This window comes from Camellia sinensis, chromosome 9 (assembly GCF_055761805.1).
Source record: "Camellia sinensis isolate YWXY chromosome 9, ASM5576180v1, whole genome shotgun sequence".
In the NCBI taxonomy this organism is placed as follows: Eukaryota; Viridiplantae; Streptophyta; class Magnoliopsida; order Ericales; family Theaceae; genus Camellia; species Camellia sinensis.
In genome coordinates, this window is record NC_138969.1 from 62,054,806 (window position 1) to 62,126,894 (window position 72,089).

The following is a 72,089-nucleotide window of genomic DNA, read 5'->3' on the forward strand; positions in this document are numbered from 1 at the left end:
TGAGGTAAAAAAACTAATATGTTTGGAATGACATTTTGATTTTTATTAAAAGATATGCAAAAAGTAGAGAGAAAAGTGAATCTTTAACTTTTTGATATAGGTTATAAACTTTTTGATTTTTTTTAGTAGCTTTTTGGCTTTTAAACTAAAACAGGCACATGCCAAGCGAGACCTTTCTTTACAAAAAAAAAAAAAAAAAACCCTTCTCTCAATTTCTACACAATTCGTATAAGTATATAGATAGAAGAAAAAATTAAAACTCTATTAATAATAAACATGATATAAGTACAATAATAATATTTGAGAGGGCAATTTATGTCTAAATAAGGCCAAGCTAAGGCCATCTGTTGAATGGACCGAGCTAGGTTCACTCTTAGTTATTGGGTCGCGCTGTGGGCAGAAATGAGAATGGATTAAGCTTGGTCATGGACTGGATGGGTATTCAGCCCAAGGCTTGAACCGAGGTGGTTATATCAAAGCAGGACCTGGGTACGATGGTGCGGGGTTCCAGAGTGGTTATCTCGATCCAAGACTGCCCTAGTTTTGTCTGGGGTGAGGTAAGGCCATGTTAGCTCAGTTGAGCTGCTACTGACCCGAGGTAAGGAGGTTTGAGCCATCTCATTTGGTTGGTAGTGAGAAGGATGTCATCAGAATAGGTATTATCCTGATAAGTGTGATTCCTATGAGGACTCTGCTGAAGAGAGTTGGAGTCCTACTAGGATTGTGCTAGGCAGAATATACAAAAGCTAATACAGGACCTATGTACAAGTATCATAATTTCTACTCTCGAATACACAAAGCTTTTGTCTATTATCTACTTGCTGACTTAGGCATCGGAAAGGTTTCCGGCACATACCCGCCGGCTAGTTCACGTTTGTGTTTTCATGTAACAAAGTGACGACGTTCGAAGGAGTGCAAACTTGATCAATAGGATTATATGAAAAGATTATTTCGCGCTCGTACAATTGGCGCCGTCTGTGGGAATTACAATCACAAAGAACGAACCTCTTGATTAAGTTTTCTTTCAACTTAATTCAATGGCACACAATGAAGACTTGCCACACTCTGCCATTGATGGGCAAACCCCGGCGGGGGGCAGAAGGCGTGAAGGCTTACCTTTTATCCTACCCATGGTAGAGTTAGATCCCCAGCGATGAAACCCGCAGAGGGATACCCGTGAAAGACAGGCTCCAGTCCTCGTCGCTCTCAAAGCCTTGAAAGACAGAGGCGAAGGTTGGATCCTCAGGTTCTAGAAGAGCGGGTAAGGGAACATGACGAATTGATACGGAGAATGGTGGCAAACATGGAGACAATAAAGCGCCAGATAAAAGGCAATGGGGTGGCAACAGAAGAGGGGCGCAGAGGTAACACACGCTCTTACCACTCAGAAGATCGTGACAGACAAGTCACACCATCACAAGTTGAAAGTAGAAGCCTTAGGTTGGGTGATACACAATCAAGGACTTCTAGGACTCGTTATTCCAGGTCTGAGAGAACGAGGATTGAGAGGTCTTACACAAAAGGAAGCAGTTATCGGCCCTTGCATTCGCACCAGACGACATCTAGGCACATGGAATTGCCTAGGTCGGAGGACCTGCAGGCCATACTTAAGGAGAGGGCTTAAAGGAGAGAAGACACTCAGGCTCGCGACCCCCGTAGAGTCTTCGCACTACAACAGTTGGCTCCTAGAACAGATAAGAGTGTCAAGGTAGGAATGCCAGAGCCATGCCTTGCCTATGAACCGACAGACAAAGCGTTAGTAAGGTTGCAACGCTCGTCATTCGTTTCGGCGATAGAGAACGCACCATCACCCTTCGGCTTCCACCACCCCAAATTCACTATCTATGAGGGAAAGTTGGATCCCTACATGCACTTGAGCCACTTCTGCCAGGTCATGGCGGTGTATCGGCAAAACGAGGCTCTAATGTGTATCCTATTCCCTTCCAGCCTTGGTGACCTGGGTCTAACATGGTTTGAAAGGTTACCAGAAGGTAGCATAGCTTCATGGGCGCAACTAGCAGAGACATTTGTAGCCAGATTCAGAACAAACGCCAAAATGCCTGTGGAGATTGACCAGTTTCTCTCCATAGATATGGGCGATAAGGAAACATTAAGGTCGTACAATAACCGGTATTGGGAGACTTTTAACCAGATTGGAGATTGCCTCACAAACCTAGCTATTACGCAGTACAAGTGAGGTTTGCCAGCTGGCAATAAATTGAGGGATTCAATGACAATGAATCCAACCCTCACAATGGAGGCCCTACTGAAAAGAGTGTATCAGCACATCCGAGTAAAAAAAGATGTCGCACACACCAAAGCAAAAACTGGCACAACAGTGATGTCAGATAGAAAGCTTGCGGCAAAGGAAAACACGATCGGGCAAGAAAAATAACAAAGCAAGAATGGGCAAGGCAGACGAGCCAATAGAGAGGACCCCCAAGCAAGGAAGTTGAGAGTCCGCAATGCCATCACTACGGTATTCAACAAAACTATCTACTGGATTCTTAGCGAGATACGCGACGAACCCTTCGTTCAGCGGCCAGCCAAGTTAGGAGAAGCACAGAGAGGCTATGATGATAGGTATCGTTGCATCTTCCATGATGAAAAGGGGCACCGAACTGAAAATTATACACTATTGAGGCAACATCTGGAGGAGTTAGGGGCCGCTGGTCACTTGGACCAGTATATAGAAGGGGGAACATAGCCGGCCCCCCAGGACCGCAACAGGTCGAATGGGATGCCGGTCGACGGTCCACTCCAAGGCATAATCAACGTGATACATGGGATCGTCGAACACGAGAGGATATGTGAGCTCAGAGGGATGATCAAAGAGGTTGAGCACTTGAGAGAGCTACTAAGCGCACAACCTACCATCAAAAGGGAAAAAACAAAGGCAACGAACGTCGCCTCCTTTTCTGACAAGGACTTAACAAGGTTACAATGTCCTCACAATGACCCATTGGTGGTTACTTTGCGCGTCAAGAACTTCGACATCAAGCGGATCCTAATAGACCAAGGGAGCTCCTGTGAGATAATGTACTACGAGACCTTCAAGCAGCTAAAATTGGCGGACAGAGACTTGTCACCTGGAACATCTCCTTTAGTTGGCTTTAACTTAATGCCAGAGTGGCCAGTGGGCAAGATAATTCTGCCAGTCAAGGCAGGAACGATGACGAAACAGGTGGAATTTTGGGTATTGAAAGTCCTTTCTACTTACAACATAATCTTGGGAAGAGCATAGTTACACGCCATGCGATCGGTGGCATCAACCTACCATCAGGTGTTACAGTTTCCCAACGAAACTGGAGTGATTGAAGAAGTCTTGGGGGACCAAATCATGTCAAAACAGTGCTTTGTTATAGTAAACGGCAGTCGAGCTGCAAAAGGGTTTGTACAGATGGTAGAAGAACTAGAAAGAAACGAATTGTTCGCAGACGTCAGCAAAATAGCCGAACAGAAGGCAGTGGAAAACTTGGTTGAGATAAGGATAGACGAAAAGAACCCAGAAAAGTTCTTTTTGCTCGGCTCATCTCTGTCCAGCACCGAGAGAATAGAGATCATGGAATTTTTGGCCTCTACCATCGAAGTATTCGCTTGGACACCGTATGACATGCCTGACATTGGCCCTAATTTCATCTGCCATCAACTTAATGTCCATCAAACTGCCAGACCAATTATACAGCAAACTCGCCAATCGGCACTCCACCACGCAGAGATAGTGGCGAAGGAAATGAGAAACTTACTGGAGGCAGGAGTAATCAGAGAAGTACACTATCCCAGATGGATTTCCAACACTGTAGTGGTATCAAAAAAGAATGGCAAATGGCAAGTCTGCGTGGACTACAAAACAGTCAACAAAGCATGCCCAAAGGACAACTTTCCCCTACTACGAATAGACCAACTAGTGGACCTAACAGCAGGGCATAACTGACTTAGCTTTCTTGATGTGTATTGCGGTTACCATCAAATCACTATGTATGAACCGGGTCAGGAGGTCACATTATTTACAACACTTAGAGGACTATATTGCTACAAGGTCATGCCCTTTGGCCTAAAAAACGCAGGGGCTACATTCCAACGGATGATCACCAAAATATTTAAACCATTGTAAGGCAAAACAATGGAGACTTACATAGATGATATGGTGGTCAAGAGCAGAGATGAGATGGACCATCTCAGGGACCTAGATGAAATGTTTCAAATTTTGAAGTTCCACAAGTTGCGTCTGAACGCATCTAAGTGCGTATTCGGCGTAGGGTCAAGTAAATTCCTAAGCTTTCTAGTGACCAACCAGGGTATATAAGCTGATCCCTCTCTGATCAAAGCCATCCAAGATCTCAAGAGGCCCAACACAGTCAAAGAGGTGCAGCATCTCACTAGTCTAGTAGCCGCGCTCAATCGGTTCATAAGTCAGTCATCAGACAGGTGTCGACCATTCTTCCAAGCGCTGAAGGCCAAGTTTGAGTGGGATGATGAGTGCGACCGTACCCTGAAAAGCTTAAAAGACTACATGACCTCTCCTCCGTTGTTAGTAACCCCAGTACCAGGAGATGAGCTCTTTTTGTACTTAGTAGTTTCCCAGCATGCGGTTAGCGCGGTGTTGGTAAAAGTTGAAGGAATACAACACATGCCTATCTTTTATGTGAGCAAGACATTGTTGGGCGCTGAGACAAGGTACCTATCGTTGGAAAAGCTGGCCTTAGCTTTGATAATGGCATCAAAAAAGTTGTCGCACTACTTCCATGCCCACACCATGGTTGTCTTAACAGCCTTCTCCTTAAAAGCTTTGTTTGAGAGGGCGAATTTTTCTAGACAAATTTTGAAGTGGCAGTGGAGTTGGGGTAGTTTGACATTAAGTTTCAATCAAGAACCGCGATAAAGGTCCAAGCTTTGGCAGACTTCGTAGCCGTGTTCGCACCAGGCAGTCATCATGTTTACCCAATCGATTTGACTGAAATAACCGAAAGAATGAGGGACAATGCCGCAAGAATGGCGCAGCCCCCAAAACAGGACGCTCAACTAAATAGCAAGCCATTTAGGCCTAAATAATAGGAAGAAGGAACATACCGCAGCATTGCCAGCAAGGACTTACCCAAAAATAAAGCCCTAAGACAGTCAAACAGTGAGGATCGAAGCTCAACAACAGACATTAACCTAGAAGAAGGCATCAGCAACGCCCTTGATTCCAAGACATCATCTGATCCCTCCACTTGCTGGAAGCTATTCGTCGGAGAGATGTGGAAACTCTTCGTGGATGTAGTATCTAACAGGCACGGTGCAAGACTTAACATAGTTGTCATCTCACCGGATGGCCTAACAATTGAACAGGTAGTCAACCTTGGCTTCCTAGCATCCAATAACGAGGCGGAGTATGAAACATTGTTAGCAGATTTGAAATCAGCACTTCGCATGAAGGCCACTGAACTGATGGTGTACAGTGACTCCCAGCTAGTAGTCAACCAAATTTCAGGCGACTACGAGGCAAAGAATGATAGGATGGCTAAGTACCAAGACTTGGTCATAAATGAGATCACGAAGTTTGAAGTAGTCCGAATAGAGCAAATCGACCGGGAGGAAAATAGTAAAGCAGATGAACTGGTCGGTTTTGCGTCAATGACAGATTGACTTCCTACCCAGACCAAGTATTGAAGAACCTAAAGCAGTCGAAGCGTATTGTGCTGAGCTGAGCCCTTCTTGGATGGACCCCATCATAGTATTTTTAAAAGATGATATCTTACCCAAAGAAAAGAAAGAAGCCAACAAAATTAGAGCAAAATCATAGTGATTTTGGCTCTCTTCATCACTAACATTATACACAAAAACCTTTACATGACCTTACTTGAAGTGTGTCCATCCCAGTAAGGTCGAGGAATTTTTATTCAAAATATATGAAGGCGTCTGCGGAAGCCACCAAGGGGGAAGATCGCTGGCCTACAGAGCAATTTCACAGGGATATTGGTGGCTGTACATGCTAGCAGATTCAGAGAAGTATGTTAAGAGATGTGAGAAATGTCAGAAGTTCGCACACCAAATACATTAACCGGCTAGAGAGCTTTTACCATTGACCAGCCCGTGACCCTTTTCAATGTGGGGCCTGGATATAGTAGGACCATTTCCAACTGCACCCGGTAACAGAAAATTATTTCTCGCAGCAACAGACTATTTCACAAAATGGGTAGAGGTAGAAGCACTCGCATCCATAAAAACAAAAGATGTCAAGAAGTTTGTCTGGTAGAACTTCATGACTCGGTTCAGCATACCCAAGGCTTTAATATCCGACAACGGCACTCAGTTTGATGGGCAAATCTTTAGAGGCTTTTGTGAAGAAAATAAGATAAAATTTTACAACTCTACACCGGTGTACCCCTAAGCTAATGGCTAGGCTGAGACTTCCAACAAAGTAGTCTTAGACGGTCTGAAGACGAGGTTGGAAAGAGCAAAAGGCAAGTGGGCTGAGGAATTTTCGCATGTTTTATGGGCTTACCGTACTACACCTCGGCGGTCAACTGGCGAAACATCTTTTTCATTGGCCTATGGCATAGAGGAAGTAATCTCCCTGGAAATGGGCCTCCTCACTATTAGAAGCAAAAATTTTGATCCAAACTTGAATAGAGAGGCCATAGCCCTAGAACTCGACCTCGCAGAAGAAAGAAGAGAAAGGGCATTGATGCACACTACTTCATATCAACAGGAGTTGTCTAGAAAACACAACAAAACGGTGCACCCAAAACAATTCAAGATTAGAGATTGGGTACTACGCAAAGTAATGGGCAACACTTTGGTACCTGGAGATGGCAAGTTAGGACCTAACTAGGAATGACCATACAAAGTGATTGGCTTAACGGGAAAAGGGGCATATCACTTAGAAGATATGGACATCAAAGCTATTCCCAGGCCATAGAACACGGTTAACCTCAAACTATTTTACTTTTAGCTTTTTCTTAAAAACACTTGTAATTTTTTTTTTTTTTTGCAATAAAACAAGTAGTTTTTTTTTTTTTGCTAGTAAAATTCTTTCCTTTGTAAAAGTTATTCATAGTTATTGCCAACTGGGGGCAATCAAGAAGGTTGGCAGGTTTGACCAACACTTAAGTTATCTTCTTCAGCCGAGATAAGGATCTAGGCTCAAGAAGATTGGTAGGTTTGACCAATACCCTTTGTTCTTCAACCGAGATAATGATCTAGGCTCAAGAAGGTTGGCATGATTGACCAACACTTAGTCCTCTTCTTCAGTCGAGATAAGGATCTAGGTTGAAGAAGGTTGGTAGGTTTGACCAACACTTTTCTTTCTTCAGCCGAGATAAGGATATAGACTGAAGAAGGTTGGCAGGTTTGACCAATACTTTTCTTTTTTCAGCCGAGATAAGGATCTAGGCTAAAGAGGGTTGGCAGGTTTGACCAACACTTTTCTTTCTTCAACCTTTAGCTGAGATAAGGATCTAGGCTGAAGAAGGTTGGCAGGTTTGACCAACACTTTTCTTTCTTCAATCGAGATAAGGATTTAGGCTGAAGAAGGATTTCGGCTGAAGAAGGTTGGCAGGTTTGACCAACACTTTTCTTTCTTCAGCCGAGATAAGGATCTAGACTCAAGAAGGTTGGCAGGTTTAACCAACACTTTCCTTTCTTCAGCCCAGATAAGGATCTAGACTGAAAAAGGTTGGTAAGTTTGAGCAACGTTTTTCGTTCAACAGCCGGGATAAGGATCTAGGTGGAAAAATGTTGGCAGGTTTGACTAACACTTATCTAGATCCCAAAGTTGTCATCTGGCCGAGATAATTATCTCGGCCAAAAAAGGTGGGCAGTATAGGGGAAGGCTGAGCTAAAATAGGCCAGCTAGGCTTGTAAAAAAGTTAGTACACTGAAGGAAAGAAGTATGGTGACCAAACAAAAAGATCAAATAAAAGATTTATTCATTGGAAATTCAGTACAAGATGAGGGGCTTGCAGCCTGATTACATTTTCATTGAAAGTAAAAAAAATAGAAAAAATCAGGCAAAAAGGTCGTCCAAATCGGTATCCAGATCAACCCCGACTTCGCCACTCAGGAGGCCGGTTTCGGTGGTGACTTCCCAGGCTATATCGGCCATAGGCACCCCTTCAACTATACGTAGCACCGGTTGGCTAAGCGAATCCACCCGAGTTTCCTGAGAAGGCTGGAGACCGAGGTCAGTGTTTGCTGGCGGGGCATTATTGGGTTCAAGGGATTCTTCCTCTCCTCCCATTCTTGGAGAAGTTTCTGTTGGACCGCGTTGGCATAGTCCTCCATGTAGCTTGGTATGAAGTAAGGGGAAGGGTTCAGAAAGACCTCGGTTTCTTGCCCTTGCCCGAGATTGACATCCGTAGCCTTCCACCCGCATTTGAAAAAAATGTCTTTAGCAGTCTCACACTGCAAGACATAGGTTGCTTCCCCTTCTTTGAACCCTCGGCCCTCAGCATCTTCCATCTGCTTCTTCTGCTCGGTGACCTCGACAATTTTCTTCTTTTCCAACTTGGCCAATTCACGCAAGTAGCGATCTTTTTTCTCAGCTAATGCTTTTTGCTTATTGGCCTCCGCTGCGTTGACTAGTTCGGTTAGACACATGTTTTCGGATTCCAGCTCGGTCAACTTTAGCTGGGCCTCTTTCAGTTTGGCCGCCCTGGCATTTGCATTAGCCACGGCTGACGGAGCGGTCTTGCAGAGTTCAAGCATACGCTTGTAAGCCACGTGGTTTTTCTGCAAAGCCTACAAAGGGGAAAGGTAGTGGTTAGGATAAACCGAGCAGACAGATGAAAATTTGGATATGAATAGGTGGGAGGAAAAACTTACAAGCACCATGGACTTCGTCACCGAGCGAATAGCTTTAAGCTCGGTCAGGTGATCATGGTGGTCCATGTCTGCTGGCAAGCAGACACTCTTGGAAAGATTAAACGCAAGTAGATGGTCCTTCTCGGCCACCACTGAATCTTTAGTGGATACAGCTTGGTTTTTCCAGGGTATTGAGGGTGCCCAAGAAGAAGGGCTTCTTCCGCCTGAACAGGTAGGCTCAAGGCTCGTTGACGCAGGGTCTAGTAGTGCGGTCACTTCCTCATCCACCAAATGCTGTGATTCGGTTGACGAAGTGCACGCACGTTTACTTGGCCTGGACGTTGTTGCCCTGGTGGTTGGAAGCGCGACCACTATTTCACGCGGGTGACCGGATGGTGCTTGTTCGGTTTGGTGACCAGTGGAGGTTTGCTCGGTGATGAGAGCTCGCACGACCCTTCATTTTGCCATTTCTTGTTTCCTCAGTTAGGGGAATTAGATTGATCTGGGAAAGAGTAGGGTCTGACTCGAGTGAGGGTTCTAGGAAGAAATCGGTTACCCTGGTTTTCCTCTTACCGCTATAATGATAGGTCTGTTGTACGTCGAGCAGCTCAGTCCCGTCTCGATATCGATATCGTAGCGTGGCTCGGAGTGCGTCTTGATTCACATTAGCGTAAGTTGTTTTTAGGTGGTTTAAATCTGCATAACGAATGAAGAGCACAAGGGTTAGTACAGTAGTTATTTTGATGAACAAAAAAGATGAAACCGAGTTGTCCTTGCCAACTGTCCCCTTGTTCCAATTGATGTTGTAGCCCGGTATTTGAGCTTCATGGTCTTCAAAGTTCCCAGACACCTAGAGAAAATCATCGTCATTCAAGTCTTTATCAGGTGTGTTCTTGATGATTTTCTCTCGACCCCTTCTTACTCTAAGATAATATAGCCAATTATCATCATTCTGACCGAGTGAATATTGATAAAAAAGCTCAGCCAGTCCGAGGTTGAGGCTAAGACGGCGATTTAGTTCGGCTATGCCATTTATTATTCTATAAGTATTGGAGGATGGGGCATAGCCTGGTCTGCCTAAGGAATTCACAGATCAAGGGTTGGACTGGGAACCGAAGTCCCCCTCTACAATAGACACCACGGTGAATGGAGCAAATCCTAACTTGTCCCATGGCGTTGTGTCTAGCTCGAATAGGGAGAAATGGACATCATCTGAGATATGGTATTCTTTTCGAAATTCTGCCATGGCCCTAGGTGAGTCCATCAAGAATTGGTATTTACCCATTATACTGAAAATTGTTATATTACAAATGAACACGGAAGCCTATCTCGGCTCTAAGGTAGCTTTGGGTGGCTCGGTTGAGCAAAATCGCCCTGGGGCAAGGTACAAGGGTGTGCCTGGTCAACCTAGTCAAGTCTGCAAAGTGGAAATAACAAGGGTTATGCCCAGTTAATGAACCGGGCTAAGTAAAATAGACAAAGCAAATGTAACCTTGCTCGGTTACAATCGTGTTACAGACCATTCCCAGTTCGGTCAAGAAACAGGACCAGCTAAGGTTTTTAGCTCGGTTATTGATCATATAGCTTGGTTTTTTGATCAATTGCATTTTTAGTTCGGTCGGGGGCAGGCCTAAAGGTCACAAATAGTTGCCTAGTTCAGTCATAGCATGATTTAGGATCAACAAAAAACAGTTCTAGACTAGTTCTTAGTCCTAATCAGTGTGTTTTCCAGGTTTACTCATGGTGTTTCAAGGTTTTTTATATTGGTTTGGACCTTTGAGTTCATAAGTATATATTTGGTAATTGAGACACTATCTTTAGACATAAGCAGAAATAGCTACAAGGGTGAAGATGTCACGACCCAAACCCGGCCCTAAGGGTTTAGCACCGTAACCGGCCAGTAATCCGAGATTACCGAAGGCCTGTAGAACAGAAGAACAGCAAAACAGAGTACAGGGCCTGGCGGAAGCCAAAATAGTAAATAAACAATGTCCAATGAGCTGTGACAGTCTGTATGCACAAAGACTTTTCATACATATATACATAAACAGTACAGAACAATATGTACAATCATTCAGACTAGGGACTCAGCCCTTTACATAACAGTGCAGTAAACATTCAGTCTATACAGAACAGTAAGATAGTACAGAAGGGGGAATTGTAAAACACCCCTAAGCCTTAACAAGATAGGCTCGGAACCTCGCAGTGAGGCACGGTAGTTGGCTTGACAAAACTGGAGTAACCCTGACGCTTCTAGCCGCGGTCTGGTGCCTGAACACCTACATATATATATGAGCAGTGAGCTAAAGCCCAGTGAATAACATAAAGCGTAAAGGGGTTAAGAATGAATGTCCTTACAGTAATGAAAACAGTCCATTTAAATAGTATTTCAGTCGTTCAGTTAGTACAGTCATATGTGGTACACCCATTAGCATAACAGTACAGTAAACAGTAGGTCTTAAAAGACCGAACAGTAATGATGGCCATCAGTCAGTAAACAGTAGTGGTTTCAACAAGGGAACCGACAGAGATCTCTGTAATAGTAACAGTAAACAGTAGGTGCTAAGGATGCCACAATACAGTTCAGAATATAGGACATACATTCATTCAATTAACAGTATTCAATTCAGAAACAGTACAGTTCAGTTGTTCAGAAAATAATCATTTTTGAACTTATCTTTACACAATCGTTACTCACAGAGTTTTGGGCTACAGTATGCTAGAGCGTGTCTCCCCAGTCGCCAACCCTACACAATTAACAGATTGAACACACTAAGCTACATAGCTGGGAAAGATAATAACTTAATCCCTAATTTGCCTCGATGTGTTCTACATCTACGCCCTCATGAAGATGTCTTAAACTAGGCCTAAGAATGCCTAGAATGGGATGAGGATGCAAAGATGTGATCAGAAAACAGTTTCAGGAGTTTTCAGAAAAACAGAGTCCCGCTCGAGCTCAGGTTTCCCCGCTCGAGCGGTCATGCAGCAAAGGTACACGCTCGAGCGTCAAATACCCCGCTCGAGCGTACTGTAAAAGTACTGAATGGTTGAAATCTCTGCTCGACGGACGCTCGACGCTCGCTCGATCGTGAGACACATGCCTCCGCTCGAGCGCCCAATCCTCTGTTCGAGCGGACTGTAAAACAGTGCAGAGAAAATACTAGATGCTCGGATTCCATGCTCGAGCGCCACTTTCCACGCTCGAGCGGGAGTGCAAAATCTGGAAAACCCAGATTGCACCACCAAGCTCAACTCACATTCAAATGCATCAAAACCAATCCTCTTGGGCCCATTTTCTAGAAAACATTTATATGCACATAGTTAAACATGATTCAAAACTCAACTTTGAGAAATCAAAGCCCAAGGGTGTTTAATTCAAACCCAATTTCAAACCATTTTTCAAGAACAAGATGAACATGCTAACATGCATAAATTTTAAACAACTCAAAGCTCAATTTGATGCTCTAAGGAGCCAATTGATCCAAAAACAAGATGAAAACATGGACCATTACAAAATCATGGACATGCATGTAACAATTTGCCATGAAAACAACTCAAAATCCAACAATACTACATGCATGCAAGGAATGAGCTAGAATTCAACATGTAAGAGCCATAACTTGGCTCAAGGCTACAATTTGCTATAAATCATGCAAGAATCACTTAATATTCAAGAACAAGAGAGTAGTTATTCTACCTTAGTCTTGTAGTTCAAGCCTAGTAGCTCAATTATGAAATCAATACTTCAATTCTTCAATCTCTCCAAGCCAAGCTCTCAAGAACTACTCAAAACTCTCACTCTCTTCCTCTCAAAGTCGGCAAGCAAGGAGAATGGCTGAGCAAAAATGTGTTTTGATTCAAGTATGCAAGGCTCTAGTATGTGTGAGATAGTGGATCACTAGGGTTAGTTTGGTAAATAAGGCCAACTTAAGCAATTAACTCATTTTAATCTAATTTAATCATACCTAATCAGTTTTCAGATAAAAGACCATAAATTCCCATTAATTATGAGGATCATAAAACATCAATCAATTCCCGTTTCGGCCGCCGATAAGGCCTCCAATTAGCAGTTTGAACATAAAACATGAACAAATCAAATAAACAATCAAACAGATAGAATACAAATTAACATACATACTCAGTCAATTTAGTTCCAGTTTTCAATCAGTCAGTTCAGTACTTAAATCAGTTCAATTATTAGTCATAATCAGTTCAGTTATCAGTCATAATTAGTTCAGTTATCAGTCATAATCAGTTCAGTTTGACGGTAATCAATGTTTAGCGGTAAGCAGTGATGAAGGTTATTACAGAAGAACTTACTGATTTGGCAGTGAAATCCGAATCTAGTTTAAATAAAACGAATGCAGGCAATGTTGAGGGAAACGAGAGATGCGCAGGCCCAATCTTGAGCACAGAAAGATTTGGGGTTGAAGATTGGGAGCTTAGAGGAACGAAGGCTAGCGAAAGGGAAGATGAATAATAGGTGGCCTTTTAAAAAAAGTGAAAGCTATATAGTTAGGGCAAAAATGGCCGGGATTGTTCAAATTTCATAGTACAAGATGACTGTAACAGATATACTTGGCTAGTGGGAGCATGCCACATGTCCAAAGGAATAAATAATGTTTCAGACGTGCTTGAGTAGTGGAACGGCATGCAGAGCAACTGACAAGACATTTCTGGACCGAACGAATTGGGAGCCCAAGTAATATTGAGCCCGGTTGGAGGTTTGTACATCTAGCTCGGTTGGAGAAGACTAATCTCAATCATGCACTACAGAAGGAATTAAGGGGCAATTGAGAGGGCAATTTATGTCTAAATAAGGCCGAGCTAAGGCCATCTATTGAATGAACTGAGCTAGGTTCACTCTTGGTCATTGGGCCGCGCTATGGGTGGAAATGAGAATGGATTAAACTTAATCGTGGACGGGACGAGTATTCGGCCCAAGGCTTGAACCGAGGTGGTTATATCAAAACAGGACCGAGGCACGATGGTGCGGGGTTCAAGAGTGGTTATCTCGGTCCAAGACTGCCCTGGTTTTGTCTGGCGTGGGGCAAGGCCATACTAGCTTGGTTGAGCTGCTATCGAGCCGAGGTAAGGAGGTTTGAGCCATCTCATTTGGTTGGTAGTGAGAAGGATGTCATCAGAATAGGTATTATCTTGATGAGTATGATTTCTAGGAGGACTCTGCTTAGAAGAGTTGGAGTCCTATTAGGATTGTGCCAGGCAGAATATACAAAAGCTCATACAGGACCTATGTACAGGTATCATAATTTCTACTCCCAAATACACAGGGCTTTTGTGTATTGTCTACTTATTGACTTAGGCATCGAAGAGGTTTCCCGCATACACCCGTCGGCTAGTTCACGTTTGTGTTTTCAGGTAAAAAAGCGACGACGTTTGAAGAAGTGTAAACTTGATCAACAGGATTATACGAGGAGATTATGTGGATGTTTGGAAAGTGGGTTTCTTTGTAAGTTTTTTTAGTTGTAGGATATTATTGGAGAAATTTTTTTTTGTGTTTGGGAAGATAGTTGAGTTTTTTTTAGTTGGATATGATATTTGTGAGAAAAAAAGTAAAATAATTATGGGGTTTGATGTGATATTTTGTTTGGATTTGTTTTTTTAATTTTGTAACTAATTTATTTTTTAGTGAAAAAAAAAAACAAAAAAAAAAACCTAAAATCTAACTTTCCAAACACTCCCTATTTTAAGCTCGTGCAATATTTAATAAAACTCTTGTTGTAGAAATGATTAAAATCATAATTTATGTTGTAATAGTCAAACAAATTAAATAGTAATAATAATAATTTTATTTTATCAAAAATTCCTAACAGTTAACGCACTAATTAGTGTTATAACTTATCTGATTTTGTACAGTTAACTAATAAACAAGTTTAATTTTGGCTCCAATAGTTAGGGTTGGCTTGGAATTGGCCAATATAATCAATTTTTTTGTATTGAGATTTTTTTAACTTAATTCTTTTAGTTTCGTTTGATTTATTTTGAAATTTTTTGATTTTTATACAAAAAAATATATATAATAATTATGAGTAAAAAATAATATTTTATCTTATTAATTTATATAATTTTTTTTAACGCATTTTTAACCCCAATAAAAAAAGTAAACGAGGATTTTGCTAGCTAGTGTTGTGGCTTACCAGCTAGTGTTGTGGCTAGTAGTGAAGCTAACTGTGGCAAGCACACTAATGAAGAAAGGAAAGGAAGGGGAGAAAGTCCACCCTGATGCCCGTTTGTTTGGGTTATGGGGAGGGGAGCAGGACTATAAATATCTTGATATTATTAATATTTTGTTTGTTTTGAGAGATTGTTTTGGGATTATTAATATCTTTGTATTATTAATATCTTTGGAAGAGGGATTCATAATGAGAAGGTAGAGATGATATTAAAAAAATAGTGAGGGGATTAGAATTTTTTTTTCTTTTTTATATATTGAGAATTTTTTAAAAAATATTAATGTTTAATTTTTATATTTTTTTATTTGTTTTATTATTTTATATAAAAATAATTTAACAATTTCTCACTATTAATCCCTTCACTATTAATTCCCTCACTAACAATCCCCTCACTATTAATCCCCTCACTATCAATCCCCTCCATTCTATCTTTAAAAACAAACGGGCTATAGTGTGATGTTGATGGACAAATCATCATTGTTGTCCTCTTTTTTACAAAACGATTAGGAGCGATGAATTAACAGTTCTAATAATTTTAATTAGGGAATGGCTTCTGTCTAGTTCTTAATCGGACTGGATCGTGCTGTTGGGCCCGTGGAGGCTCACCACAGGTCTCGTTTTGATAATCTGAACCGTTCAATATGTAGAACTCGTCGAATACTATATGCTTATAAAAAATTACGTTGATCGGATATCGATAGCTATGAGATCAAAACAGATTTTTGTCAACCATTAATTTATTCACCGTCCATTTTTTTATACAAAACCGATATGATCACATAGCTATCGATATCCGATTAACGTGATTTTTTTATAGGTATATAATACTCGACGAGTTCTACACATTGAACGGTTCAGATTATCAAAACAGGACCCGTGGTGAAACCCCACGGGCCCAACAGCACGGTCCAGTCCGATTAAAGACTGGACAGAAGCCATGCCCTTTTAATTAATGTGTGAATTTCAAGCGATGCGATATTTTAATTTTAATTTTTTTTTATTTTTCATATCATTAGTATTATTTTAAAAATCTCAAATTAGAGGATGGTACCATTTCTATTTTTTTAATTTAATTTTCATTATATATATATATATATATATAAATATATATTTATATATTTTGATAGGTTCTACTATTACATAATACATATTTTAACACTGGAATTATTTAGCATCCCTTATAAAAATGTATTTTTTTTCATATTATTTCTTTATTTTTTACATATTTTTTATAAAAAATTAAAAAATATACTTATTTAGATCATTCCAAACACCCTACTAAATGCATCATTGGAGCACATAATTGCCTTTTAAACTAACCTTAACACATACAAATAGATCTCACTTTTTATACATTTTACACTTTTTGTTATATAATACACGTTAAGGCCCGCTTGTTTTCAGAGATAGAATGGAGATGATTCATAGTAAGGGATTAATAGTGAGGGGATTGTTAGCGAGGGGATCAATGGTGAGAGGTTTAAGTAAAATTATGTTTGTTTTGATGATAGTTGTTAGTGTAAAGATTATTAAATTATTTTTACATAAAATAAATATAAAATAAAAAAAATAAAGAAATACAAAAACATTAAATAGTAATGTCAAAAAAAAAATGCCCAACATGTAAAAAATTTAAAAAAAACTAAAAAAAAATTCCAAAAAAAAAAATAAAAAAATAAAACAAAGATTTTTACTTAACAAAAAATACAAAAAATTAAACATTAATGTTCAAAAAAAATACCAACATGTAAAAAATAAATAAAATAAAATAAAAATTTTCTAGTACTTGGAACTATTTTTTTTAATACCATCGTAATCTCCTCCATCCCAATCATTTTTCCAAGGCCTATCCTAATATCAACGGATTAGAATTCTCCTCCCCATTTCTCAAAACAAACACTTTATGTAGTGAATCATACCCCACTATCAATTTCAATCCCCTCTTTATAACCCAAAGTGACGGGGCTAACTAAGGCCTAGTTTGGCATGATAAAAAAAAGATAAAAAGTCAAAAAGTCACTATCCTATTTAAGTCACATCATCTTATTTAAGTCACATCACCTCTCTAACACACCACTTCAAACCCAACCCAAACCCAACCCATATTTCATAAAAAGTCAAAAAGTACACTTATTTAGTCTTCCCAAACTAGACCTTGTAACACCACCATGCTCTAAAGCCACCACTGTCAACTAAGAAAAAAGTTAATTTGTGCCATGGGAAATGCTCTTGCACACCGTAATCTCAATATAAAATTATGTAAGTGTTTATAAATATGTATAAGTGATTTTATAAAAATGTATAAATTGAATATAAATTTATAAAAATTTACGTAATTTTATGAATTTATGTGACTTTGTATTTAATTTACTTATTTTAAAAAATCACTTATGAAAATTATTTAAAACTTACATAATTTTATATTATGATTGTATGAGTATGCATTATACACCGAAAAATTCTCCACGTGGGCACAATCTCTCTTTCAGTGGATAAGGTTGGTTGGTAACCATAACACAAATTGATGTAATTTTATTATAAAAATTTGTAATATTAATTATAAAATAATAGTCATAAATTAATGTAATAAAATGTTTAATAATTGTGATTCATGTAACAAAAGTTTATGATTTGTTGTGATATTTTTTATTACTCTAATTTATGACAAAATTATGCATTTTATAATTGATGTTATGAAATTTTATGATAAAATTATGCTAATTAATAATAAGGTGCATATGGTATGCACACCTTTGAGATGCACACCATAGAATTATGGGTAAATTACAACTACACCCTTGAGATTTGATTAAAATATGAATTACGCCTTTGGTTTTGGAAATCACATTCTATCCCCTGAAATTTTTAATTTCATAACAAATTTAATAAATTATCAAGTCAACTAACAGTTTTTAATGATATTAGAAATATGTTTCAATTAATAATTTAGGTAATTTTATTATTGTATAAGAGAGCAATTATGAATTTCATTTTTTAGTTAATTCTGTTAAATAAAAAATACTAACAAGGAGGTATTTGTAATTTTTCAAACTACAGGAGCAATCTGTACTTTAAGCAAATCTTAGGAGTGTATTTATAATTTATCTTAGAATTTTGCATATATATTGGCTTAATTTGGAAATTTGATTAAAAGTCAAATTTTTTACTTTCAACTTGTTTTAGGTCATATCACCTCCTAATCTCTTTACACTTTTTAAAAATAAAAATTAAAAAACTAACTTTTAACTAATTTATTAGAACAACCAATTATGCAGAGATGATGTTTTTTTAATCATGCAAAAAAGACAATAAACATTCTTACTCAAAAGATGCGAAAACATCTGGGATCAGATTACCGTCAAAGCTCCAAACAATGTGCAAAACAAACGTTCCGTCTATTTGTGTGAAAAGTATTTTTTTAAAAATATTTTATATATTTTTTAATATTTGATATTATAAAAATACAAGTTAATAAAAAATATTTTCCATAATAAATGAAATATAAATTTATTTAGGTTAAAAATATTTTTTACTTTTAATAAGTAAAAAACATTTTTCAAACTAAAATTTTACCAATATAACGACACCACTATCACTCTCATCTCCACTACCACCAGGGCCGACCTAAGTTATTAGAGACCTAACACGAATTTTTTAAATTAGACCTTTCATGTATTATTACCCAAAAAAAAAAAAAAATTTGTTTAGATAAAACAACAAGAATAAAAATTTATTTCTATTGCTTTACGATTTAACGAAATTTAGATAACAAATATATATATATATATATATAATAGTTAAACTTCAATTAGTTGAATCAAATTTTTTAACTTACCAACGCTAAAAGAGCTAAAATTAATTGGGAGTAAGTATGAGAATTTTCACACAACTCAAGTAATATATAAAACTAACAAGTTAGGGTTGCCTATTTTTCTACATCAATAGAAGTGTTGAAGTATGACATGACTCAATAACATAAATTATTAGTTATATATTTTAATTGTTCACCACTAAGAGATGCCATGACATTTTTATAATCTTTTATTTAATTTCATCTAACTAAATAAAAAAGTATGTAAAATAATAATTTAAGACTAATATCTTTTTTCATTTAAGATACGTATTTTTTGTTAAATATTATAGAATCAATCTAGCAAAAAAATATATGGCAGTAAGGTATAATTTTTTTAATTAGAAAAATACAATTGTGTTGAAATCAATCATTTCATGAGTAATGTCATTTAGTAGAAATAAATTTTATAAAATTTAGTTATGGGAAAAATTTTAGGGATATTTATCAATAAATCTCATTTCACAAACAAATACTTTAATTAGTCTCAAGTTTTTTCTATTGATCTGTTAAGTTCTATTAGTGGAGAGTTTCTTTCCGTGTGATCCTATTTTTTATTTTGGTAGTGTTATGATAGATATCTATACCCTTTTATTAATGTGACAAGCATGATATGATATTTTAGTGTGGCAAGTATTAATTTGACACTCTAAAAATATTAAAACAAACCCTTAGTTCTCGTTTGGGAACAGACTATTTTAATAACTTTTTGATTTTTTTGTTAAAATATGAGGTAAAAAAAACTAATATGTTTGGATGACTTTTTAATTTTATACGAAAAAATGTGCAATAAGTAAAGAGAAAATGGAACTTTTGACTTTTTAATACATGTTATTGGCTTTTTATTTTTTTAGTAACTTTATCTTTTAAGTTAAAACAATGAGTTGCCAAATGAGGCCTTAGTGTACTTTTCCAAATATGACAACGTGGCGGGTATATGATACGACACTCTAAAACTTTTATTTAAAAAAAAAAACTAAAAACTGTTAGTGTAATTTTTTCAAATGTGACAATGTAATGGATATGATGTGATATTTCAAAAAAATAACTCCTTAGTCTACTTTTTTCAAATATGACAAAGTGGTGAGTATGATGTGACACTCTAAAAAAAATTAAAAACTTCTTAGTGTATTTTTCCCAAACGTGACATGTGATATTTCAACGCAGCGGGTATGATGTGACACTCTAAAAAAATTAAAAACTCTTTAATGTATTTTTTTTTAAATATGACATTCTAACGTAACGGGTATAATATGACACTAAAAACACCTTAGTATATTTTTTTCAAATGTGATACTCCAATATGACAAGCAAATGAGTCCTTACACATCTAAAAGGACCAAATGGATTACAAGAAAAAATATGAAACTATGTTGATTACAAGTTTAAAATATGGGACTTATTGGTCAATCTCCCAAAATTTTAATCTCGCGATATACTTATTAAGTTATTTTTAATGAAAAGTGAAAATTTTCACATTAAATATCAATCGGACACGAATTAAAATAACACTATACAACAATATGAAAATAAATGAATTGAACTAATGTTGAAGTAATTATGAAATAACATGATATGGTACATATCTCTGGTTGGGGGTCCTAAATTTTATTCAAAATTGAGGGTCCGAGGCGACCGCCTTGGTTGCCTCACCTTAGGGGCAGCCCTAACCACCACACAACCATCACCATTGTCATCACTGCCGCCGTCGCTCAACCAATATGCCACCACCTTCATCTCCACTTTCGTTTCACCACCCCCAAACATGAAAAATATTTTCTAAAAAATGTTTTTTACCCAAATAAATGAGTACATTTGCATAAAAGTGCTTTAATGTTGTTGTACAACTTATTTTTATTTTTTATTGTTTGGCAACTGAGTGTCCGAGTTAACTTACATGTACCTCGATTAATTTCAAGATTCACATAAATACCCCTCTATCTGGATAGAAAAAATCTCAGGCAAAGCCCGCGGGATTGGCGCAGCTTATTAAAAGCATTCTTTTTGTAGCTTCTATATAATTAATTTTTTTTTAAACTTACTTAAGATGTACTAAATAGGTTAACACAATTTCTCAAATTAAAATAAACTATAAACAGCTCACTTATGCTAAGTCAAAGAAAAAAAAAAGACAAGAAGGAACTAATTTCTTGCTTTTGTTTGGTTGGGATGAAAAATAAGAAGAAAATAAACCGTCATTTCTCAAAAAAGTTTATTTTTTCTTGGAAAGGACAAAAAAGAAGATAAAATCAGTTATGTTTGTTTGGTTACGAAGAAAAACAATAAGAAAATAGACAGTCATTTCTCAAAGAGTTTTTTTTTTTTTTTTTTGGTTTTTCAGAGAAAAATAAATGAGTGGGTAAAGAAAAATGCCTGCTGTAAAAACAGGGAATGTTGCCAAAAACTATAAACGACAAAGGGTAATTCAAATAAAGCATTTTAAGCACTTAGGAATGGCCGCATTATATACTCAGAAAATATAGTACTCTTTACTATATCATAAGTATTTCAGTTGGGAAATTACGTACGTTGTTTTGGGAAGTGTTTATTCGGATTAATTTTTTTTAATATTTTATAAAAAAAAATATGTAAAAAATATAAAGAAAAAGATTGATATTTTAATAACAGTTTTTTTGACTTTTTAACAATTTTAACTAGATTCTCATAACAACAAATTTGAGATATATATATATATATATATATGAGCCCCGGTACAGAGCCCGAAAACCGGGGCTCGAATTTGGCTCGAAACAGAGGCGATGGAGGAAGAAGGAAGAAGAAGAGAAGGAGGAAGGAGGAGAAGAAAGAGAAGCAGAACTGGAAGGGGCTATAAAAATGGGGTTGGAGGCAGAGGCAGAGGCGGGGGGAGGTAAAGGCGGAGGTCGGGCTGCGAGCGACGATCGGCCGACGAGCTGCGGGGCTGCGAGCGACGATCGGCCGACGACCTGCGGGGCTGCGAGTGACGATCGGCCGACGACCTGCGACGGCGACGACGACGACGACGACGACTCTCTCTCTCGCCTCTCGCCTCTGTTTCTCTCTCGGCTATGTTCAAACGAAGAAGACGAAGAAGAAAAGAAAGAAAGAAAGAAAAGGAAGAAAGAAAGAAAAGGGAAAAAAAAAAAAATTCGAAAGGCAAAACGACGTCGTTTTGCCTTTCGAGCCAAATTCGAGCCGCGATTTTCGGGCCCTCAAACATTTTTCTATATATATATGTTATTATTATATAGTTTAAGTCTTATGCTTTATTTATTTGGACAGAAAATAATTTTAAAAAAAATATTTTTGCATATTTTTGGATGTTTGATATAATAAAAAATGAAAATCGACGGAAAACATTTTCTATGATTAACAAAAAAAGTCTGTATGGGCAAAAATGTTATTGACTTTTAAAAAGCATAATATGTTTTTTGGACTAAAATTTTACTAATATCACCACACTACCTCCATCACTCTCACTTCCACTGCCATGCCACCATCACCATCACTATGGCCACTACCACTGCCACATTACCGCTGCTATCGCCGCCACCGTCAATCCCACCACCAAGCCACCATCTCCACCTCCACCTCCACCTCCACATCCACTTTCATTCTACTACCACCACAACCAAGCATAGAACAATATTTGTTTTGAATTTTGTTTTTCATAAAAGATATTTTTTATTAAAAAATATTTTTTATCAAACATACGAAATGTTTGGATGTCCAATATTTTTTTTGTTTTGTTTTTTTTGGCTAAGTCAATATAAGTTAGGTGTTAGACTGAATGTAACACCCTAAATTTCTAACCCAAATGATAAAACAACAATCATGACTCTTTCAAGAAAAACCGAATATAAATCTCTAAACTTACATTACATGATATAATAGTTCTTCATGCCACTACAAGAAAACTGGGTATATGAGACGGAACTATTTGCGACGGCACACTTGCCGTCTCAAAAAGTCACTTTTTGAGACGGCAGAAAATGCCGTCTCAAAAAAGCAGAGTATTTGCGACGGCACCATTTGCCGTCTCAAAAAAGCAGAGCATTTGCGACGGCACTAATTTTTAAATACTCTCATTTTTTGAGACGGCAAGTAGTGCCGTCGCAAATGCTCTGCTTTTTTGAGACGGCAAATGGTGCCGTCGCAAATACTCTGCTTTTTTGAGACGGCATTTTCTGCCGTCTCAAAAAGTGGCTTTCGTGTTTTTTTTAAGTGAATATTTTTAAAATTTTAAATATTTTTTTTAGATGTACCTTACTTAGATGTATCTAAAAAATAAAAAATTTATGAAAAAATATTTTTAAAAATTAATAAATACATAAAAATACAAAAAAAATGTATTGAATTATGGTATTTTTTTTTGTATTTTTGGTATTTAGTGAATTTTTAAAAGATTTTGGTGATTGTGGTTCTGAGATAGCTTCATATATATACAGCCACAAAATGATTTGAATAAATTTAACGGTATTTTTCTGCCGCAAAAAAATTAAAAAAAACAATGTTGTCTTACTCTTTTGATATAACATTTCTCTTTTCATTCATTTTTCATTTTCCTGTCTCTCTGTCTCTATCTCTCTCTCTTCTCTTTATCTCTTTTCATTCATTTCTCTCTATCTCTATCTCTCTCTCTCTCTCTTTCTATGTCTGCCTATTTCTCTCTCTCTCATTTTCTCTCTGTGTCTCTCGCCTATCTCTCTTCTTTCTATCTCTCTCATCTGTTTTCTCTCTCTGTCTCTCTCGCTCATCTCTCTTATCTCTATTTCTCTCATTTCTTTTTTTTTTCTCTCTCTTTCTATCTCTCTTATCTTTCTATCTCTCTCGCTCATTTCTCTTCTCCTTCTGTCTCTCTCTTTTTCTGTGTCTCTCTCTCGCTCATCTCTTTTCGCTCTATTTCTCTCTTTTTTTGTCTATCTCTCGCTCATCTCTTGTTTCTCTCTCTTTTTCTATCTTTCCATCTCTCTCTTTCTTTCTCTCTCTATTTATTTTTCTGTCTATCTCTCTCTCCCTGTCTCTCTCTCACTCATCACTCTTTTCTCTCTCTGTGTCTACTTGTCTATTTGTCTATTTCTCCCTCACTATGTTCGACTTGCTCACTCTCTTACTCCTATCTTCTCTATTTATCGAGCTCCTTCTCGATTTATCGATTCACTATAAAAAAATACACTTTTGGCAACCACTTTGTCTATCTCTCTCTCGCTCATCACTCTATCTCTATGTCTCTGTCTCTCTCTATCTCTCTTCTTTATCTGTCTCTGACAAAATTAAAATATTTTTAAAATATTTAAATATTTAAAATATTTAAAAAATTGATTTGAATTAAGTTTTGAACAGAGTTTTGAATTATCTGTCTTCTTTATTTATTGAGCTCTCTATCGATTTATCGATCCACTACAAGAAAATGCACTTTTAGCGACCACTTTGTCTCTTTCTCGCTCATCACTCTGTCTTTCTATCTCTTTTCTCTATTCGTCTCTCACTCATCTTTCTCTCTCACTACCCATCTTCTCTACCACATTTACCACTACTGCAAATGCCATTCAACTACCACCACTATTCTCTTTCTCTCTTTCACTCATCACTCTTATTTCTCTGTCTGTTTGTCTATCTATCTGTTTGTCTGTTTGTCTGTGTCTTTCGTTCATCTTTCTTCTCTCTATTTCTCTCATTTGTCTTCTCTCTATGTCTCCCTCGCTCATCTCTCTTCTCTCTATCTCTCTCTGTCTCTCTCGCTCATCTATTTTCTCTCTATCTCTCTATTTTTCTATTCTCTTTATCGTTCATCTCTTTTCGCTCTCTTTCTATATGTCTCTCTCATCTCTTGTTTATCTCTATTTTTCTATATGTCTCTCTCTATTGATTTCTCTCTCTGCCTCTCTATCTCTCTCTATATCTCTTTTTCTCTTTATCTCTCTCTCGCTCATCACTCTGTCTTTCTCTCTCTTCTCTATCTGTCTCTCACTCATTTCTCTCTCTTACCACCCATCTCCTCTATCACCTTCACCACTACTGCAAACACCATTCCACCACCACCATTACTTCTACTGTAGCCACTTCACCTCTACGACTACCATTACTACTACTATCGCCACCACTCCACTACCACCATTACCTCTCTTTCACCCCTGTCACTCCATTTACACTACCACTACCTCAACTTCACCACTAATCTGTTTCGCCATCACCATCACCGCCGCCACCACCATCATCTCTTATCCACCACCTTCAATACTGCTGCCACTCCTTTTCCTCTACTACAAAAAATTAGTTCATGATTTTTAGTAATAAAAAAAAATAGACCGCAGAAAAATATTTTTCATTAACTACAGAAAATTAACTTTTATTTTAGTGAAAATATTTTTCATTAAAATATATATGAAACAAATCAACTTTAATAATGGAAAGAAAATAAAAATTATTATTTATTTTTATTTTATTATTTAAATATTTATTTATGATTTTTTTTTTCACCTCGCCCGCTCGGTTCCCTCATTTTTTCCATTCCCGCGCCCCAAAATCCCCAATCTCTTTAGAACCAAAAAAAAACCCTAAATCTAATCGTCTCCCTCACATCACTCTCTCAGTCGCCTCTCTCTCTCTCTCTCTCTCTCTCTCTCACCCTCTCGTTTATCTCTGCACTGATCTCGTTCATCTCTGCACCGATCACTCTCTTACTCTCTCGTTGCTCATCTCATCGATTCGCACCGATCATCGCACCGCCGATCTACTCACAGGTAAACTCTCTCTCTCAATCTGTCTCTCTCTCTCTCGGCCCGATGGTTGTTTTATATATATATATATATCAGATATATCTCTGATTTATAGTCATTAGTTGCGATGTATGTGTAAAAATTGTGTAGAAGTATGTGAATAGTGTACGAAAATATCTCTAAAAATTGTAAATATTGTATGAAATATGTGAAAATGCATTAGGTTTCTAATTATTGGGAAGATTCCACAAAGAAATATAAAAAAGAAGAAATCTATAATATTTTGGTTGCTTTGAAAGTTGAAAGAACGAAAAATCCATAGTATTATGCTCTGATGAGTAGAGATTCATTTTTTTTTGGTTGTCATATACCAAATAATGAGAAATCAAAGATTCAGGGTCTATTTAGATCTTGTTGTGAATCTATGATTGACTGAAAAGGGGAAATGACTAAAAATTATTTTTCAAGTGGAATCATTTCTGTTATAGAAATGTGAATGGTGTATGAAACTCCCCCTTTTTTTATTTTTTGGTCATATCCCAAATAATCAGAAACTGAAGATTTAGGTCTATTTAGATCTCATTGTGAATCTGTCATGGACAGAAAGTGGAAAAATGACTCAAAATGCTTTTCCAAGTTGCTTCATTTCCGTTATAGAAAGATTGTGCCATTTCTTGACCATTTGTTTCTAAACATAATTCTCTTTGTTGTTCAACAGAGCTTTAGAATTAAATTCATGTATTGTTATTTATTTTTAGAATCAATTGTATACTCTAAAATAGTGTTTTTGTGGATATAATTGTTTAACATTGCTACTGGTTTTGTACCAGGGGGTAAAGATTGCCGTCGTTGTTGGTACCATTACTGATGACATTAGGGCCCATGAAGTTCCTGCCTTGAAGGTGACTGCACTGAGGTTCACAGAGACAGCGAGAGCAAGGATTGAGAAGGCTGGTGGTGAGTGCCTGACATTTGATCAGCTGGCCCTCAGAGCTCCACTTGGGCAGAACACGGTATGCAATTTAATTATACTTGTTTTATGCTTGCGCAATTTGGATTAGATCATGTATTTTGATTAGATAATATGTTTAGAATGGATTTTCTTATCAACTCACACAGCTATTTGTGAATGGATTTAGAATGGATTAGATCATGTATTTTGATTATATATGTGGTGCATTTATGACTTTCGTTGTGGTCCAAAAGAGCCTTCACGTTTATAATAGACCAACACAGGTGATGTTTGGCAACAAATATATAAGGTACAGTAGGACCTTTAGCCCACAAAAGAAATAAAAAAAAAAGAAAACGACATCAGGAAAGGTTGTTTTGATGAAATAAAATCATTATTATTTTTTCCTACTTATCCAAACAAGAGGATTTCAAAAACAAATTTTGAGTTTTCAACGTATATTTTTTTGTATTTATTATTTTTCAAAAAAGTTTCTTCACAAATATTTTAAATTTTAAGTACATCTAAATTAGATGTATCTAAAAATAAAAAATAAAAATTGACCAAATATTAAAAAATTTACGAAAAACAAAAAAATACCAATTGAAAACTCAAAACCAGTTTTTGAAAAACTCAAAACCAAACAAAGTAATTTTTTATTTTTTTTTCTCTTTCAACTTAAGAAATTCTTTCAAATCTCCCCTTATTTCCACAAAAAAAATTTTAAAAAAAATTAAAAAAACAAGGCCTATAGAAGATTGGTTGGAATTGTTGCAAGCATATGAAGAACACGCTTGTGCATGACAATTTACTTGGTATTGCAGCATTGTACGACTTTGGGAAGAAAATGATATCTCACAATTATTACAATTCAGAATGGGGTCCATTTTTCACATATGAATGGAATTGGCATGATGCAGATGCAACTTAAATAAGTTAATGTTTCATGATATGGAAATTATGTGACATTATTTATATGATGTTTTTAATTAATCACGTAAATTGTGTTTAGATTATGAAAAAAGTGAGACAAATGGAAATAAAATATATATTTTTCTATTGTCCTTTACTTTTTCCAAACATAAGCATAGTGAAAAATTTTACGGGATAGTACAATGTTTATTCATTTTTATTAAATTGGTGAGAAATAACGAACTACTCGCCTAACTTATTTTGCGGCTCTTTATTTGCTCAAAACATTACATAAACAATATTATATAGTTATTTTGGACTTTCTTGTGATGCTTTCTTATGTTAAATTAGCATGAAGCACTCATCTTCTGCACAATTATTTGTCTGCATATGTTCTATCACTAGGCTACAAAATAGACTCATCTTCTGCACAATTATTTTCAGCTTGACCGTTTTCTCCTTTTTTAGGATTTTGTGTGGCTAATATGTGTTATTTCACTCTGGTGTTTGCTGCGATATCAACAGGTAAATATTGGGACAAGGTTGATGAACAATGGAAGAGAGAGCCTAATTCCATTATGCTTGTTGACAAGAATGCACCAAATGAAGAAGTTTGGTTACGGGTAACTTACTTTTTAGTTGATTTATCATACTGGACTGCATGAATCCTTTCCAGTGCATTGTCGAGTCAAATGAGAGCTTGATAAGAAGTAAAGGGAACAGTGACACTCCTGCTTGGTTTGTAAACATATATGCATCTGACATTGGGAACAAGTGATTTGGGATAGATAAAGAGTTGAAACCCACAATTCTTAAGTCATGGCTGCACTATGATTGTATGCATGTCTAGAGAGCTAAGCATTTTGTACAAAGGTAGAAATATGGTAGCGTGATTTTGGTTGACTGACTTTGGGATAATAATAGGTATTACCATTCAAAAGTCTAAATAGGCATTCCATCTCGTGCCTTTTCCTAGGTAGTCTACCTCTTTCCCTTTTTAAGCTGTCATAATGTGAGATTATAAGCAGTTTGAAGCCTAAGCTTACTTTGTTCCTACTTGTAGTATATTTTTATCTCCTTCTCGTTCTCTGTTATCTATGACATATTTGCGGTAAGAAACCTTATCTCTGAGGTCATGTCAAGGAAACAAATATTTCCCGCTAGTTTGGCACTGGGAATTATCAATTTTTTTGTGGGTGGATGGATGTTGGAAATCCTTACTGTGGGGGATTGGTGTTGGGAAACATCAGTTCAAGACTGGTGATAATGCCCTGCTCACCACATTATTAATCCTTGTGCATCGATGTAGATTATGTGTCAACTTTTTCTTGCTTGGATGCGGAAGATTATGCCAGTGTATGTGGAATTATTTCTATTTTAATCGAGTGATAAACAGCAGGCCCATAATTTTTAAATTTCATGTTTCAATTAATCTTATTTACAGTCAATATAATACTAAATTTGACCAAAATAACTCACTGACCAACTTGTTTTTAATGCAATTTTAGACTATCTTGCCATGGATAGCCGTGCAATTGATCTAACTGAATGTGAATTGACTTAATAAGTCTGTTTATATTCACATATTTGCACACATCCACATATTTTTGTAGATAAAGACATAAAGCAAGAGTGCTTAGGCAAACTGAAATTCCAAAGTATTGCAGTGTAGGTATTCGACCCCAAAGTGAGAGCTGGGTAGAATTTCAATCTCAAAGCTGCTTATCAGAGACCTGTTCTAGATGAACCATAAATTTCTTATGTCCTTTTTTGAAATCAGATTTGCTTTATGTCATCTTTTTCTTATTTCTACAGATTGAGGAAATGTGCAGAAGAATGAGAGCATCTGCTGTTCCTATTATGTCTGATTCTGAAGGTTATTATGTTTACTTGTTCCTTAATATATTTACTCCCTTAATTTTGCAATTCTATAGCTTTAACTAGTTTTTATCATTATTTTTTTAGGCTTCACCTTGCTAATTCAATTGGTACTTATGTTGGATGTATTGGTTATGACTTAGTGACTAATTCCGAATGCTCTATGTTCCACAAGGATGACATGAATGTTAGTTTGCACCTCAATTATATAAAAAATTCTCTTTAGTCTTGGCGATGTAATTCCAGCAGACCAAGAAAGTCAATAAGCTATCGACGTAAAGAGATAGCTTATTCATCATTCAATTTTCACGGATGGTGACAAGTCTTCGTGGAAGCTAGATTCTTCCTCAAACATTGATTCCACTGTTTATCCTCTTTTTACTCTTTTCAAATTGTTGAAAACTAAACCATTTCAGAAGGTACTTTATTTGTCTCTTTGAGCTCCTTTGAAATCCAACATCTGATGAGCACTTGAAATTTATGATTATGTTTATTTTCTGCAACATTCATAATGGTTGCCAATCAAAAACATTTATATTGCTTCTATCACTGCTTCAATCAGGTTGAATTCACCCCAGAGGAACTTGATTCTCGGAACGGGTCACTAAATCTACAAGTATGTGTTGTTATTTCCTCATCCATTTCTCTTATTATTTATGTCCTCTCCATATCTCAAATCCTATTATACCTGTCATAAGAGATGAAAGATTTTAACCACCCTCAGCAGAAATATACAGTACCTATATATTACCAATACCAAAACACACACTCCTTAGCAGGTTTTATATAATCGTTGCTCATGCATGAATTTACAACATATAGCATATATTTGATGAGATCACATTGTTAGTTTAGTGCCTTGGAGCTGAATGATACATGAAACTAAGGATACCTTAATCTATAATTGAATGATAATAATTGATGATGATGTGATAGTGAAATATTGGTGTTAACTTTGGTTTGTTCTTTGTGATGTTCAGGAGATAGTGATGTCACAGAAAAACCAGTAGACCCGATTAAAGTTTACTCTGAGAGATATGTAGTTGTTCCTGATGACAACGTAAGTGTTCTTTCCACAGTTTTCATTGTCTTCATTACTGGTGTTTAAATAGTTGGTTTTTCCAAAAGATTATAATTTGCAACTGTTATCTATTTATTTGTAGGTCAAAAGGATAAATTTTGCCGAGGGGAAGATCTGATTCTAGAAGTAGGAATTTCCAGCTTGATTTTTTAAATAGGCTCAAAATTGAGATCTTGTTGGAAATTTTTTATTTTTTTATTTTTTGTAAGAGCATTTAAATATCCAATGTGTTGATTGGTGAATTTTAGATTTTATTTTATTATTTTATTTTTTTTAGGATTTGGGTGAATTTTATAATTTAAATATGCTTTTATGAACGTGTACAGTTTAATTATTCTTTGTAAAATATTGAATTTGATGGTTTGATCAATTTTTATTTTTATTTTCTGTTATGATGTTTTTGTGAATGGAATGTAAATAATCAGCTCTTAGAGAGTGAGAGACGGCACCACCGTCGGAAAAAATAGAAATTTTTAATATTTTTATTAATTTTGTTATAGGTTTTATTTTTTGCGACGACATTATACTGTCGCAAAAAATAGAAATTTTATTATTTAAAATAAAAATTTTATTATTTTTTAATATTTTTTGCGACGGCATTACACTGTCGCAAAAAATAAAAAATTTCATATTTTTTTTATACTTTTTGCGACGGCACCACACCGTCGCAAAAATAGTGTTTTTTTTAAAGAAAATGACTATTAGCGACGGTATTTTTTGCCGTCTTAAATAACATTTTTAGTGACGGTAAAATAAGGCCGTCGCAAAAAAGTTAAGATATTTCAAACGTTATTAGCGACTGTACGGTGCCGTCGCAAAAAGGTAAAAAATGCTGTCGCAAAACATTAGTGACGGCACTTACCGTCGCAAAAACTCTTTTGCAACCCCTGCAGTTGCGACCCCTCTCTTGCCGTCGCAAAAAGTGATTTTGCCGTCGCAAAAAGTATTAGCGACGGCATTAGGAGTATTAGCGACGGTATTTTACCGTCGCAAAAAGTCAATTTTTTTGTAGTGTGCAGCAATACATTAATCCAACAATAAGTACATAAACAAATAAATACGCCCAAAGGTTTACAAGTTTCCAAGGCTCGAGCCTGGTTACATAAAGCAGTTATTCAAACCCACACAAACATAGCTCTTGGCTTACACACAGAGTCATAGTAAAATGAGAGCATTGTACTCCCAACACACATACTTTCACGTCCCTAGTTGGGTGGGATCACCACATCTTTTCCTGCACAAAAATCCCGTAGGGTAAGCATAAAGCCCAGTAGGAAGTTCTTCACAAAGTATATACATTTTATACAAGTCTCAAGAGATGAAATACACATGCCATGCTATACCCTCTTTGAAGATAACTCACATTTTTATCTTTTGAAAGCCATCATGCTCAATGATAACATGCAATTTTAATTGTTCAAAACTTAACAATTTATTTCAAGGGTGGTAAATACGACTTTGGTAATCCCTAGGTCGGTGTCTGCAAGTAAACTATACAAGTACTACCAAATTGTCATTTTTACCGGTATTAACCGGAAGGCTCGACACCTATCCGCGCGGGTTTTCTGTCTTTCACCCCGGACTATCAGGCCAACATATTCAATATCATCTACACTACCTATCAAGACTTACCAACGTATTTATCCCAAAACCATTCCATGAAAACTTGTTTCTTAACATTCTTTTCTCAATTCAAGTTTTCAAATAAACTTACAAAGTTTAATATAATTAAATGAATTGATATGCCAATTTTACAAGATAAATATAAATACTTTTATTCCTATTCATCATCCAAGGAATAACACAATTCCCTCTTCTCAAGTATCCTCGACAATTAGTTATTTCAAGACTATTTCAACGTTTTGAACAATAATTTCCAAAATGAACAACAATTCTCATATTTCCTGAAATTCATCATTTATATAAATATAAATAAGAAATTTTCCAAACATCCATTTGTTTTGACACACAAAATAAATATAACAATATCATTCATAGATTTTCAGTTTCCTTTAAAAAAAAATTTCCAAATTCTAGGATTTCTCACAAAAACTATACAATTCAAATCTTTTGAGAGAAAACTTTCCAAAATTATATTTTCTTCAATCAACAAAGATCAAAACCCATAAGATCATTTTAAAAGAATAAGAGACAAACCTACTTTCAAAATCGCTCAACTTCTTGAATCAACAATCAATTTTCAAAGCTATCGAAAGATGATTTCGAAAATCATATAGATCTTGCAAAAATATATATATAACTCTAAGAAAATCCCTACCTCAAGTTTTGAAGAAGAAATGAGATGGAACCCCCCAAATCAACGGTGTCGAAACTCGATCTTCACCGCACATAACGAAGCCCTCGAGAAGTTAACCAACTTTGATGAAAAACTTATGGCAGAACTCTAATGGATCTTGAGAAATCAAGGTTTTGATCCAATTTGGTATAGGGAAATATAGAGAGAAGGGAGAGGAAATGGTTTTTAGAGAGAGAAAGATATACAAAAGTGATCTGAAATATCAGATTCACGAGCTGATATAACATGGTCTGCTCGAGCGTAGAAAGTCCCGCTCGAGCGTCAAATACACTTTCCTAGTACTTTTGCAGACAGGTTAAACTTCTAAAACCAAACATTCTCCGCTCGAGTGCATAAACGGCCGCTCGAGCAGCCAAGCAACTTCTAATGCATTTTACATTTTTGCTTCGGGGGCACTGCCCATCAACCCCGCCAAGGTGCTGCCCTAGGACCTGCCAAGAGGCGCTACCCCCTAGACCCCCGCGAGCTAACCGGGCAGCTCGATCCCGGCCAGGGCGCTACATTTGGACCCACTAAGGGACGCTGCCCCCTAAACCCCTGCGAGCTGATTGGGCAGCTCGATCCCTGACATACTCAGTGAAGTGGCAAAGCTGGGGTCGCTACAACCTTCCCCTCTTAAAGAATTTTGTCCCCAAAATTTCAAATCAAACTATCCAAACAAGGGGTTTATAGTGATCAAAACCACGCTATTTCATTTTCAAATCACAATTCTAACTTTCAACCAAATTCCACCATTTCTACTATGGTTATCTCATTAACAACAACCTCCCAAATACACATAAACATGAAATTTTCCAAAAAGTAATGGCAACTCTAAACAACCTTATGCTTAAAACAACAACGCACATATCAACATGTGGTTAACAACTTTAAATACGTTTCCCTCAACATTAGGAATTTTACAAAGAAAAGTAACTTAACCATTTTCAAATAAATTCGGATATTTGGAGCGGACTTCCGCCTCCCATTCCCACGTTGCTTCTTCAAGTCCATAGTGTCTCCACAACACCTTTACCAACGGTATAGTTTTGCCCTGTAGCACTTGCTCTCGAGTATGTAATATTTGAACCGGTCGTTCTTCGTAAGAGGCATCCTCATCTACCTCTAGGGATGGCAATGGGGGGCAATGAGGTGAATATTAATTCTCCATCCCCATTCCCCTATAATAAATTTTTCCCATTCCCCATTCCCTATTCCCCATGGATACCACCCTCCCCATTTCTTAATGGGTATGGATTTCCCCTCACCCACTTTAATCCCCATTTTTATTTTTTATATTTAATGTTAACAACCATTTTTTTTTAAGGTTCACAACAAAAACTAAATATACCTTCAATCTTTTTTCTTTCTTTTTTAATATATTTAATGTTAACAATTTTTTATTTTTTATTTTTATTTTTTTTTAAGGTTCACAACAAAAGTTAAATATAACTTCAATCTTTTTTCTTTCTTTTTTAATATATTTAATGTTAACAACCTTCTCTTTTTTCTTTTTTCTTTTTTCTTTTTTTTTATAAAGATTTTAGCTAAATATACCTTCAATCTTTTTTCTTTCTTTTTTAATATATTTAATGTTAACAACTTATTTATTTATTTATTTATTATTGTTTTTAAGGTTCACAACAAAAGCTAAATATACATTCAATCTTATTTTATTTTATTTGGTTCAACAACAAAATCAAATACATATTAATTAATTAATTAAAAAGTTTGTTTTATAATAATCAAATATATAATTTTGAGACAATCAAATAAGTTTTAGTAATTGAAAAAAAAAATGTGGAAGAACGTGGAAGATTAAAAAAAAATTACAACCATCTCTCTCTCTCTCACTCTCACCCTCTCCCCTACATGTTACAAGAACCTGATTACAATGTTATAAGAGTCTGTTTGAAGAAATAAAATGTGAAAGAACCAGTTTTAAGAAAGTGTTATAAGGCCCATATTAAATTGCATCAGGGCATAAAATAAGGAATTGTTTGTTGATCTCTTAGCCACGGATATTTTAGACATTAAACCATCTTTCTCTTAGAAAATTTGAACCATTCATTTTAATTTATCCAAAATCTAATTATACCTTTAACAAATCTGAACCACTCATTTTAAGATATCTATGCCTTACCACACCCAATCCATCCTCCATCTTCTTCCTTTAGTCCCCCACGAAGTTTGTTGTTTGTTACTTTTAAAAAACAAAAAATATTTTTTCAATTAAATTTTTACTAATTTCACAATACCATCACCACTATTCTCACCTTCACTGTCACACTACCATCACCATAACCACTACCATCATCACTGCCGCCATCACCCCACCACTATGTCACAATCTCTACTTTCACCTTCGTTCCATCACCACCACCACCAAATATAAAAAAATATATTTTTAATTTTTTTTATAAAAAATATTTTTCATTAAAAAATATTTTCTATCTAAATAAATGAAGCATAACATTGGCAAACAAGCTGATTTCAGTTAAATCTGTTCATAACTAAGAAAAATTCTTTTATTTAAAAAAAAATTATTTAGTAAGACTTTGCATCCCCTTTTTGTTTTTCTAGCAAATAAATCTTTGTACCCATCCTTTCTAACCAATTACGACTCATGCTTGTTTTGATTCTCTAAAATTTCTTTATTTTCAAATACATTCATATATATATATATATATATGTTGTATAAATTGTGTGATAACATAAAACAAATAGATTCGTACTCGTTAATTGAAATTTCAGAACAAGCAAACCATTCTGAAAATTACAATACATAACAAAATAAAATAACATAGAAAAGCAAACCGAAACCTGCACTAGACAGTGTCCTTAATTTTTTTAAATAAATTTAAAAAATTCTAGATATGCATAAAATTTGACAAGAATAATGTGACAATGTTAATTAATGTCTATTTGATTTTATTGTTGAGCCAAATAAAATAAAATAAGATTGAATGTATATTTAGCTTTGGTTGTGAATCTTAAAAAAAAAAAAATGGTTGTGAACCTTAAACCTTTAAAAAAAATTAAAAGAAAAACAAAAGAAAAAAGATTGAATGTATATTTAGCTTTGGTTGTGAATCTTAAAAATTAAAAAATAATAATAATAAAAAATTAGATGTATATTTAGCTTTGGTTGTGGATCTTTAAAAAAAAAAATGGTTGTGAACCTGAAAAAATAAATAAATAAATAAAAGAAAAAAGATTGAATGTATATTTAGTTTTGGTTGTGAAAAAAAAAACATATGGGGAAATTAGTGGTTACCCATCCCCTATGGATATTTAAAGAATATCACTTACCCTACTCAATGGATAAGAAAAAAAGGGAAAACCCATGTATTTGGGTTGGGTCTCCATGGATACCCACAGGGTAGGTTATCCATTGCCATCCCTATCTACCTCCAAGTCAGCCCAATCAAGCACATAAGAAGGTCGGGTTCTGTAACGCCCCGAAAATATTTCAACATGAACTACCCACATTAATGAGCATTCACTAGTTAATAACAATAATCCTTCCACCTTTTCATATTTGATCAAAAGAGTTTAATACAAAAGTCCCACATGCAGTATACATTCAATGAAATAAAAGAACATTTGAATCTATAGCATGTGAAACATCTAGTTCCAAAAATAAATAAAATGCCCTTACGGGCTACAACTTTCGAGGCTTAAGCCTGGTTACACAAAAGTGGTCTCTCGAACCCATACTAGAATAGCCCTTGGCTTTACAAATAATCACAACAAAAATAAAGAGTACACTACTCTTCTCAAAATATTTCCACGCCCTCAATTCGACGGGAGCACCACATCTTTACTTGCACCAAAACTCATAGGGATGAGCATATAGCCCAGTAGAGGATCTTTAACAAAGTATGTACATTTATGCAAGATTCACAATATTTTATGTAAATGCATATGTTATGCCATGCCATTTAAAGGAAATCTCATATTATGCTTTCCTTGAAAATCACCATGTTTTCAGTCAATATTTATGCAACCTTATTAATTCCCATACTTTCAATTTTAAATCATAAGGGGGCGGTAAATACATCACTGGTAATCCCTAGACTGGTATCTGCAAGTAGAATCTACGAGTACTACCAAACTATCATTTTTACCGATATTAACCGGAAGGCTCGACACCTATCTGCGCGGTTTTTTGATCTTTCACCAAGGACACTCAGGCCATCTTATCAAATACAATTACACCCCCTATCCGGACTTACCACGTATTTACCCCTTTAACATTCTCATAATTCTCATTACAATACAACCTTTCTCAATTTAAATGTTTTCCAAAACTCATGTCAAGATGTATAAAAATGACAAAATTTACATGAAGATATGATGCAACAATGACATTTCATAGCATTTCTTCCTTTACCTCCCTCCAACACCATCACACAATTAACCACATGCTCTACCGGTGCTAATTAACACATAGCATTAGCTCATCATTATACATATTTCATAACATTCTAGTCATTCCAAGATTATGTGAGACTTTCAATATCAACTTCCAAGTTTTCAATCCTCAAAGTCAATGGTGTTTAACAACTATCATCTCACAATAAAATATTTTTTCCATGCAACTAGCAACAACTTAAATGTAAATCCCTCATTTTCATATGCCAAGGAAATTATCACTTTTCTTACAAAAATATGAATTTTACACTCACACACCCATTTAAACACAAGAAAAGATGTTTATTCCATGAATTTCCATGTTTTCACAAAAACCCCAATTTCTAGGTTTTTCACCAAAATCTAAACATTTATCATCTTCTTTATAAACTCTCTCCATACATATCAATCTCAACCCATAAGGTTCCACACTTCTCAAACATTCATTAAAAGGAGATAAGATGATTTTTTCTTCAAGCAAAAATCAACAATTTCTTGAGCCCAAGACTCCATTTTCGAAATACATAGAGGGGTTCACAAAAATCAACTAAAACTTGCATAAACACACATATAACTCAAAGGAAACCCTACCTCAAAGGTTGATGATGAAATAGAGATGAAACCCTAGCTTCAAGAGAGAGGATCCTTCAATTTCTCCTACACTAAGGAAGCCCTAGCTTTGATCTTCAAGATTAGAGGATAAGGATGGTGATCTAAACCCAAGGGATTACAAGACTCAAGGAGTTTCTAATGTTTTGGAGATGATTTCTAGAGAGAAGGAGGAGAGAAATTAGGTTTTTGAGTGAGAAAAATAAGCCCCAAATAAGATACACTTCAGCCAAAAAAGGTATTTAAAAACAGGGGTCTGGACTGCCTGACTGCCGCTCGTGTGGCCTTCCCCACCGCTCGTGCGGCCCATTTTCTCCGCTCGTGCGCTCTAGACAGTAGTAAAATTTATGGGTGCCAAGCTTCACCGCTCGAGCGGCCCAATTCCGCACGTGCGGCCTAGGGCCGGCCAGCGGCTCAAATTTTCAATTTCACTCCCGGGCACTCCGGGTTCACCCGCACATCCTCTGGAACAACTGAGAATTCAACACCAAAAGAAACATGTATAGGAAACCATCATCGGACATTTCAATTCGACGAGAATAAAAAGAGAATGAAGCATAGAAAGGAAGAAGAAAAGAGAAGAAGAAGGCAGGTCATCACAGGTTCATACTTCTTAAGCATAGCTACATGAAATATGTTATGAACTCCTGAAAGTTGTGGCGATAAAGCTAACCGGTATGCCACTTCCCCAATTCGCTCTAAGATCTCAAAAGGCCTAATGAACCTTGGAGATAATTTACCACTCTTACCAAATCTCATCAAACCCTGCCTTGGTGAGATTTTTAGAAACACATGGTCACCAACTTCAATAATAAAGGTCGTCTCCTTTTATCGATATAACTCTTTTGTCAGCTTTGGGCCATAGCTAATCTCTTCCGAATGAGAACAACTTTCTCGGTTGTCTCTCTAACAATTTTCGGACCCAGTAACGGTGCATCACCCACTTCGGCCCAACAAACCGGTGATCTACAAGGTCGGCCATACAAGGCCTCAAATGGTGCCAGCCCAATACTAGCTTGATAACTATTGTTGTAAACAAACTTAATCAATGGTAAGTGCCTTTCCCAAGGCCCCTTAAAATCAAGGACAGAAGTTCTAAGCATGTCCTCCAAAATCTGAATGGTACATTCCGACTGTCCATCGGTTTAAGGATGATAAGCGGTGCTAAGAGTCAACTTAGTTCCCAACGCTTCTTGAAGGCTTTGCCATAACCGGATAGTAAAACGAGGATCCCTATCCAACACAATAGTCACAGGGACTCCATGAAGTCGAACTATCTCTCTAATGTACAACTCTGCCAAGCTTTCAACTGAGTCGTTGGTGCACATTGGAATGAAATGGGTAGACTTAGTCAACCTATCAATAATCACCCAAGCGGCGTCATTGCCTCGTTGTGTTCTAGGAAGCCCAACTACAAAATCCATGGTAACACGCTCCTATTTCCACTCGGCTATCGGTAAGAGTTGTAATAAACCCGCTGGTCTTTGGTGTTCGGCCTTGACTTGTTAACAAGTAAGGCACTTCGATATAAATAAAGCGACATCCCGTTTCATACCCCTCCACCAAAACTGACAACTAAGATCATGATACATTTTAGTGCCTCTCGGGTGTACCGCAAGGCGTGAGTGATGGAACTCCCGAAATACTTCCTCTCTACAAGATTCTGATACAAACAAACGGTCTAGGTAACGTACACTCAGATTCGAGTGAACGTTCAAACCTTTCTCTTCCTTTCCATTAGAAATCATAACACGGATTGATTCCACATCACGGTCTCCTCGTTGTGCCTCTATGACCTTACTAACCAAGGTAGGTTGAGCATTCAAAATAAACAAGGTAGCACTCTCACCGATCTCACATAAGTGCAAATAAAACTTGCCAATAACATCTAGCATATCTCATTCCCGAATGGCCACACTTGCCAAACTACTCATAGATTTCGACTCAAAGCATCGGCAACCACATTAGCCTTTCCCGGATCATAGTGTAACTCAAAGTCATAATCCTCCATAAATTCCATCAACCTCTGTTGTCGTAAATTCAAGTCTTTTTGAGAAAACAAATACTTTAGACTCTTATGATCGGAGAAGACTTCAAACTTCTCACCGTACAAGTAATGCCTCCAAATTTTCAAAGCAAAAATCACCGCTGCTAATTTTAGATCATGAGTGGAGTAATTTTTCTAATGAGTTTTCAATTATCATGAACCGTAGGCCACAACTATTCCCTCTTGCATCAAAACACAACCAAGTCCATCCCCGGACACATCACAATAGACAGTGTAATTCAAACCCATTTCCGGAATTATCAAAACCAGTGCGGTAGTCAATCTAATCTTAAGCTCTAGGAATGACTTTTCACAAGCCTCACTCCACACAAATTTGATACCCTTTCTAGTCAACCTAGTCAAAGGTGCAGCTAGTCTAGAGAAGTCCCTTACAAAACGTCGATAATACCTCATTAATCCCAAGAAACTAAGGATTTCAAAAACATTCTTGGGTTGTTCCCAATCCTGTACGACATCTATCTGTCACGACCTCATTCCGCTCCTAGTAGAATGGTGCCATGATGGTCAGTAATCCGGATTACCAAAGGCCAACTTACAAAGTCACACACAATCAGAGTATACATATGGGGCTTACATGTGCGGAAGCAATAAATTTAAATCTAGGTAGTCCATAAGAGCTGTGCATAGATCAAATGAAATGACATACATGTTAACATGCTTTTACAACTTGAATACAAATAAAATATAGTACATGTTACATCTTGATCAAAAGGCTTCTCAAGTCGAAATATACAAAAGACATGAATCACAAACTAAGAAGCATAATCTTCAAGATGCTAGCAAAACATGAATTCGAAAACAACTTGCAAATAACATCTAGCAATCACCGTCTTCTTGCTCGTCACCTACATATATATATATAAAGAGAGGGTGAGCTTGGATACTCAGTGAATGATATAAGTAATAAAGGTTTGAATGAATGATATCCGAGATCTTTATCAAAACAATACATATCATAACTTGTAACAAAACATGGGATGAATCAAGTTCATCAATCAAATTCTTTTAAAGCTTCTTGGATGTTTAATAACACCTACATAATACAAGGGATTACATTCTGGACAAAACAAGGGAATAACCGTCCCGGAATCGAAGCACACCCATTCACGACCGTCGATGGCCGACCCAAAATCGGTTAGATAACCCACCCAAAAAACCGTCGGTGGCAAAACAAGGGAATAATCATCTCTGAATCGAAGCACACCCGTTCACGACCGTCAGTGGCTGACCCGAAATCGATTAGACAAACTCACCCGTACAAGATCGTCGGTGGCAAAAGAGATATCTCAAACATAGGTGCTACATAGGCGTAACGTCCCCTAGCACGAAAGGACCTTCCATGAATGTCATCAAAACAAACATAATACTTGATACAAAAATTAGAGGATAATCATTCATGCTTGGTCAAATACTTTTCCAAAACAAAGCAAAGCAAAACTTTTATCAAAACACTATAACATAGCTTTATTAAAAATATCACTCATAATAGTTCTTCGGATGTAGGGATTAAGGCAAAAATCTAAGACCTACAAGTACATAATAAATCCCATTAAATGCACTTCAAGAAGACAAGAAGAGATGCTCAAAGATGGATATGAAATGCATTCTCAAAATAAGCTTTACATGAGTGCAAATGATCTTGGCATTTCTTTCCAAAACCAAGTCAAGACAAAGCAAAACATGTGCTGGAAGTTAAAACACTGTTTTTCTTCTAGGGAAAACATGCTAGGTACCAACCAGGTCCTGGAATTGATGCACAAAGATGATCTAGGCTAAAATGGCCTAGCTGGGTGAACTCAGGGAGTCTTGGCCGAGGTCCCACACCTCTTGGCCGAGGTGTGGTCTCCTAGGCCTAGGTGTGCGGTTGCCTGCCGAGATGTTACAAGATGTCGGCAAAGGTGTACCATGGCCGGCCTAGATGTGTGGTGGTTGGCCTAGGTGTGCATGTAAGATAGGCCAAGGTGCAAGTGATCATGCAAGGTAGGCCAAGGTATAAGTGATCAGGCAAGGTAGGCCAAGGTAAGATACGATGTTTGGCCTAAGTGTGAGATCTAGGCAAGAGTGGGTCTCAGTGACCACACTTAGGCAAATGAAGTTTGGGAATCTGGATTTTCTCTTGAAGAACATGAAGAACATAAACATGAAGAACATGAATGCTAAAATCATAACTTCTTATTCAAAATCTGAGATTTCATGTTATGAGTTCAAAAACATGGACCTGGATACCCATAGTTGAAGATTTCATGAAAACAAACACAAAAACACGGAACTTGTTACAAACTTTCGGATCAAAACAAAGCTTTTTCTTGAAGAACACAAGAACATCATTTTCTCTTTCTAAAACCAAGCTTTAAATCAATGCATGGCTCATGAATCATGCTAGATCATGCAATGTGATTAGGTCAACATAAACAACAACAAGAGTGGATCAAGAATCTAACCTCAACACACGAATCTAACGGTTCAAGGTGTGAAGATCAAGCTTGGAAATCTAGTTCTCTCTCTAAAAACTTCTTCCTCTTCTTCCTAGAGCTTCTCTCTCTACAAGGCTAGGATATGGATAGTGATATGGGTTTCTCAGCTACAATTTGACTTAACCCTCTACTGGGACATGTGGCATTGCCAGATTGGATCTCCCCAAAAAGGTGCCAGAATGAAAAGACAAAAGTATGACAAAGTGTGTATGACAAGTAAGGTGGCATGGGCACTCTGACAAGGCAATGATCTCGGATCAGGACATAGGCTTCGACAAGTAAGGTCTTACTGATCTTGGCCAGGAAGGATAAAACTTGGCCTAGCTATGCCACACCTCGGCCTAGATGTGCCACACCTCGGTCTAGGTCATACCAGTCCAGGAACAATATCACTAGGTGCAAGGATCAAAGATCTAAGACGCCTAGATGATAACATCTCGACCTAGGTGATACACACCTCGCCCTAGATGATGACATCTTGGCCAATATGCCAGGGTGAAGGTGGAGGTTAACCAAAGTGGTTCCAAGATGGTCCTAGGTGTTGGCGTGCAATGGCCTAGGTGTAAAAGCTCAAAGGTATGACCTAGGCTTGCGATAGCAAAGGTAGATAACCTAGGCTTGAGATGACTTAGGCTTGAAATGACCTAGGCTTAACACACCAAGCAAGGAACAAAGCATGTAAGCAACACTTAGGCAAATCACATAAGCACAAAACAAGACATGAACCTTTACTTATGCAAAACAAGTCAAAGTCTACAATTGCAAGCTTAACAAGACAAAATCATGCAAATACACATGAACGTGACTAAGACAAGAATGAGGGTTATTACACTATCTTTGAGGAGTCCACAGTCACTTCCTCTCTAGACACTACATGCCCCAAAAACTTCACCTCTATTAACCAAAACTCATATTTTTCAAATTTGGCATACAATTGGTGCTCACTAAGTAAACCCAGCACTACCCGCAAGTGAGTCTCGTGTTCCTCTTCAGAGGTTGAATAAATCAAGATGTCATCCACAAAGATGACCACAAAACGGTCCAAGTATTCCCGAAAATTTTGTTCGTCAAATCCATAAAGGAAGCCGGTACATTGGTCAACCCAAAAAGCATTACAAGGAATTCATAGTGGCCATAACGAGTACGAAAGGTCGTCTTCTGAATGTCCTCCTCCCGGACTCTCAACTGATGGTACCCCGACCTCAAATCTATTTTTGAGAAGTAACGAGACTCTCTAAGTTGGTCAAACAAATCATCTATTTTGGGTAGAGGATACTTGTTCTTGTAACTTTATTCAAGTTGCGGTAATCAATACACAACCGCAATGACCCATCATTTTTCTTCGCAAAGCGAGTCAGCGCTCCCCAAGGGGATGTACTAGGGCGAATGAAGCCCTTGTCTAAAAGTTCTTGGAGTTGAATCTTCAACTCATGCAATTCGGCGGGTGCAAATCTATACGGTGACATGAAAAACGGTGTCATGCCAGGCACTAATTCAATGGAGAACTCGATCTCCCGGTGAGGTGGTAAACTAGTAAGATTTTCTGGAAAGACATCCGGGTATTCACAAACTACCCTTGGTAACTCAACACGAGTCCCGTCACCCTCACTATCCAAGAGAGTAGCAAGAAGGCCACTAAGCTTGCTCCTACTACGAGGGTCAACAATTGGTGACAAGGCTTTATCAACTCGGTTCCCCAGAAAATAGAAACAATCACCGCCCGAAGTGCACACTGTAACTCTCTGATGGTAACAATTAATTACAACTTGATAAGAACACAACCAGTCCATGCCTAAAATGACATCAAAACTCGAGGTATCTAGCAACACAAAAGCAAACGGAAGTCGACGCTCGCCAACTTCTACTTTACAATCACAACAACCTCGGTCTAAATCAACTATACCTTCAACAAGTGACTCTACTCTGAGTGGAGACACTAACCGTGTTACCTTTAATCCCAATGTAGAAGCAAATGCAGTAGATATAATTGAATGAGACACACTCGTGTCTATCAATACATTAGCCAAAGAATTACACATAACAAAAATACCTCTCATAACTGAGGATTCTGGCAACTGCTCTGGCACGGAAATAGCATACATACGCCCCTGTGGCCCCTGATTGACTTGCTCTCCTCTCGGAGCATAGGCTTGTTGTACTGACTGAGCCGAAGCGGCTCCCTGATTAACTCGCGAAGCTTAGACTGATTGAGCCTGCTGGTGGCTCTGAGTCTGCCTCGACCCTGATGCGCCAAATGCACCTCCCAACTGTGGGCAAGTTCTCTTCATATGCTCGGGTGACCATGCTGATAACAATTAAACCCTTGACCTTTATTCTGAGACTGAGACTGATTTTGAGATCGGTTAGGTGGTGGTACTATTAACTGTCCTCCTCCATTCTGTGGGCATGAGAAGGATTTGTGACCTAGTTGGCCACACTTGAAACACGAGAAGCTACCCGATGCACTTTTTCCCGGACCCGCACTAGGCAAAGGAAAAGTGGATCTAGACTGCTGTGGTTGGGACTAGGATGGATAGGTGTTCCTGCTTTTCTTGTTCTACCTATAGTCTCCTTGAGACTCTTGGCCCCTAGACCTCGAACTCCGAAGCCTCTCCTCCTCGACTTGTATGGAAATTTCTACGTGTGTTGCCTTCTCCACAAGAAGGTCATATTCCTGAATCATATTTCTAAAAAGCTTGAACATAATTTTTGTTTTCAATTTCTTTTCAAATTCAATGCAACGGCGCTCTTTTGTTGCCACTAACTCTGGTGCATATCTGGACAAACTAGAGAAGACCGCCTCAAACTCGGCCACGGGCATGTCGAGTTGTTTGAGGTCTTTAAACTCTTGCCTCAATCTCTTCCTAGCAGTGGGAGGCATGTACTTATCTTCGAAAGCAACCGCAAAGGCTTCCCATGTCGGTTCCACTTTACCCTTGGCATATTTCCACCATTGACCCGCGTCTCCCTTAAGGTAGTAACTCGCTAGAGTCACTTTTAGTTCACTATCTTCAATGTGAAGCATCTCAAATATCTTCACAGTTTGTTCGAGCCACTCATCCGCTTTCTTGGGCTCGGGACCACCATGGAACTCATCCTGTTTGGCCCGCAAGAACTCTCTAGTAAGGAAACCTGCCCTTGACTCCGCGGTGTTCTCTCGAGCTTGATTCTCCACCCTCAACAAGTTCATAGACACTCTTAAAGCCCCTGCCATTTCTCAAGCTAGGGCCCCCATTGCGGTTTGACCCTCTTGTCCCGGGATTCCCGCATACCCCACTTGTTCAGCCACATTAGCTTGGCTGGACTCTTCCTCTTGCACCGAAACCTCATGGACCGGTACCGCATGCACACCTCGGCGAGCCCTACCACGCCTCCCGCCTCTATCACCATGGGTTTTTCCACTTCCTGACATCCTATAAATGACAATAGAATTAATTTAGCAACCTAACCCACATGTGCCCGCAACTTGCCTTACACGTTTGATCACAATAATGCTATATATTCCTCTACCATATAACAATTAAATTTCACCCCACATAAGCACTTAGTCATGCAAACACGTACAGATTATACTCTTATGATGAGATTTGTCGCACGACAAATCAAGAATTTTTAGTAGAATGTGTATTGATCAAGTATCCTTCTAATAAGACTTCAGGGAATTTAATAAGCGCAAACAACATCCCAAAAGTCCAATACCATACCCATTTAGTCACATGAGCATGTTATCACATAGTCACTGTACGGGAAAGAAATAAACCTTCTCGTATAATCTTGTTGATCAAGTCTGCGCTCCTCCGTACGTCGTCGCTTTACTCCCTGAAAACACAAACGTGAGCTAGCCGGCGGGTGTGTGCCGGATACCTCTCCGATGCCTAAGTCAGCAAGAATAGACAAATAGACAAAGCTCTGTGTCTTCGAGAATCAAAGTTGTATTACCTCTCCATAGGTGATGTTATGAGCTTTTATAGGTTTCGTGTGGCACAATCCTAGTAGGACTTTTATTTATCCATGTAGAGTACTCCTAGGAGTCATACTCCAGAAAGACAATACTTATCCTTCAACACCCTCCTCACTGCTTAAACCACGTGAGATGGTTTTACCATGGTCGGATTCCAATATGACTGAGGTAAGCATGGCTATGCTAAGCCGTAGACTAGACCGAACTATAGCTAGTTTGGTTCTTCCTTTCACTGCTTTTACCTCGATTTCTTATGTACAAACCATGGTGTGATCAGACCGAGCTAACAAACAGCAAGGTTCTGACCGAGATAACCACGATAAGCCATGACCGAGCTAACTTTGAGTACGGTGACCGGGCTATATGCAAAGCTTCTCTAGACCAGACTAACTTCACGGTTCTTTCGGACCGGGATAACAATAATGCTTACCAGGACCGGGCTAACTACAAGCCCCCTTTCATCTAGCCCTTCTTACTGTGGCCCAAAGAACGGCCCATTTACTCAACTCAGCCCAATTTAGGTATAAATTACCCTCTCAATTGCCCCTTAATTCCATCTGCGCAGCATGATAAGGATTTACTTGTTTTACCAGCCAAGCTAAAGATTTTAGACTTATAACCAAGCTAAACTTTTAAGCCTTTACAGCTGTGCTAAGACTATTTAGCCTTCCCAGCCGAGCTAAAACTCTTTAGCCTTTTCAGCCGAGCTAAATTCACACCGGGCTCTAGCTGTCCGGTCAAAACGTCTCTTCAATCATAGCAACTGAACCGCTTCTCATTCCAATGACACGTGGCATACTCCGATTGGCCCAAGGCAACTGTCACGCCGTCTTCGTACCCTGTGTTTTTTGAACAGTCCTGCCCAAATTTTGGGCCTTCCATCAAAACAAATCTCTTTGATCTCTTTTTTTTTTTGAATCATTCATACCACTATTCACCTCATTTCTCTCTCTCTCTCTCTCTCTCTCTCTCTCTCTCTCTTCGAGCCTCCATTGTTCTTCAACTTTGCAACTGTGAAGCTTGTGGTCCTTGCTGTTCTCTACTTCCATTTCCCTCATCTTAACCTAGTAAGTAACACAAATTTATTCTCTCTTTACACTGTATTGTTTTCAATCCACAACATATTGTTTATGTGCCTTTTGCAAAACACATTTTTGCTTTTCCTTGCGCTTTCTGGGAAAAACCTTACAAGAACTACTTGTATTTCACTAAGCAATCTGTAGAACACTGTATTTGATCCAAAATCACAACATAACCGAACTAGGAAGTTGTTTGTAGTTGATGTCAATCTAGCCAGACTACCAACCGGACTAACACTTCATGCTAAACTAGTAGTTTCATCAGGTCGAACCATCTTTTGTTTCATTTATCTTAGCCGGGCTATTGATCCGTGCTACGTTTGTAATAGTATGCTTGAAAGCCCCGACCATGACCGAGCTATAACTCGGGGCTTAAACTAGCCTTCTTAGTTCAAATCGAACTAAGAATGCTGCCCCTATAGGCTCAATCGGGCTAGCAAACCTTCGCTTAAACCGAGCTAGCAAACCTTCGCTTAAACCGAGCTAACAGACCCCTTGCTTAAACCGAGCTAAGACACGAAGTAATTTACATAGCCGAGCTAGGACTTCATTTATCTTGCCTGTGTTTCTTTTAGCACGGTTCAACGATCTGTGCTTAACCTTTGTTTTTCACTTTGCAGACTTAGGTTGCCCAGACACTCTTTTGAGCGCTCAACCGAGCTACTCGGCACCATTCTCCAACCGAGCTAACACCCAAGTATAATTTATTCATAACTTAAACCACAAATGGGAAAGTATAGGTTTTTAGTAAACGCACCTGGTGGTATGGCTGAATTCTGAAAGGATTATAACATCCCTGATGATGTTCACCTCACCTTAGCCAACCTAGAAACCGTTCCTTGGGGTAAACGGGGCTTTGTTCCCTTTACCCTCCTTTCCATTGTAGAAACTGGCCTAAGATTCCATGTACAGCCTCTCTTCTATGAATTCCTTAGGCAAACTAGGATATGTCCTACCCAACTCTCCACAAATTCATACCGTATAATAAATGGCATAGCCGAGCTAAACCGCCGGGCTGGTATTAACCTCGGTTTAGCTGAACTTTTCCACCAATATTCCATAGGATCAAAAGAAGATGGCTGGGTCTACTATTTGAGAATACGACGCCGCCGAGAGAAAATAATCAAAGATACCCCGGACAAAGATTTAAACGATGATGATTTCTTCTGGGTATTTAGGAATTTTGAAGATCACCAAGCCCAGATCCCTGGTCATAGAATAAACTAGAATAAAAGAACCCCCGGTATAATTACTTCGGCATCTTTGCCTGCTTCTCTTTATTTCGGTCTCCAATTCCTGAACCGGTCTAACTTTTGTCTTCATTATGCAGATTCAGCCCATCTCAAGTCGCTGTATAGTTACCCCAATTTGGACACACTTCGCGCCGCACTGCGATATCCTGAAAGAAGTTGGGCCAACCTACTGAACTTTGAACCGACATACAGATATAGCAGTCGATGAAAAGCGAAGGTAACTGACTTTTTGCTAGAAGCCTCTCCTGAACCGGACCCAAACTTGCCTCAAATCAACCTGGTTTGTACTACTACTGAACAAGAAATGGCGAAGAGGAATAGAGTAAGGGCCCTCCTAACCGAAACACACCAAGCTGAGGTACCACAAACTGGTCAATCTACTGAGGCCGTGGTAGCTCTTCCAAGCCAACAACCTTCGTCATCTCAGCGAGCAAGTGCGCCCGAACTACAACTGCCGAGCAACGTCTCGTTGATGAAGAAGAAACCATCCTTCCCCAAACCACTCCACAGAGCTCACCACCTGCGCACTCGGACCGAGTTAGCTCTTCTAAATGGGCTCCAAAAATCACTTTCCAGAACCGAGCTATTCAGGACACTGATTCGGTGGTTGCTGAAAAAGATCACTTAATGGCATTCAATCTTGCCAAGAGTGTTTGCCTTCCAGCAGATATGGAGCACCACAATCACTTGACCGAGCTGAAGGCCATCCGCTCGGCCACAAAATCCATGGTTCTTGTAAGTAGCTTCTTCTGTTAATCTTTCTAATTTGCACAACTTTCATCTCGGTTTGATTACAAGTTTTCCCATTCTTTTGCAGGCCATGCAGAAGAACCATATCGCTCATAAGCGTGTGCTGGAACTTCGCAAGACTACAAGGCAAGCCATGGCCGAAGTGACCGAAAAAACTACCGAGCTAGAACAAGCCAGAAAGCGGATAGCCGGGCTTTAATTCAAGAATGTCCGTCTGACCGGATTGGTTAGCTCGGCCGAAGCAGACGAGCAAAAGGCTGCAGCCGTGATAAAAGACAAATACCTGCAGGAGCTGGCCAAGCTTGAAGGAAAGAAGAACGCCGAGATTGAGAAGCTGAAGAAGAGTGCGAATGACGCCGTGCTCCGGGGTTACAAGGAGGGGGAGACGACTTACATTAAACAATGTGAAGCTGCCAAGGATCTCTTCTTCAAATGTGGGTGGAGGGCGGCTGTAGTGCAGCTCGGTCACGGTCCAGAGACCGAGGTCTTTAAAGCTCCTGCATACTTCATACCGAGCTCTATGGCAGAATATGCTGCTGCCTTTCAGCAACAATTTCTTGAGGATTCAGATGATGATGAAGAAATCGTGCCCAACGATACCTCGATTGTCAATGACCCTGTCAATCAGTCATTTCGGTCGGAGCCAATGGTGGAAGACCTGACCAACGAGCTGCCTACTGAAACCGTGCTTCCAACTGAGACCGTTAACTTCCTTGTCATTAGGAGTGTAAAAATGGCCCGCGATTAGGGGTGGGCAGGGCCCGATTAGGCCCGGACCCGAGCTCGAGCCCAGTTCGAGACTTGGGCTTGGGTCTAATCCATCATTTTGAAGGCCAACCTAGCCCGTGGGCCTAGCCCATCGACCCGGCTTGCCCAAGGCTCAATGTCATTTTTGGTAAAAAAAAATAAAAAACAAAAATGTTCAAGCCCTGCCCAAGCCCACAAGCCCGAGCCTCGGCCCAGGCCTACCAGCCCGACTAGAGCCTCGACCCACCGGCCCGAATAACCCTTGGGCCTAGGTCTAATTTTCTGGCCTATGGGTCGGTCCAGTCCGACCCGAATTTTTGCGGGAGCCCATGAGGCCCAACATGGACCGGCTCGAGACCAGGCCCGGGTGGGGCGGGTTGGACCAAATTTACACCCCTCCTCTTCATCATTAACCAATGACATTTTATTATTTATATTTTGGTATATATATTTTGTGACAAATAATTTGGTATGCATTTTAAACTTGCTTGTATAGAGAATATGATCTTTATATTTCAAAGTGTAAATTACACTTTACTCTTTTTATATTTAGTCATATTTTTTTTTTAATTTTTTTATTTTAGCTCTTTCTGTTTTAGGTTTTTTTCACATTACTCCTAAAGTTAAATTATATTAAAAATTAGATAAAAAAATAAAACATTAATAGTTATGTAACATAAAAATATTTTATTGCATATAACTCACACCTCTGACATAAATTTAAATTATAATATAATAATATATTTTTTATGTTATGTGATAATTATTGTGACTTTTTATATAATTTTTAATAGAAATTAATTTTAGTGAAAAAAAAAAAATTGAATACGAAAGGTCAAAGTAAAAAAATAAAATAAAATAAAAATTAAGAGTGAAAAGATGGTCTAACTTAAAAGGACAAAGTATAATTTACCCTACTTTAAAAGCAAAGTTATGTGGTTATTTTATGACCCTGCCATAATCATCTTGTTAGCGCAGAAAATTGAAGACAATGCTCCACTGCTCAAAAGGAGTGAGAGGACTTCACATTGATTACAGCCCTAGAGCTTTCAGGCATGTTATTACTAGGAATGGCAATGGGGAGTAATGGGGTGGATATTAATTCTCCATCCCCATTTCTCTATAACAAATTTTTCCCATTCCTCATTCCCCATTCCCCATGGGTACCACCCTCCCCATTTTTTAATGGGTATGGATTTTCCCCAACCCACTTTAATCCTCATTTTTATTTTTTATATTTAATGTTAACAAATACTTTTTTTTTTTTTTAAAGGTTCGCAACAAAAACTAAATATACCGTCAATCTTTTTTCTTTTTTTTTTAAATATATTTAATGTTAACAATTTTTTTTTATTTTTTTTATTTTTTTTTAAGATTCACAACAAAAGTTAAATATACCTTCAATCTTTTTTCTTTCTTTTTTAATATATTTAATGTTAACAATTTTTATTTATTTATTTATTTATTTATTTTTTATTTATTTTTTTATTTTTTTAAGGTTCACAACAAAAGTTAAATATACCTTCAATCTTTTTTCTTTCTTTTTTAATATATTTAATGTTAACAATTTTTTTTTTTATTTTATTTTTTATTTAAGGTTCACAACAAAAGTTAAATATACCTTCAATCTTTTTTCTTTCTTTTTTAATATATTTAATGTTAACAACCTTCTTGTTTTTCTTTTGTCTTTTTTTTATAAAGGTTTTAGCTAAATATACCTTCAATCTTTTTTCTTTCTTTTTTAATATATTTAATGTTAACAACTTATTTTTTTATTTTATTTTTTATTTTTTTAAGGTTCACAACAAAAGCTAAATATACATTCAATCTTATTTTATTTTATTTGGTTCAACAACAAAATCAAATACACATTAATTAATTAATTAAAAAGTTTGTTTTATAATAATCAAATATATAATTTTGAGAAAATCAAAAAGTTTATTTAAAGAAAGTGTTATAAGACTCATATTAAATTGCATCAGGGCATAAACAAGGAATTGTTAGCCACGGACAATTTAGACATTAAACCATCTTTCTCTTAGCAAATTTGAACAATTCATTTTAATTTATCCAAAATCTAATTATACCTTTAACAAATCTGAACCACTCATTTTAAGATATCTATGCATTACCACACCCAATCCATCCTCCATCTTCTTCCTTTAGTCCCCACGAATTTTGTTGTTTGTTACTTTTAAAAAACAAAAAATGTTTTTTCAATTAAATTTTTACTAATTTCACAACACCATCACCACTATTCTCACTTTCACTGTTACACTACCATTACCATAGCCACTACCATCATCACTGCCGCCATCACCCCACCACTATGTAACAATTTCTACTTTCACCTTCGTTCCATCACCACCACCACCAAATATAAAAAAATATATTTTGAATTTTTTTTATAAAAAATATTTTTCATTAAAAAATATTTTCTATCTAAATAAATGAAGCATAACATTGGGAAACAAGCTGATTTCAGTTAAATCTGTTCATAACTAAGAAAAATTCTTTTAATTTAAAAAAAATTATTTAGTATGACTTTGTATCCCCTTTTTATTTTTCTAGCAAATAAATCTATGTACCCATCATTTCTAACCAATCACAACTCATGCTTGTTTTGATTATCTACAATTTCCTTATTTTCAAATACATTCATATATATATATATATATATGTTGTATAAATTGTGTGATAACATAAAACAAATAAATTCATACTCGTTAATTGAAATTTCAGAACAAGCAAACCATTCTGAAAATTACAATACACAACAAAATAAAATAACATAGAAAAGCAAACCGAAACCTACACTAGACAATGTCCTTAATTTTTTTTAAATAAATTTAAAAAATTCTAGATATACATAAAATTTGACAAGAATAATGTGACAATGTTAATTAATGTGTATTTGATTTTATTGTTGAGCCAAATAAAATAAAATAAGATTGAATGTATAGCTTTGGTTGTGAATTTAAAAAAAAAAATAAAAAAAAATAGTTGTGAACCTTAAAAAAAAAATTAAAAAAAAAAAGAAAAAAAAATTAAATATATATTTATCTTTGGTTGTGAATCTTAAAAAAAAAAAAAATGGTTGTGAACCTTAAAAAAAATTAAAAAAAGGAAAAAAACTAAATGTATATTTAGCTTTTGTTGTGAATCTTAAAAATTAAAAAAAAAAAATGGTTGTGAACCTTAAAAATAAAATAAAAAAAGATTTGAGGTATATTTAGCTTTGGTTGTGGATCTTAAAAAAATAAATAAATAATAAAAAAAAAGGTTGTGAACCTGAAAAAATAAATAAATAAAAAAAGAAAAAAGATTGAATGTATATTTAGTTTTAGTTGTGAATCTTAAAAAAAAAAAAAAAAAAAAAAAAAAAAAAAAAAAAAAAAAAACATATGGGGAAATTAGTGGGTACCCATCCCCAACCCATCCCCTGTGGATATTTAAAGAATATCACCTACCCTACCCAATGGATAAAAAAAAGAGGGAAAAACCCATGTATTTGGGTTGGGTCTCTATGGATACCCACAGGGTAGGTTATCCATTGCCATCCCTAGTTATTACACTTCTGTTTGGATATTCCATAAAATAATAATAATAATAATAATAATAATAAGAAATGAATAAATAAATAAATCTAGTGGAGATTTCTCTCACTTTTTTTTTCTTTGATACAATCACACAATTTTATTTGCATTTCATGATCTCAAGTTCTAGTACAAGTTTGACTTTTTATTTTAAGGGGTTGTTTGGAATGTTTTAAATAAGTATATTTTTTAACTTTTTATGAAATATGGGTTGGGTATTGATTGGGTTTGAAGTGATGTGGTAAAGAGGTAATATAACTTAAATAAGATGATGTGACTTAAATATGATAGTGACTTTTTAACTTTTTAACTTTTTTATATTATGCCAAACTAAGCCTAAATTGTTCATCATTGTCACGTAAAATGTACACTATGAATCTATAAAACAACTTTTTTTAATGATTTGTTTTCCTTATCTTATTCAGAAATCATAATGTAATGTAATACTAATATTTGTTTCCATATGCTAATCATTTTTTTTTTTTTTTTTGAACTATATACTAATTATACTATTGTATGATTTTTCTATTGAATTGTTCTTGGGATGAAATTCTGGTCTAGTCCCTGAACTAGAGGACTGTACTCTTACTCAAAATATGAATATCAATCCCCAATGCCCAAAAAGGAACTCAACAATTGTTTCTTTTTTTTTTTCCTTCTCCCAAACTCTGTTTTGGGTTTGGATATTTGCTGCTAAGAAGTAAAACTATGTGGGTAATGCAATAGAAGATGCTGTCTAGACTGATCAAAAATAATTTAATGAATTAAATAGGAAAAATTATCCAATAATAATCCAATACAAGAATTGGCCCAACAGAGAGCAAATATATATTCAATTCAAAACTCAAAAAATCATAGAGAAAAACAAAATAAAGAAAATGAAAATTTTCAATGCTCTTTATATATATATATATATATATATAGAATTCTCTTTGTGCTCAATCCCATGGACTTAGTGAGCACTCCTCAGGCAGTGTTGGGAACCTTTTGGTGTCCTGGCAATAATCATAAATAACAAGGTTCCTCTCAACCCAAGCAAAATCAGTTTTTTGTTGATCGGTGAGGTGCCAAGCGGCATACTGATCCCACCAGTTGTTGGTGGTGGTGGATACACATGGCGGGTAAGGGTCCTCCCACTGGCAAGCATCGACGCTGAAGTCCTTGTAAGAGGACACAAAAGGAGCATTCGTCCAATTCGTCTTCTCGAGCCCTCCTCTTGTTGCCCAGTTATCTGCATCCCATATGCTTGAGAAGAGGTACATTGGCTTCTCATTTGGGAAGAAGTTGTTTGCATAATCAGCATTCTTGAACACCCGAATCGGTACTTGATCCACAAAGAACCTGTTTTACACAACAATTCCAATGTGAAGAGCAATTCAATGGATGATTCAAATGCAACAATGCTTCACTACCCGTTATAGGCATGCGTTTTAATGTGCTAAAATTTGGAATTTTGTTTTGCGGTGATTTGTGCTAAAAATTTTGATTAGGGTATTTTCAACAATGAATATTGTCAAGAATTAGTTAAGGATCCAAATAGATAATCAATGGATAAACGATAGCTTGATCGTAATTTTTATCCAGCTTTACCAGCTTGATCCAAATAGTTAAGTGCTTCATTGAATTAATTACCCAGCTTTACCCTTGTCATTAGGACCAAGTTTTGCTCATTTTTATATAACTCAATAATCAGCTATCCCTAATGATGATGGCATACGAGGAAAGGCGTGTGTGTGCATGAGTACCATCCACTATGTATGGAAATGTTGTTTCCGTGCTTTGAACCCAGCAAGATCTACGAAACTTTTACCCATATATGAAAATATTGTTTCCGCGCTTTGAAACCATATAAAAAACATAAATAAAAATAAAGGGATTTGTATTATATTTCATACTAACAACTTATTGAACATAGATTGATGCTTGGTTAAACTTGATCTCAGATTAAGCTACTGTTTTGGAGGTGTAATTCATTTATGAATTGAGTTCGATTCTGTTTAGGTATTGATCAACCTTATTAGTCTAGAGGTCAAGCATCTACGTTGGAATGTCACATACTTAGGAAAAAAAAATTTCTCAAAATTTAAATATATAGTATAGATTTAAACCTTAGTATTATATTATTAAATAGGCTACACCAGGATAAATCTAATTCAAATTTTGCATATTTTTCTAAGTTTGTAATATTATTGTCTCGTGAATGCCAATAAAAAAAGGTAATCTACCCGAATTGGATGTCTAGTCTGAGCACTTCATGCTCGCCACGTCAATATTTTTTAAAAGGTAATAGTTCAAATTTTATCGATCTATTTCCAAACCCAATTTTAGATCCAACAAAAAAAATCCGACCCAATATTTGACAGGTTAATAAGTCAACAAAACCTAAAACTTTGATTTACAAAAAAATATAACGTAGGTGGCATAATGTGTTGGACTGGACTGTTATACCCAGAATGTGGACTATAGAGAAATAAATTATATGGTGCAAGTCTTTGACACTTTGAAGTTAAAAAAATAGTAGTAAGAAATCAATGAATTTATAGAGATACTTACAGAATCTGGTGGGAATTCCAGAGGATCGAATAGGAGTGAAAGTCCTCAGTGGGATCAAACCAAAGCTGGTGCCTCATCTCACGGTTTCCAGTTCCATTCTTGTAAACGTTGGTCTGAATGAGGTACGGCTGCCCTGTTCGGTTCCCCAAAAACTCGATATCCAACTCATCTCTCGTCGGCCCCGCCCCGTTCTCCGAGCACATCTGCGTAAATTTACATTTTTACCCTTCATGTTATTTCCCAAAAACAAATAAAAACAAAATCTGCTAAGGGCAAATTTGGTAATAATCTGTATAATCATCAATCATACATAATAAGCTGTCACAACACCAGCAGAGTCACCTCCCACCAACTTGAGCTTCATGCTGAACCACCCAAATCTGTATCTCTGCTTTGTTTGAAACCCACAACCTATTCAAATATTTCCATATTCAATCTCATGTTTTCATTAACAAATTCTTCAATGCATAGAGTAAAACATTACATATACATGGCACGGGATTTTCTATCTCTAAATCACTTAGTTTCTCTATCCCAATGCAAATCATGTGTCGAGATTCACGCATGATCGTGCAATGGGACAGAGAGATTTAGAGACAGAAAATTGGATCTATATGAATCTTGATTTTTGTGATATAGATGTACCTGTATCATTGTCCAATGAGAGATACCAGATCTGCCCATCTGGAGAGGTCTTGAAATGGTTTTCTGACCACATTATACTGAAATTGTCTTGGAATGAGCTACTTGACTGAGCTTGGGACTCTGAGAAATAATAAGCAGCTATAAGGACTGTAATGAAGAGAAGGGTGGCCATTGGAGAGACCTTTCTCTCCATTTTGGGTGGAAGAGGAAGAGTAGAGACTTGGGAAGCAGAGAATGAGCTTTTCTCTCTGTTTGATCTATGAGAATGAAGATGAGCAATAAATGATGTTTTTCTTAAGCTTTTTGGGCATATAAAAGCTCTACTTTGGAATTTTTTTTCTCACCATTGTATATTTACATCTCTACCCTGGAAAATGGCTAAAATATTCAAACGTTTCCTTGCCAATTTCTTTTTTTTTTTTTTTTTTTAAATAAAAAAAAGCCGCATTAGACTTCCCATTATAATATATTAGTCAACTGGAGTTGGAGGGGTTTGAGAATTTTATAGGGTATTATAGCAATTTACAAATGATGGATGGAGACTGACCAGATTATTCTATTTTCATACTGGTTTTTCTCAATTTATATATTTCAAAATTTTCACACCCTTTCGAAAACCTACTATTAAATTAAAATTTATGCCCCATATATACGAATTACTGAATGAAAACTCATATTCGAATATGAATTATTAAACTAAAGGAAAATGTAATTTCATTAAAACCGACTAATCTTGTGATTTTTTAGTCAAACTTTGAAGAAAAATTAATAATTTTTCTTAAAATTTTCATTAAGACCCCGTTTGTCAAGTTGATTAGGACTAATTTAGTTAACTAAAAGATTTATTATTAATTCAAACCATAATTATTTACTTTTTCTCTCATAAAATTTTAAAAAAAAATTAAAAATTTATCACAAACGAAACTTTTTAATCAGATTAAAATAATAAAAAAAAACCAAAATTAAAAAAATTAATCCCAAACAAAGCCTAAATAACTATGTCAACAGAAATAAATAGTTTAGAGATAGAATGACTCGACCGACATTAGTGCACAAGAAAATGGCCAGAAGGGCATGAAAGGAACAGGCTGCCCCTTCTTGAATTGATTTTTGTTGTGAAAAAACACAAAAAACAAAGGATGGGGTCCACATTTTGCATGCAAGAACGTGAATGTTTTGATTGGTCATATAATTTAAACAGAAAGTTATTGGATTTGACAACTGGATTTGGCAGCCTATATTCTTCCATTATGTTGTCAAAAATAAATAAATAAATAAATATGTGCAAATGAAAGATTTGAGTTCAAAATAAAGATGCACATTATCATAATTATATTATTATATAAAGTGTTATTTGTAGTTATATAATTGACATTTTCTTTGGGTGGGGCTCTATTTGTTTAACTTTTTACCGTGTTGTGAGCTTTAATCAATGTCATTAGACAAGATTTCTTTTGTTAAAAGTAGTGAAATTATGGTGGAAAAGAGAGATTCTTGGTAATAAAAAAAAGGACCAATATGCCAATCACATTACCTAGTAAAAACTAAAAGGAGAAGGAGATAGGCTGCAATGATTCAATTTGTTTATAGTTTTTTTTTTTTTTTTTTAAATTTTAAAATTTGTATGGGAGTGTTTGGTACAATTTTTTAATTTGTGAAACAAAAATAATGTAAATAAATTTTAAAAAATTGATTATTAAAAAGTAAGGGCAGAGTTACCTTTAATTTTTATTTTTCAATTATTAACTAAATTGATTAGATGGAGGATGTTGATTCTCTTTGCTGGTTGGTGTTGCTAGAAGCTATGGTAGTTTGTAATGGGGACTTCGGGCATTTTCTAATCTATTTAAAAAATAACAAAAAAGCTCTCTTACCAAAACCTGCACAAAATAGGTCTATGGATTGTTTGTTATGATATACAGACTCTTTAAAATAAATTAAATATTTGTGTCGGACATATGATATTTGAACAATGATATAAGATATGCATGATATATTTTTTATTGGACACATCATACATATTTATATTTAGCATTGTATATATACTTTTTTGTATAATTGCTATAAATTTATTTTTGACACTATATGCTGCATGTAAAATTATTTTATCTCATCTAATAGATTAAAAATATAAAAGTAAGATTTTTTTTTCTCCAACTTTGTGTATCCTTACATTTAAAATTTGATAAATCGAATCTCTAAATACACTCCTGTAGCCAACAACCGTATCTAAATCCGTGTAACATTGGTTGCAACTTAAATGAGTTGATTTTAGATTATTTTAATTTAAAAATCTGTATTAAATTATTTTATGCAACTTCTACTTATTGGTTATTAAATAAAAATAATTTAAATAAATTAAAAGTGGTTAATTATCTTAAAGTTGGTTGGGCCTTTTTTTTTAAAATTACAATAAATTATACAATCAGACCCAATATGGGTTTGTTTGAGAAGTGGGTTGACTTTTTGGCTATTTTAGCCTGAGACTAAAAAGTCTCATTATTTAGGAAGGACTTTTGGTTTTTTTGGTTTTTTTGATTTTTTTTTAATTTTTTTGTGAGAAAAAATGTAATGATTATATGTTGAATATAATGTTTTATCTTATTAGACTAAAAAGTCTATTTTATTTTTTGTGACTATTTTAACCAAAAAAAACCTGACTTTTTTCCACCCAAACAAAGCCATATTTGCTACATAGAGCTTGACTGCCTGAGTCCCCGTGTTGGGCTGTCTTGCACTTTTTTTAAAAGGTTATGTAAATCTATATCTATACTATATCTATAAGCAAATGTATTAGAATATGAAAATTTTTCAAACCCTTAATACTAATTTCTTATGAATTTTCTATCTTACGTGTCACCTCTCAAGTCTCTTCTCCCATTTTTTTTAATTTTTAATCATTTGTTAATTATCTAAATCTCAAAAGCCAAAAATATTATATATATTTAAATAAAATGATAAATATTTAGATATGAACAACAAAGAGAAAAAGATAAAAATATAAAAAATAAAAAGATAACTATTCAAATTTTAACCACAAAAATAATATAAAGAGTCAAATAAAAGATAAAAAAAATAACTAAATAAAAAATATTACGGGTCCTTTAATTTTAAAAATAAAAAGTTAACTATTTATATATGAACAATTAAAAATATTTAAATAAAAAAATATTACGAGTCAAATAATTTTTAAAATAAAAAGGTAATTATTTATATATGAATAACAAAAAAAATAGAGATGAAAAAATATACAAAAAAAAAATATAACTATTTAGATTTGAACTGCAAAATGAAAATTTAAATAAAAGATAACAAAATATTTAAATAAAAAAAATATTATGGGTCCATTAATTTTAAAAATAAAAATTTAACTATTTATATATGAACAATTAAAAATATTTAAATAAAAAAATATTACGAGTCAAATAATTTTTAAAATAAAAGTTAATTATTTATATATGAATAACAAAAAAATAGAGATGAAAAAATATACAAAAATAAAAATATAACTATTTAGATTTGAACTTCAAAATGAAAATTTAAATAAAAGATAACAAAATATTTAAATAAAAAAAAAAAGATTAAGATTGGGATATAAATATCTCAAAAAGATAATAATTTTTTTAACGATCTATATTTATCTTTTGTTAGTTTATTATAAAATTTTCATATATTTCAGTCTAATCTTTTTAAAATTTATCTTCAAGTTGAATTTAATATTTTATTTTTTTAAAATCATCAATTAATTATACATACAAATTTTAAATATGATAAAATTCCATATATATCTTTTGTTTAAGCATAATATTAAAATAAAAAAAAATAGTATGAGTCAAATAATTTTTAAAATAAAAAGGTAATTATTTATATATGAGCAACAAAAAAATAGTGATGAAAGAATATACAAAAATAAAAATATAATTATTTAGATTTGAACTGCAAAATGAAAATTTAAATAAAAGATAACAAAATATTTAAATAAAAAAAAAGGATTGAGATTGGGATATAAATATCCCAAAAAGATAATAATTTTTTTAACGGTCTATATTTATTTTTTGTTAGTTTGTTATAAAATTCTATATATTTTAGTTTAATCTTTTTAAAGTTTATCTTCAAGTTGAATTTAATATTTTATTTTTTTAAATCGTCAATTAATTATCCATACAAATTTTAAACATGATAAAATTCCATATATATCTTTTGTATAAGCATAATATTTTCAATATAAAAACAAGTTCTTGCAAAAGAAATCATGAACAGAAGATTGGGGGAAAACAATCAGTATTGAGCCATTTCTAATCCTTTTTCGGTGCCTAAAAATCTTAAATATTTTTTTTACATTTGAAATGTGTACTTGCACGAGTTTTTGCATTTGTGAGAAAATGAGTTTATATAAAAGGATATTATTATTTTATTTTTAAATTTTTTTGTTACAATTTGTTTTTTTCCTTATTTCTCTCTTTTTGTCAATAATGTGTCATTTAATTGAGATTTTTTTTTTAATTTTTATAAAAGTGTTACTATTATCAATTTGTAACTCTCTCACTTATTGATTATTTGTGTTTAATTTGTTGTTCAAATTGTGAAATTAAATAAATAGATTTATGAAGAAATCAAATTATATACCAAGAACATATGCTAATAATTACAATTAAATTTCAACAGAAATACACAAAACAATAAAAGGGTAAAGAGGCGAAACCGAAGCCTGCACGGAAGCAGTTTCCTTAAAACAGATTTCGCCGCCTCATGGGTCGAGTGCTTGAGGAAACCCGACGTCTGTCTCCCAAGATACGACGGTCAAAACCAGCTACAGCAGAAGTACTTTCTGTCTAGCTTAGCGAACAAGAACAGTGGCAGCACTCTCTCAATGTAGGAACTTTCTGGCAAACTGATTTGTAAAATGGAAGCAAAAAATTTCTATATTGAAACTTGATAGGAGAGTCTCAATTTATACATGTAAAGGGAAGAGAAGAAGAACCTCCAGCCTTTAAGGCTGGTCATTAAAACACCAAGCATCCATAGCCCATTCCCAAAAATATGAAAGTTTGGATACCCAAAGGATTCACACCCTTTAGCCAAGAAAAAGGATTTAAATACTCTTTAAAATCCTATTCATGAATCTAATATCATGAGGCAATTTCTTGACAATTTCTTATTCAAAACCCAATGGTTTTTGGCTCACTTGAACCCAACACAATAAAAGGTTGGGACCCACTTTAATATTTAATTAAAGTCACCACACTTTAATATTAAATTAAAGTCACCAAAAATCATTTTTTCCAACAATCCCCCACATGAATAAAAATTGACCGAAAGACTCAACAAACGGACATCGTTCAACAATAATGACTCGAAGAGAGAGTACAACGAACTAACCTCGACATCAGAGAATGTAGCTTTCGGCTTTGAACCTTTCCCAATGAAAACCTATCGAGTTTACTGGCTGATCAGTGAATAAGACATCTTGAACTGCTCTGCCGTTTATGTAAACTGAGACAATAGATCTCACACGGGAATTACTCCTACCACCATTCTGTTCTTACTGGTGTGCCCTGTCTGGCCCTGGACACTAGCCTGGTTCAGCGAGTGGTTTCAAAGAATCTTGGCCTGCCCAATTCTTCTAGAAGCGGCCCCACTTCACACTCACATAGGTGACTCTACTTAAGTATCCTGCAATACTCAGCTCAACAGCTTAACACACTAGAGTCATTAAAAGTTCAGCTTAACCTTTACACTTAACTTGTGCATACTTAAAAATGGCATGGTTATATTACATTTTTGAAGATGTAGGTGATTTTGTTGATTCATATTCTTATATATATTCACTACTATCATTCAATTAGTGAGGTAATTCCCATTAGCAAGGACAAAATGCCTCAGGTTTTCCTGTTTTTTTGATAGAATGTTATAAAAGTAACATGGAGTGTATATTAGTTTTATAATATATAGGCTTGATAGAATAAGCATGGTGAGTTTGTTGATTCATATTCTTTATTGTTTTCTTTTATTCTTCCCCTCCCTTCCCTTTGAAGATGGTTCCACCAAATTCATATGTTGAAATATATTCACATACTATAAATTTTATAATAAAAAAAATTAAATATTACTTAAAATTATTTTTTATAATATTTTTAAAACTAATATTAAAAAATATTATTTTTAAAAATATTATCGCAAATGTCACATTGGCAACCATATTAGAGAGTAGGTGCATATGTGGCATTCTATGAAAAAGAGTAATATATATATATATAGCATTTTTTGTTTTGAAAATTGGTTAAATTAGTTTGAATGACTAGCTAAAATAAAGAGTATGGTTGGAACACACAATAGCTAAACTAATTAGGTAAAATAAAGAGTGTCATTTTTTTGTACTTTAGCTAGTGAAAAATAAAGAGTGTTGTTGGAGATGCTCTAAGAGTGTAAATCTTATGATCAAGTTGCATGACAGAAAGTAAATAGGTTCATTAGTTGAAAATTTAGATGCAGTGGCTGGATGTAATTTGTGCTAGGGCTTTTTAGGAGAGCTGAAAACCCCTTTTAGATAAACATAGAAGTTTCATCAAAGAGGGGGTATTGATTGGTGTAGTGATAAATGCTTGAGTTCCCGTGTATGAAAATATGGGTTGGAATAATAGGTCATGGGAAGCTAAGATTGAATTTGTTTTAGATGGTTAGGCTGACAATATTTCAATCATCAGGAAGAAAGTATAGGGTGTCAATGTGTCTTATTTTATCTGGCATTTTTTATATTCATTTGCAGTAACTTGTTTTCAAATTCATTTTTTGTTCCCAAAAGAAAGAAAAAATGGCTTCATCTTTAATTCGACTGGCTGCTGCTACTGCAATGTTACTGTGAGGCGTGCATACTGCCAATCCATCTGATGAAGAACTTGCTGAATCAGCAGTTGTGATATGTGAAACTTCTGCAACATGTGGTGTGTTGTGCATACAACTAAGGAAGTGAATGGTTTGCGGAATGTGGGTGAAGTTGCACCTGTCGGGCATGCATGTTGAAGGGAAAGTAACAACTAGTATATTCTTATTTTTAGACTAGACTGTGTATGCATGGTATATTTTTTCATTTGTATTATATGTTCATAGCCTTTAATGAATTTGAATATTATATGAACGTTGAAAACTCATGGTTAAGATATCTGTTAGACTTGTGGTTAACAAGTTAGAAAACTTGTTGAGGGGTTGTTTGGGGTGTCCTAAATAAGTACATTTTTTGGCTTTTTAGACTAAAAAATTGAGGTTGAAAATATAGATGTTTGGGTTAACTTTTTGACTTTTTATGGAAAAATGTGTAATAAAAAATTGTAAAAATTGATTTGTAGGGAAAAATTCGAATTGGGAGTTGTGCAGCCGTAATTGTTGACTTTTGGTGAATAGTGTTAACTTTTTAACTTTTTAAGTAACTTTTTGTCTTTTTGTCTTTTTTGAAAGATCCCAAACTTGCCCTGAATCTTTTGATTGTTTGGTCTTGAAATTCGACTTTCGGGAGCAGAGTGTTTGAACCTTGTTTTGTTTTTTGCTAGAAATGCCCTGTTTAGGTTTTTGCCTCATTTGAATTGTTTTCAACACTCCTTTTGGGTTAGATTTTATTTGAATTTATCAGTATTGTGAAGATTTTTATGTGTTTCAGTTGAATTTCAAGTCTCACTTGATGTCATACAGTGTTTGGTATGTTCCTCCCCCCCCCACCCACCCCAAACCACCACCATATTGTTTTGTTTAAGTGTTCTGATACCTTGTAATATCTCTGCTTCATATGTGCTGCAGACATGAGGAGAGATGTGCAGGAGATATTCAAGATGACTTCTCATTAAATTCAAGTTATGATGTTTTCTGTAACACTCAGCAAGGAAATCCGTCCTGTTTGCAAGAAATTTATGCAAGATGTAATGTCCCATGACCAACATGAATTTAGAAGAGTCCTTTTCCATAAATGTCAGCTTTTTGCTGGCGGTAAATAGTTAGGAATGCAGTGGTTGCAGGCTTGCAGCCTTTTATGCTTTCAGTTTTGCATTTTGTTTATGCCCATTATTCAATATTCAGTTTGATAATCAGTTGCTCTTGTCACGCTAAGAGGGATGGATATGCAGCAGCTTATCACTGGAAAAATTTGTGATTCCAATTTATGAATTTTTAGTTTGAGTGGACATGGTCGTCCCTAGGTCTCTATGAAACATATCTCGTCTAAGTAAATGTTGTCCATGCAAAAATGTAATCTATGCTTTCATAAACTAGGAAGAAGGAAAGTGTTAGTTCGGCAATACTTGAAGACTGCCCTTGATCTGACTTGGTTGGCATGAGTTAAGATTACCAAAGACACAGCTCTTGGTTGAGCTGGTAATCTTTTGGCTTTGAAGCTTCAATCTTAGAGGTGTCTTCTAAACCTTATTATTTAGGATTTGAGGGGCTGCAAAAATCCTCATTCAATAAAACAATTCACTTTGATTATTGTGCTTTTAGATACTAAGTAGCACGAACACGAATATGTCACAAGACATGATAATTTTTAAAAAAGCAGGACATGATAGATGGAGGGCACACACAAAATATATAGTAAATATATATATATATATATAATAAAAAAAACAATTATTTTTTTATTTTTTTATTTATAAAGATGAATGATTAATAGATATAAATTTATATTATTTTTCTTTTATCATTGAATGGAAAGTTATTTTGTTTATACTTGTAGTATGTTTCATGTGTGTATAAGTGATGGATATGTGTGATTGTCCAAAGAGTGTCTGGAACTAAATTTTTTTCCAAAAATAATAGGATCCATTTGCATGTGTTCAATGTGTTGAGAAGTGTCCAACGAGTGTACCTTTGTATTGAACGAAAAATAACATCTCATTACCAAATCCTCAATTTTTCGGTTGCTTTTATTTCTTCATGGCATACCTTTGTATACATGATGCACCGATGCCTTCTATTTTTCTGGGATAGTAATGTAACTAAATGTTCTTGAAGGAAAAATAATATGATTTCTTAACATTTGAATATAATTCCTATAGATCAATGTGTTTGCTTAACTGTATATTCATCATTCAGAAAATTTGATATTTGAATAAACATTTTATTTAAATTGGTGCATTGAAGTGATTAGACTCTGTCCCCTAAATAGTGCTTTCGTTTTGATGGACGTTAGATCTTGGGAAACATGAAGAAAGATCCAGCGTTGTTGATGCTGTCTATTGTTACAAAGAAACTGCACGAGCTCGGCTATGTGCTTAAGGTGATTCTCTCTGAATCATTTGTACTTGTTTGTGCTAGTTACAGATAAATATGTTGTTTATACTCTTCATTGCTAGTGATTGCAAATGTTGTTTTGTTTTTATAAGTAAATATAATGTGATTAACAAAGAGTCTTTTGGATTATCACACTTTTTACATAGGTTTACAAGGTCTTTTTTTCTTGTCCTTTTGTGGGTCCTTCAAATTTCTGGGGAAAAGTAAAGCAGTCATTCTGATTCTATTATCTTTTCCACATATGAGGGGTTTTTTTTTATCCTATAACATTTAAATGTTATGCAAATCAACCAAGTTCGGTAGGTTGCTATGATTTGTATATGGAACCCTTTTGAAGATAAGTTCTTTGCTAAAGCTAATTAGTCATTATGAAAAACCTGCTGAGTTATGCAGATCATACCTCTAGAATTTTGATTGTTGTACACTTATGCATCCTTATAATGTTTCTTTGACAGATTTATGCATTAGAGGATGGTAAAGCGCATTCTATGTGGGAGGAAATAGGAGGTCAAATCTCAATCCTAAGTCCTGACAGATATGGCCATATTGATTGGTCAATGTATGTGTGCTATTTGATATAGTGTGGTTGCTTTGTACTTTGTGTAGTATTTTTTGTTTTATTGCCAACTCTTTTGGTGACATCTGTTACTTTGTTTATTTTAGTTGGTACAAATGGTTCATGTTTTATCGTTTTTGCAGCTTTGAAGGTATTATTGTAAACTCACTTGAAGCAAAAGATGCTATTTCAAGGTAGGCCTTTCATTGACTTATTTCTCATAGACACTATTTTAGTTGGTCTTGTTTATTACTTTTTTAAATGTTTGGCCACACATAAAAGTTTCATATCTTTTTCTTTTCTCTTTCATTATATATATATATATATATATATTTGATAAACAGAGATAAATATGAGAATGAACATCAAAAGGGGATCTCAAAATAGCTTATACCTCATTCTTTACTTAATAGACTATATGAAATCTAAAATATAATGGTGTCATCTGCTTATAATAAATGACATAATATTTTAGGCGAACCACTCATAGACACTATCTGTCTACTCCTCTGGCACTACCTTTAGAAGTACCTTCTTCAATGGTCTAGCTAAAACTTCAGGTAGGATCTTATATTCCTTCCAATAAGGAGATGGGCCTAACATCCTTTGTATACTCTACCCTCCTTTCTTAGGAATCAATGACACAAAAACATTGAAACTTTTCTAAGAAACACCATGCTCGAAAAATAAGGATATCATGCCCACCACAACTATGTAGGCTTATTTAACGCCTTCCTAACACTATTGGAAAAAGGCAATAGTCATATTCATACACCAACCTACCCATGACCAACCACTTCCTCTTCTGAAAATGTCTTTATAACCAATCCTTATCAGTGGTCGCGATGCCACCAAAGTCCAACCCATCCTCCTGGATCTGAGTAAAGCTCTTCATAGGAATTCTTTGTACTAGTTCTAATCTTCTCAACCGTCCACACCCTAGCCCCAATACGAATTTTGCCTATGTATGAGCATTAGCCATTCTCTAAGAAAAATGGGTATTTCCAGCACCCTCTTTAAGCCATAAAGCCTTAACCTTTTGGTTTTATCTCGTTTTCTCCATCTTTGCAATGCTACCAAATTCTTCTTTCAAGTACTCTCTATGCCCTTTTGCGATAATGAGATTACGAACACTCTCAACCTCATTGAAGGCCTTTGTGTCCTTCAGAACTGCTGGCTTTTGAATCCTGATTCCATTTCTTCAATTTTTCATTCAAAAGCTCTAATTTCATGTCTGAAATCAAACTAGGTCTTTCGTCAACATGACAGCAGCTCCTCACTCACCAACCATTTGGGTAAATTACACTTACACCCCCTTAAGGATATTTATTTTTTAAGTCCTCTATCCCAAAATCCTAGGCACTATTATGTTACACTTTCAGCATAATCTGAATATATTTTATTTGGCGCTGGATTTTATCCCTTGAAAGATGAGCCTTTTGAACGTCTTGAGATGCAACACCTAAAATTTTTTATAGTAAGTTTTGGGGTTATAATTTTTTGAAGCTATTTCTCTTGTTCCTAGATTATGACCTAAGGGTTATGAACTTATGATCTTCTATGTGTGAATGAAGTTTATTTTTTTGAGAGTGATTGCTCAAAATTGTTTCTTACTATTGTTTCAAATATAATTATGTCTCAATCACTTGAGAATCCCAGGACTTTAAAGCTTATACTAAGGAACCATGAACTAAAGCATCAATTGATGTGATGCTCCGTAATAGGAACAGTGAATGAAAATGTGAATTTAACTATTTCAATTTTGAGTGTTTGTTTGTGGCTATGCCTCCAATAGAGTATTTTCTTAAATGTTTTCCTGTCCTTTAATAAGAAAATGCCTCTCAGGAGATTTTAGTCGTGAAAAAGCAAGCTTTCTTAACTTCCCTTTTTCCAGAATTCTTTCATGATATTCCAACAACCAAAAGGAATTAAGTGATTCTGCAGCCAAGCTTTAAACTTGCCTTTATTTCAAGGTTCCTTCAACATGCATACTTTAATTGAACATTGCTACATAGGCATACACTTGTAACTAAAGTTTTCCGTCTGTCTTTTCATAGTTGTGATAATATTGATAAAGTAGGGTTTCTTTAAACATGTTGCTGGACATGTGCATGTATTGAAAAGGCATATGTAATGTTTTTACGCTGCTAATACAGGTATGTTAGACGAATTGTTTTTGAAGGAGGACTCATTGTAGATCCAAATCAAGTAGCAGTCTGCTTTAGTCTCTCATTTTCTGCAGTTGACAGCAATTGCTTATTTTGTTATCTTGAATAATGATCTTTTTATCTCAGGGGGAGTTTCTCTACCCTGTATGTTGTATGTTGTGGACTTGCAAATTCAGCATTGTCTGCATTACTTGGAGATTCTCAAAAGGTTTCTAGACCACCAATGGTTTCAACTATCAGTTGGCCAGATGCTACAGGCCAATTATCCTCTGCAAACAGGGAAACTGATTTCCATCGCTTTCGGGAAGCCTTGTCTCTTTTACGTAGTGCTGCTGATGTTGCTGGGAGGAGTGAAATCCTAAAAGCTTTTCCAATGCATCGAAATGGAAGGATAAGACCAAATCCTGAATCCATGTTTCGTGTACTATCTGGAATGTATTTTCCAGGAAAACAGGATAGGATTTCAAGATCTGCAAGGGTAAGCCACTCGGTAATTATGTGGGACACTCTTAAGTACTCTCTTATTTCAGGATCTGCTGATGGTCTGCTGCTGCTGTTGCTGCCGGTGTGCTGCTGCAGAATTTTGCTGGGCTGTTACTGCTGCAATGTTGCTGTGAAGCGGGCTGCTACTAGATGCTGGTCTACTGCAAATTTGGGTTGTTGTTAGTTTCATGATTTCATTTTGTTATCTGCTATTTTTACTATGGGTTCACAAGTTGGATGTATTTGAGTATTTTAGTGAGTTTACCTTTTTAGGTTTTATAAAACGCTTCCAAAACCATATTTTTCAACAGTGTTTTTTTGCCTACACATCAACTTTAGGTGATTTAATATCAATGTTATTAGTTTGTAATAGTAGTGCCTGAGGGATGCCTCTTGTAAATATGTAAATCTTATAAAAAATATATATATGATTTTCAATTTTTTTTGCCGCTACAAATTTGTCGTTGCCAAAAAGTAAAGCTTTCTTGACAAACAACTTGTCGGTAAATGTATAGCCAAAAGTTTATTTTTGCCTGCTCATATTGTGTTGCTAAAAGTGTATTTTTTGCCAATGCTAATTTGTTGTTGCCAAAACTAAAGCTTTATCGACAACCAAATCGTTGGCAAATGGCAACATTTACTGACGTAAATGTGTCGCTAAAAGTTACTTTTGCCCGCTCATATTGTGTTGGTAAAAGTGTATTTTTTGCCAATGTCAATTTTTCGTTGCCAAAAGTAAAGCTTTAGCGACAAACAAATCGTCGACAAATGGCAACATTTACCGATGTAAATGTGTCGCCAAAAGTTTACTTTTGCTGACGCATATGTTGTTGGTAAAAGTATATTTTTTGCCCATGCAAATTTGTGTCGCCAAAAGTGCCACACAATCATCATATTTGAATGACTTTTACCAACGCAAGGTAAATTGCCGACAATGGATGAAGGCTTTTAGCGACAACTATGTTCGTCACTAAAGGCATTACTTTTACCAACGCAATGATAATTTGGTCGGTAAAAACTTTTGCCAACTCACTTTTACCTACGGGTTACCAACGTAGCTTTGTGTGTCGGCAAAACTCTTTGCCAACGAATTTTCCCTTTTAGCAACATATTTTGTTGCGTTGCGAAAAATGCAATTTCTTGTAGTGAAACCATACAAAGATTTGACAAGTTTACAAACTTTCCTGCTTTGTCCTGGAGCTGAAAACCCTTCAGGTTGCTCCATGTAGATTTCTTCATTCAAATCCCCATTTAAGAAAGCTGTCTTTACATCCATCTGGTGTATTTCTAGATTGCGCAAAGTTGCTAACGCAATCACCATACGAATGGATGTTATCCTAGTTACAGGTGAGTACGTATCAAAGTAACCTAGGCCTTCTCGTTGCCTGTACCATTTGATAACGAGCCTCGCCTTATACTTGTCAAAAGACCCATCGGCCTTCATCTTTCTTTTAAAAATCCATTTGCAGCCTAAAGGCTTACAACCTGGAGGTAAATCTACCAACTCGTAGGTTTGGTTCTGTAAAATGGAGTCAATCTCACTTTTGTTCGCTTTTTTCCATCAAGGACTCTCAGGAGAAGTCATAACTTTGTGGAAAGTTTGAGGTTCGCTCTCAACCATATAAGTCAAGAAGTTTGGATCAAAAGACCTGGATATCCTAGCCCTTTTACTCTTTTTGGGCTCATCTAAAACCTCAATTTGATCATTACCTGAATCATTAACATGATCATCTTCACTAGCAGGCTCATCAAATTACTCCAAAGACCTTGGAACCCCTTCATGGGTTCGGCAAGGAAAAATGTCTTCAAAGAAACATGCATTTCTTGACTCCATGATGGTATTCCTGTGAATGTCTGGAATTTCAGACTTATGTATAAGAAACCGATATGCACTACTATTATGTGCATAATCAATGAATATACAATCCACGGATTTCGGGCCTATCCTAACCCGTTTGGGTGTAGGAATCGCCACTATTGTAAGATACCCCCATATTCGTAAGAATTTATAAGAAGACTTAATGTCTTTCCATAACTTATACAGGATCTTGTCCACTTCGCTTCAACACAAGTTTCACACTTGTGTTTCGTCATAACAACCTTGTCGGACTCAAAAACCATGCGAAAACATGTTTATTGAGAAGAGACCTTGAGACAAGATTCTTACGAAAGTCCGGAACATACAGGACTTCGTTTAAGGTTAGCTCGTTTCCTAAGGTTAACATCAGGACCATCTTTCCCTCAACAAATGAGGTAGTAGAGTTTCCCATAAACAACTTCTCACTGTTTGTAACCGATTCAAAAGTTGTAAATAGCTCATTCTCAGAGCAGATGTGGCGTGTAGCCCTAGTAAAACTAAAACCCCTCGCTACCACAATTGTAGCACTTCCCAAAGAACTGATGACCAGGTTCCCGCGGCTTGTGTGCCAGCTTCTTTTGCAACACCACCCCTTGGTCCCAGCTTAGAGCCCTTGTTCACCGGGGGGGGGGCTTCTTCCTTACCCCAGAAGATTTGCCATGCTCAATGACATTGGCCTTCACTGAGGAGGTACTCTCTCATTTCTTTCTATTATCCTCCTTAATTCGGAGTCGGATAATTAAGTCTTCTTTGTAGAATTTATACAAAGTCTTAAAAAAATCCTTGTGTCACAATGATTATGAAACTCCCAAAATCATATCACAGTAAAAACATTCCCAGAATGTCATTAACCGAATTAGGCACCCAAATATAATTGGTTCAACCTATCACTCTGAAGCTAATAGTCTTACTAATAGGAAACACAAATCCAGTGTTCAATAGTCTACTATTT

The 72,089-nt window shown here is 35.8% G+C and overlaps 4 protein-coding genes across 5 annotated transcripts; 3 read left to right on the forward strand and 1 right to left on the reverse strand.

Annotated features, from left to right (window-relative positions):
- The first annotated feature begins 1,714 nt into the window (after nucleotides 1-1,714).
- LOC145799474 (uncharacterized) lies at nucleotides 1,715-2,197 on the forward strand. Its single transcript, XM_082889063.1, has one exon. The coding sequence runs from the start codon at nucleotides 1,715-1,717 to the stop codon at nucleotides 2,195-2,197; it is 483 nt and encodes a 160-aa protein (XP_082745189.1).
- A 6,675-nt stretch (nucleotides 2,198-8,872) lies between these two features.
- Nucleotides 8,873-30,738, forward strand: LOC145799475 (large ribosomal subunit protein eL18A-like). The gene is made up of 6 exons (XM_082889064.1): nucleotides 8,873-9,019; nucleotides 26,360-26,542; nucleotides 27,919-28,016; nucleotides 29,834-29,887; nucleotides 30,252-30,331; nucleotides 30,435-30,738. The coding sequence occupies exons 1-4, from the start codon at nucleotides 8,873-8,875 to the stop codon at nucleotides 29,877-29,879; spliced, it is 474 nt and encodes a 157-aa protein (XP_082745190.1). The 3' UTR covers nucleotides 29,880-29,887; nucleotides 30,252-30,331; nucleotides 30,435-30,738.
- A 23,605-nt stretch (nucleotides 30,739-54,343) lies between these two features.
- Nucleotides 54,344-57,270, reverse strand: XTH8 (xyloglucan endotransglucosylase/hydrolase 8). The gene is made up of 4 exons (XM_028268513.2): nucleotides 56,800-57,270; nucleotides 56,465-56,565; nucleotides 56,155-56,357; nucleotides 54,344-54,942 (listed from the first exon to the last, which is right to left on the reverse strand). The coding sequence occupies exons 1-4, from the start codon at nucleotides 56,990-56,992 to the stop codon at nucleotides 54,540-54,542; spliced, it is 900 nt and encodes a 299-aa protein (XP_028124314.1). The 5' UTR covers nucleotides 56,993-57,270; the 3' UTR covers nucleotides 54,344-54,539.
- A 7,002-nt stretch (nucleotides 57,271-64,272) lies between these two features.
- LOC145788677 (DEAD-box ATP-dependent RNA helicase 15-like) lies at nucleotides 64,273-68,943 on the forward strand. 2 transcript variants are annotated; one of them, XM_082886867.1, is made up of 5 exons: nucleotides 64,273-64,706; nucleotides 65,972-66,058; nucleotides 66,528-66,631; nucleotides 66,772-66,822; nucleotides 68,785-68,943. In XM_082886867.1, exons 1-5 carry the CDS (start codon nucleotides 64,644-64,646, stop codon nucleotides 68,903-68,905), a joined length of 426 nt encoding a protein of 141 aa, XP_082742993.1. In that variant the 5' UTR covers nucleotides 64,273-64,643; the 3' UTR covers nucleotides 68,906-68,943. The 2 variants fall into 2 exon arrangements, with proteins under 2 accessions (XP_082742993.1, XP_082742994.1); XM_082886868.1 differs by lacking the exon at nucleotides 68,785-68,943 and adding an exon at nucleotides 68,686-68,760.
- The last annotated feature ends 3,146 nt before the right edge of the window (nucleotides 68,944-72,089 follow it).

Coding starts and splice junctions, on each gene's coding strand:
- LOC145799474 (XM_082889063.1), top strand. CDS start 1,715: ATGCCAGAGCCATGCCTTGCCTATGAACCGACAGACAAAGCGTTAGTA.
- LOC145799475 (XM_082889064.1), top strand. CDS start 8,873: ATGTCTGCTGGCAAGCAGACACTCTTGGAAAGATTAAACGCAAGTAGA. Junction 9,020..26,359: donor GGCTTCTTCCGCCTGAACAG/GTAGGCTCAAGG, acceptor GTTTTGTACCAG/GGGGTAAAGATTGCCGTCGT. Junction 28,017..29,833: donor ATGAAGAAGTTTGGTTACGG/GTAACTTACTTT, acceptor TGCTTCAATCAG/GTTGAATTCACCCCAGAGGA.
- XTH8 (XM_028268513.2), bottom strand. CDS start 56,992: ATGGAGAGAAAGGTCTCTCCAATGGCCACCCTTCTCTTCATTACAGTC. Junction 56,358..56,464: donor GTGTTGTGACAGCTTATTAT/GTATGATTGATG, acceptor AAATTTACGCAG/ATGTGCTCGGAGAACGGGGC. Junction 54,943..56,154: donor TGGAATTCCCACCAGATTCT/GTAAGTATCTCT, acceptor TGTGTAAAACAG/GTTCTTTGTGGATCAAGTAC.
- LOC145788677 (XM_082886867.1), top strand. CDS start 64,644: ATGATGTTTTCTGTAACACTCAGCAAGGAAATCCGTCCTGTTTGCAAG. Junction 66,059..66,527: donor AGCTCGGCTATGTGCTTAAG/GTGATTCTCTCT, acceptor TTTCTTTGACAG/ATTTATGCATTAGAGGATGG. Junction 66,823..68,784: donor GCAAAAGATGCTATTTCAAG/GTAGGCCTTTCA, acceptor CTGCTAATACAG/GTATGTTAGACGAATTGTTT.